Source organism: Pelophylax lessonae, assembly GCF_965119305.1.
Source record: "Pelophylax lessonae genome assembly, chromosome: 1".
In the NCBI taxonomy this organism is placed as follows: Eukaryota; Metazoa; Chordata; class Amphibia; order Anura; family Ranidae; genus Pelophylax; species Pelophylax lessonae.
Genome location: NC_138768.1, coordinates 705,551,546 through 705,623,634, shown reverse-complemented (window position 1 = coordinate 705,623,634; position 72,089 = coordinate 705,551,546).

Here is a 72,089-nt window from a genome sequence, read left to right as displayed (position 1 = left end):
TAACATTTATGGAGCTCTTTCAGATCTTGAAATAACATTTATACAGAACCATTTAATTCATTTGCAGTTTGTTTACACTTTAAGGTGACCATACAATGTCATCAGTGTTGACTTTGTAGTGATGTTACACTGACAGCAAAGTGTTTTCCTGTTAAAATTTATTTGCAAGCTAATGCAAAATAAACACATATGTTACAGATGTTATGAATACGCATGCAAATATGATGGCTAATGTGCCTCTGGATGGATCCAGCCTTACAAGCATAGAACACTGCCTGTAAATGTGTTTCTGATACAGAACAAATAAAAAAAATTGTTTCCTATAAGAACAAGGTTCTCTGGAAAAGTATCACAGATTTATGATAATGATATATTGTCTATTCTGCATTGTTTTTATAGCTGTTTTGGAGATAGAAGTTCCACCTGTTATGAAAAATGAAAGGTCATTGGAGTCTTGATATATTGTATGGCGTTGCTGTGCTGTGGGCAAAATGTAAAAAAATATTTACTATGTATGCATAGCTGGCTTGATTTGCTAATACTATCAACATGATTCACATATGTACAAATCACTATCAAATGTTTAAGAAAAAAAGAAGAAAGTGATCTGTAATAACTCAATGTCCAAATATCCATTACAGTGTTCTCCTTTGTATGTACCAGACTCAGTTTTTCATAGGTCACTTGCTAGCCAAGAATAAAATATGTAGGCACAGGATACTTTTAACAGTAAAATGCTAAGACTGCATAACAATAAAGACCTCACTTTCCCGATAAGGTATGTTAACAGCAGAACATTCTGAATCTGATTACCTCTAAGGTCAATAGAGGAAGAACCTGAACAAAAAAGAAAAACAAATCCAGACAACCCACACAAAGGCAGTTTGGTCATTTAACAATTTCTGATATAATTATCAAAGAAATATAAAAAAAGATCTGCACCTAGAAAACTTTATAAGGCATGCAATATCACTGATAACACTATGGTTTGGAAAATTGTAAGAGTGTAAAGGTTAATGCCGTGGTGCTAATGAGAACGTTTTTGGAACATTTCTTTGATCCAGTCCAACTAGTGATTATTTCCTTTTCTTTGCAGAAAATATAGCAAAGTCTTGAGCACACATGCAGAAAGGCTTGTAGCATAGTTACTTACACCATGGCATCCACCATGGCACTTTCACTTTATAAAGTAATTGAGTTGTAGCTGGAAATAATTTAACCCTCTGGTTTAGGATCCCTCAATATGTGTCACATGGGCTTCAGGCAATTGGACTAACCTTTGAGCCCTAGCCTGAACCATGAAATATGTGAGGCCCTGCAAGAGAGTGTACTCCAGGTGTAAAGAGGGGTCGAAGGAGATGAAAATCAGGGGGATGTAGTTTGCAGGGTCTTGGACCTCCAATCTGTGCATGTATGCAGGCATTGGGATCTGGTTTTAGCAGAATTTGGAAACTTGCTGAACAATCCAGTCCCAGGATGACCCACTTGACTTTAGTCCAGCTACATGGAGCAGCCAGGAAGGCACCGCAAAAACTTGCCATAATTGGCAGGATATATGTACTGTTGTGATAGTATTTTCTGTTGCTAAAGACTAAGACGTAGGTGACCAGGAAATAAATCAGTAGCTGGACATTAAGTCAGGAATCAGGAGGTGGGGGTCATTTAAATTCTGTAGTGTTGAACACTTGGAGAGCAGAGCAATTGGAGACAAACATGTAAGGTACACTTGCTGCTGAGCTTGTGTTGTATACTTGTCTCAGATTCTGGCCAGAAAAGCACTTGGCCTTGTATCAGGATGGACAAAGAAAGCTACTGCTACCAGGACGTGGGACCTGTTGAGCTGTGTCATTTAATCACAGTCACGTTGCAAACCCTGTGGGGTGTTCTTGTTTGAAATTTTGCCAGGATGGGAGGTAGCCTGTGACCTGATGCACAGTGCCACCTCAATAGTGACACAGAGCCCTTCTCCATTTTTGGATTTCCCACTGAACAACACAGATTGCTGGGTCCCACTATTTGGACTTTAATACTCTACCTGTGGACAGATCTATGTATATTGAAGAGGGGTAGATTGCTGGGGAGATGACTGGGAAGCTTACCCCATGTAGCCCATCATAGAGGGAGTCCTTGTGGGGCTGGATGATTGGGTATCCACACCTACAGTCAAATAAGGGCAAACTTTTTGGAGCACAACCTTTAAATGGAACTTACAAGTGTGCCCTTGACGAAAAGAGGGCTGGTAGTACCTCTAAAAAAAAATGTTATGCCCATTTTAAGACTTTGTGGGAGGAAGTCTGAATCAAGTTCCCCATGATGGGTATGAGGACCTGCATTGTCTTATTCTGATAAACAGTACAGGGCAGACTATGGCCATACTGCATCTTTCTGTGAGCCAGAACCATACCTACCCCTAAATGAGGGAAGAGGAAAAGTTCTGAATCACTGTTTGCAGCTGCAAAGGTTTTTTAACTTCTATGATAAAGCTGAATGCAGGATGGACTTCATTTATATCTCAGAGTCTGCTTTGATATCCTGCAATGGGAGAGAACAGAGATTTACAACTCAGCGTTGGACATTCTACATGTTCAAAAACTTTTACTGAACTGGCAATCTGCATCTCCAGCATATCAAAAGTTTAATAAATATTACAAAGAATTTAATACAGGTTTTCATAGTTTTAAGGATCGGGTCCTTTTTGTTTGGCCCTCTGCATTGGATTTTATTTTTTATGCACAAGGCCCTCATCTGACCACAGGTAAGTAGTTCAAATGACTGACCCACAATATTATGTATAATATTGACTTGAGTACTGTTATGGTTAAACTGTATGTTCTGGTTGTTCCCCCTTTTCTACTTTTGTTTAATATTTAATAACAGTTTAATGCTGCTCTAAAGTTATTGTCACATATCTTCATGAGAACTTCAAGATGAAGAGGGTGGCCCCTTGCACAATTCCCATCCAAACACCTCTGAAAGTTGACACAGGGTCTGTAAAGGTGATGGAAGGGGGACAGAAAATGAAGACTGGAATTCGGGAGCACTGGTATCAGACAAGCAACCAGACAAGCAGAAGTACAAAAGGTAGAGCACCCAGTAAACACCAAGCTCAATTATGGACAAAGTTGGGTCACAAGTTGGGTTCAGTAACAGCTGAACAGGAAGGCAGCTAATGTTGGGCAGAATCAAGGTCAGAAACAAGCAGAGGTCGGCAATGTGCAGGCAGCAAGGTACAGAGTTGATAGGCCGCATCTAGGTAGATCTTCCCATGAGCTGATGGTGGTTAGCTGGAATGAGATTTACCCTCCTGGCACTGGTATGGGGCCCCTCAATTTGTGTCACATTGCGTGGTGACCTGGGCTCCTGTGTCAAATGGGCCTCAGGGGCTCAAACTGACCCTGGAGCTCTATCCTAAACTATAGAATTTACTGGGCCAAGCATGTGCTCTAGGTGTAAAGAGGGGGTTAAAGGAGATGCAAATCAGATGGATGTAGTACTGTAACGCCGCTGCCGCTACTTCCGGCTGCGTTACTACAATTACATCTACTGCCACCAGATGGCAGTAGATGTAATTGTAATTCCCCCTCTCCTCTATGACCGCTGTCTGCGGTACAGGAAGTAGAAGAGGAGGAGACTCAGCCAAGGAGACACTAGAGACTCGGCAGATGATGATGGCTGCAGAGGGGCAGAGATGATAGCTGTGGAGGCGGAGATGGCGGGGAGATGCAATGCTCTGGCAGAACCTGCCTGGCTACATATCCATGGAGGGTCCTGCAAACTATGGAGATGACTACAGCGGGCGGAGGCAGATCGTTTTTCATGCTATGCAGCTGCGGTGTGGAGTACGGGGAGATGCACTGCTCGGGGGGGGGGGAGGGGCTAGTGGCTACATATCCATGCAGGGTCCTGCAAACGTCAGGAGTTGGGGGGGGGGCTGCAGATGAGTGTGCATTGGGCCTGTTTAGTAGTAGGATGGGAGTTAGTTGCTGGATGGTGGATGGCAACCCCCAACTCCTGACGTTTGCAGGACCCTGCATGGATATGCAGCCACTAGCCCCCCCCCCCCCCCCCCCCAGAGCAGTGCATCTCCCCATACTCCACACCGCAGCTCCATAGCATGAAAAACGATCTGCCTCCGCCCGCTGCAGTCATCTCCATAGTTTGCAGGACCCTCCATGGATATGTAGCCAGGCAGGTTCTGCCAGAGCATTGCATCTCCCCGTCATCTCCGCCTCCGCAGCCATCTTCTCCGCCCCTCTGCAGCCATCATCTCATAATGGGTTAATCATATCAAGGTATATCGGGCTCGAGAGGCAGAGAGCACAGCGCGCCAGCCCCAGGAGGAGGACGGAGCCAGACGGACCCGGACAGTGTGCCAGTGCCTGCCAGGCCACACCACCTCCAGCAGCCAACCCAGCACAGCAGGTACCAAAAAAAAAAACCTCACAGTCAGTCAGGACTCAGACCCACACCGCCACCACCAGTGTGCCACACCGCCACCACCAGTGTGCCACACCGCCACCACCACCAGTGTGCCACACCGCCACCACCACCAGTGTGCCACACCGCCACCACCACCAGTGTTTCACACCGCCACCACCAGTGTGCCACACCGCCACCACCAGTGTTTCACACCGCCACCACCAGTGTGCCACACCGCCACCACCAGTGTGCCACACCACCACCAGTGTGCCACACTGCCACCACTCGTGTGCCACACCACCAACAGCCAGCCACTCCAGGCAGCAGGTACCAAAAAACAAAACAAAATACAGTTACTCACAGTCAGGAGGACTCAGGACTCAGACCCCCACAGTGTGCCACACCGCCACAACTATTAAAGATCTCATAGAACGTAATTGCATTATAGAATAGTAAAAAAAAGTTGCAGTTACTTTTCTGAGTAACTAATTACTTTTTCAATGTGGTAACTGAGTCAGTAACTCAATTACTTTTTGGGAGAAGTAATTTGTAAATGTAACTAATTACTTTTTTAAAGTAAGATGACCAACACTGGTTAGAAGGCGTCTGCACAGCCTTAATAAGTCCTTAATAAGCCCAATTAAACCTAGCAAACAGAGCATTAATTTGGCAGAAAAAATGATGAGGGGATGTGAATAGGCAGGACCTGGAAGAGAAGAAAAACTTGGGTAAGAAACCCATCTTGACAATGTTGCAACATCCAAACCAAGAGTAAAGATCTTGGTGCCATTCATCCAAGAGAGCCCAGACTGTAAAGGGAGGAAAGTTCAATGTAAAAGTCTCAGATAAGACCAGAGGAATCTGAGTGCCCAGATATTTTAATGTTGTAGAGGTCCACTTGAAGATAAAGTTGAGTCGGAAAGTAAGCAACCAAGCAGGGAAGGAGGGGGGGGGGGGGTAATGTCACTTCCATGGCTTCAGACTTATTGTAATTCATTTTCAGGTTTGAGAAGGCACCATACCGGTCAAATTCTTCTCGGTAGTAAGATATGAGGGTTGGTCAAAGAGAAGAGCATGTCGTCCATGTATGCGGATATCTTGTACTGCAAAGCTCCCACCTCTAGACCCCTAATGTTCTTATTTAACCGAACTCTGCTTAAGAAAGGTTCCGATGTAAGAGCAAATAACAGAGGCAAGAGGGGGCAGCCCTGGCAGGTATCGTTGGATATAGAAAAAGTGTCTGAATGCACGCTGTTTGCTTTAACCGAGGCTCACAGAGCCGAGTACATGCTAGAAATCCACTGAATCAGCCGAACTCTGAAGCCCATATGTCACAAGACAGCAAACATAAAACTTCAATTCACACAGTTAAGGGCTTTTTTAGTGTCAGTGCTCACATCAGGACAAATTTTACCTACAGTGTTCTCGTCTGGTGAATTCTGTTATTGTGAAGCAATTTTAAACTACAGCTTCATTTCACTGATCAGCTTTCAGTTTAAAAGGAACAGGGAGACCGGGAACATGATTCACTAAAAGCTTGCAGGAGAGCACTGCATCTCCATGGTACTCTTCGGAGGGTCCATGGCCAAAAAAGGATATTCTATTTTTCTAGAAGATCACTGTTAAATTTACATTGGTGTCACCAGAAAATCTATGACATTGCCAAACCTATTCCTCAAACAACCTGTTGTAATCACAGTCCGGTGCATTGCATGTATTAATGTGCTCCAATTTGTGGTCTATATCTGGAACATGACCATTGTGAAATGAAAATCCAACCTCATAAATGCTTTTTTCAAGGCAATGTGTTTGTTTTTATCTAAATATAAATGTATCCAGAATAAACAGAAGAAAGCTATTGTGGATTTATCATTAACTCATTAGTTGGCAGAAAATCAGACAATGTGAACCACACCGTTTAGATTTATTTCATATTTTATGCTGCTGAACCCACACTTGGCAATAAATACTAAGCTTGTGGCACACACATACATGAATCCTTTTGGCTTGTAAAACAGTTGTATCTAATCTAAACCCAATGTCACTTAACATGAATGTGGATTTGGCCTAGTATTTGACTGTTATGCTTTCCTCCAACAAAAGATAATGGTTCTCTGTGTGAAATACTTTCTTTTCTTCTGAAATCACTAATCAAATTTTGGAGTATGGGAAAAAAGATATAATGCAATAAAATAGAAAACCCAGCAGGCTGTGACATAACAGCAACTGTAATTAGAGTAAAGGCATTACTAGCAGTAGCAAGCTATAAAAAAGAACCAAAAAAAAAAAATATGCAGTAAGAATATACAACAAAAGAGGTGTGTAAACCCTAACAATGAATTTATCTCATTAATGCTTCCTATTATTTTGGTAAAGCTGGACTCTGGCTAAAATGGTCACATTTTATGTTAGGGGGCACTCTGATGGGCACATTTTATGTTAAGGGGCACTCTGATGGGCATATTTTACACATTTTATGTTAGGGGGCACTCTGATAGGCACATTTTATGTTAGGGGGCACTCTGATGGGCAAAACATAACATAAAGTGCCCCCTAACATAAAATGTGTAAAATGTGCCCATCAGTGTGCCTCCTAACATAAAATGTGCCCATCAGCGTGCCCCCTAACATAAAATGTGCCCATCAGCGTGCCTCCTAACATAAAATGTGCCCATCAGCGTGCCCCCTAACATAAAATGTGCCCATCAGCGTGCCCCCTAACATAAAATATGCCCATCAGAGTGCCCCCGAACATAAAATGTACCCATCAGCGTGCCCCTTAGCATAAAATTTGCCCATCAGCGTGACCCTTAACATAAAATAAGGGGCACGCTGATGGGCACATTTTTATGTTTGGGGGCACTCTGATGGGCATATTTTATGTTAGGGGGCACGCTGATGGGCACATTTTATGTTAGGGGGCATGCTAAAGGGCACATTTTATGTTAGGGGGCATGCTGATGGGCAAAATAAAACATGTAAACCAGCATTGCGCTCAACATAAAATATGCCCATTAGCGTGCCCCTTAACCTAAAATATGCCCATCAGAGTGCCCCTTAACATAAAATATGCCCATCAGCGTGTCCCTTAACATAAAATATGCCCATCAGCGTGTCCCTTAGCATAAAATAAGGGGCACGCTGATGGGAACATTTTATGTCAAGGGAGCAATCTGATGGGCACATTTTGTTTCTTTTATGGGGCACTCTAATGAGCACAACAAAACATGCCAGTCCCCTAAAAATGTGCTCCACATACCTGGAGCCAGGAGCTGAGGCAAAAGCCACAAACAGGGGGGTGGGGCGTGCACATAGTGTCACGCCCTAGCTCGCTGCCGGGCTGAGAGGGAGCTGCAGTCAGGAGCAGGGGGCAGAGCGCGCGAGTGATGTCACGCCCCTACTCGCGGCCCGACAGGACACCGCGATGTCCATCAGTCAGTTGCAGGGGCCGGGGCACGCGCGGGACGTCACTCCCCTGCTCGCGGCCCGACAGGACACCGGCTGCGAGTGAGCCGGTGTAATGTTCTGGTACCTTTGGTACCCTAATTCCACTTTCCTTAGTGTATGCGCCCCACCATTCTCTTTTGGTAAGGTGCGCATACACCTTTAAGACCGATGCTGTCATCATTGAGCGCCGCAGGAGCGGCTATTTCAACCGCCGGCGGTCTCACTAACATTGTTCGTTCAACGCCGCATAACCTGCCTTGAAGCTCACATGCTTGCAAGCATACCTCGCTGTCGGAACCTCGCTGCTGATCCCTGTATCCCGCTACCGGATGACCCGCTCATACCGAACCTCTCTACTACTGCTTGCTACTAGTGATAAGTACCCCGCAGGGGAATCCTCCATAAACCTTCATACTAAAGCTTACACTATCTAGCTCTGCATACTAAGGACTGTTACTATCATCTGCACTATCTAGATTGCTAGCTCTTGAGCCTACTAACATCTATCCTTGCACTGGGTTAGTCTCTCCTGTATGTCATCTGCTATCCTATCATCTACTACCATACATGATTGCTAACCTATCTGCATCCTTCCTGTTACCATCTCATTCTCAAGAACATTCCTCTCAAGTGTCTGTCAACTATTGTCTCTACTTAAACCTGTCTCTTCAGCCTATCACCACTATACTACTATATACATAGATCACTCCAGGAACATCTTATTGAGTGTGTATATTTGTATGCTGAATCAGAGACTATCCACAGTGATGAGTCTTGGGAGTTGGGATTGGTATCTCAGCGTTTCTCTACATGACTACTGAGTGGAGTATTTCTGCAGCTGCAAATCCACATTGTTCAGAAAACGCAGAAGCGTTACAGCCGGGAGCCGAAAGCGGTCCGGGCGGAAGCATCGTGCGGGCCGCCAATGGACCGCGGGCCGCCATATAGTGACCACTGTATTAGGAGATGGATTGGAGACTGTGAAAGAAGGGAAGGATCAGAGAGATATGATCAAACAGCCTTTTTTACACAATCAAGAGGATTAACCCCCCTTAGGTTTTACAATGAGTATAACAAGCATGCTTTACTGCATATACAGACTGATTTTACTGTTGTGGGTTTAGTAACACTTTAATGGGGTAAAACATGTGAATATTACCTTGTTTAAAGGTGATGGTGCGCTTTTCAAAATTAAGAAATATATTAAACAATATATTATATTGAACACAACTGACATATAAGTATGGTGACAGTGTATAACCACAATAATATCCAAATGAGGTTGAATAATGATAATTATATTCAACCTTTATGTGAATAAAACAAATGATGCATATGAAGTAAAGTCCAATTTAAACGAAGTGATAAAAAATAAAAAAGTAAAAAAGTGAAGAGTCCAAATAATAAATCTTTTAGGTGATTGTGATGTTCCCTCCACCTGGTGAAATGCCTCCTTACCCGGTGGAAAGAAGGTAAGTGCCTGATCGTAGCAATTCCTGTGAAAGTGATGCCGATATCCTAATATCCACCTACCACACGTGCACGGTCACACAGGTGATGAAATTAATGCAAGCCTCTTACCAGATTAAAGAGACAAAACAGCCTCTAAAATGATAGATGACACTGTAGGCATTGTGATTATTCCTTAATGCTGAGGATGGATGGATGGCTCACACTTTCTTCCCTTTACTCAGACCACGGTAGCCTCTTAACTACCTCCCACCCAGGCCATAGTACATATACGGCCGGGCGGGAGTCTCGTCCTTCTGAATGGACTTTCCGGAACGTCCTTCAGAAGGAGAGAGATCGCGCCGCCGCGGGCATGCGCAGCGGCGCGATCTCGATGTGCCTGTGTCCCTCGGACACACGGCAACAACATTCGGCAGGAGGGCCCTGTGATTGGCCCTCCTGATCACATGACGGCTGTGTCCAATCACAGCCGTCATGTAATGTAAATAGAGCCGTTGTAACGGCTTCGATCTCTTCTCCTCCTGACAGATCCAGTCAGTGAGGAGAAGATCAGAGGATCGGTGCTGCTGCTGGGGTGATCAGTGAGTATTTCTAATTACTCACTGATCACAGGGGGGGGTCTGTGCTGGTAATCAGAACATTGATTACCAGTGCAGCCCTGGGGGGGGGGGTGCCACTAAGCCACCAGGGATGCCCACCTATGACCACCAGGGATGCCCACTATGGCCACCAGGGATGGCAAGCAGGGCTCAGAGAGCCCCCCAGTGCCCTCCCTATCAGTGTTGCCCATCAATGGCATCTATCAGTGCTGCCCACCAGTGCCATTATTGCCATCTATCAGTGCCGCCCACCAGTGCCCATTATTGCCCACCAGTGCTGCCTATCAGTGCCCATCAGTGCCCCCCATCAGTGCCGATCAGTGCCACCCATCAGTGCCGATCATTGCCGCCCAACAGTGCCACTATCAGTGCCCATCAGTGCCGCCAATCAGTGCCCATCAGTGCTGCCTATCAGTGCCCAACAGCGCTGCCTATCAGTGCCCACCAATGCTGCATATCAGTGCTATCTATCAGTGCCACATATCAGTGCCCATCAGTGCTGCATATCAGTGCTACCTATCAGTGCCCATCAGTGCTGCATATCAGTGCCACCCCATCAGTGCCACCCCATCAGTGCCACCCCATCAGTGTCTCCTCATTAGTGCCTGTCAGTGCGGCATCATCAGTGCTCATCAGTAAAGGGAAAAAACATATCTATTTACAAAATTTTATAACCTAAACAAGAAACTTTTTTTTTTTTTTTCAAATTTTTCAGTCTTTTTTTATTTGTGCACCAAAAAAGAAAAAGCCTGACGGTGATCAAATACCACCAAAAGAAAGCTCTATTTGTGGGGAAAAAATGACACAAATTTGGTTTAGGTACAGTGTTGCATGACCGCGCAATTGTCATTCAAATTGCAACAGCGCTAAAAGCTGAAAATTGGTCTGGGAAGGAAGGGGGTTTAAGTGCCCAGTATTGAGGTGGTTAAGCTCTTAAGATGAGCATATATGCTTCCCACGATATTCCAATGTACATGTAAAGCATAAATGGGACACCACACCAGGAAGCATCGTTTTCCTCCCTCCAGCCATGTGACCAGGGGGAATTTATTATTTGGACTCTTCACTTTTTTACTTTTTTATTTTTTATCACTTCGTTTAAATTGGACTTTACTTCATATGCATCATTTGTTTTATTCACATAAAGGTTGAATTTTATGGGACTTTGGTTCATTATTCAACCTCATTTGGATATTATTGTGGTTATACACTGTCACCATACTTATATGTCAGTTGTGTTCAATATAATATATTGTTTAATATATTTCTTAATTTTGAAAAGCGCACCATCACCTTTAAACATTATTACTTCACACAATCTGGTTGCAGCCTTTCACATAATCAGCGCACCCTTTTCTTTCCCAATGTGAATATTACCTGGAAAAATCACTAGGAAATAATCGAAATGCATATAAAAAGGAATGGATTATGCAATGAAATCAATAATGACTTAATGAATCAATGGGCACATATTTAACATTGGATCAGTCTAGGATGGACAGCGCCTGTGTAAAAGCAGCCACATACAGTATGTATGGTAACTTTAATTACTTATAGAAGACCTCCAGAAAGCATGTTTCTGCAGCATTTGAGGGATAACTTCTTAAATTGTAAGTGCTAGCAAGCAGGGCCCTCTGATTCCTCTTGTATTGTATTGTATTTTAACTGTACCGTCTGCCCTCATGTTGTAAAGCGCTGCACAAACTGTTGGTGCTATATAATAGGGATTGACCGATTATCGGCAAATCCAATTATCAGAGGGCTGACATTCACTTTTCAAGATATATCGGTATTGGCCCCGAAACTTGCTGATATTACCGATATTGTCGTGACATCATTGTCACGATATTGTCGATATTGTCTTGACACCACAGGGTGTCAGCCAGCCAGCCACTCACCACAGGGTGCCAGCCATCCAGCCATCCGCCACAGGGTGCCAGCAAGCCAGCCACCCACCACAGGGTGCCAGCAAGCCAGCCACCCACCACAGGGTGCCAGAAAGCCAGCCACCCACCACAGGGTGCCAGCCAGCCAGCCACCCACCCACCACAGGGTGCCAGCCAGCCAGCCACCCACCACAGGGTGTCAGTCAGCCACCCACCCACCACAGGATGCCAGCCAGCCAGCAAGCCATCCACCACAAAGCACATTGGGGCCTCATGCAGTAGATTCTTCTAAATCTGAAATAATGACCCTGGGTGATGAACTTCATCTCTATTTGAAGGAACCAATAATTGACAGAAGAATTGGTGATCCTCTTCAGTGGTGGAAAGAAAATGAGGCATGCTACAAAAGACTTGCTTCTCATGCTAGAAGATACCTTTCTGCTCCTTCTTCCTCGGTACCAAGTGAGCATGTTTTTAGTGAAGTGGCAGCTATATATGAGAAAAACAGAAGCCGTTTAACTGGTGAACATGCTGAAATGTTATGCTTTCTGCACTATAATATTGTTCTACTTAACTGGGAGTATTAAAAGTGAGTAGTACTAGTGTCCAGTCCACTGTCTTTTTCACTGCAGCTACTAGATTTAATCATTGCAGACAGTGAGTGCACTACTGCAGCAGTTTATGTAAATTTTGTTTTCGGAAGCCTTTAGTTATTATTTTCCCAGCACTTTATTTTTCACAGTTGTCTACTCTTCTAGAACCCGTTCGTTCACATGATGTGAAACTGATGTACCTGCAAGTGAAAGCTGTGCGGTTTTCCTATCAGTTTTCATGCAGGTAAGGTGTGAAGAATGAGCCTTCCAGGTTAAAAATGTTAATAAACAAACATTAACATGTTCAGTACCAGATTTGTGTCAAAAATTGTCTTTCTTTTACAAAACTTTAAGGCCCCATTCACACTTGTGCGACTTGTGGGACTGCAAAATCGCATGACAAGTCGTTCTCCATTATTGCCAATGAGCCCCATTCACATCTGTGCGACTTGAAGTCGTACCAACTTCAAAGTAGTCCCTGCACTACTTTTGGCATGATTTTGATGCGTTTTCAGGAAAAGCCATTATAAGCCCACTCAAACTCGCGTCAACAAAGTTGCGTCAACAAAGTCGCGTCAAAATCGATGTAAAATCGCGCGAATCTGAAGTCGCACAAGTGTGAAAGGGGCCTAAATGTACAAAATATCGGCCCATATCGGCCGATACCGATACTTTGTCACCAAAATTTCAGTATTGGCCCTGAAAAAAACATATCGGTCTATCCCTAATCCTGTCTAATAATTGTAATAATAACTGTAATGTACTATATAACTTAGTTACCTCCATTCTTCACTAGATAACACTTCAAAACCATCTTAACTAATATTGTTACATAGTTCACAACCATGTATTCTGTATAGCCAGGAATCCTCCAAGATTCTCTATGGGGCTGATAACTTTGGTTCTAAAGATGAAGCCCTCAGGGACCAGAATCATGTGGACTATGAGCAAACACTATGAGAATTAAGATGTTGCTGCAACATATTTCATAAAGGATGCCACAGGGGCAATTTACAGATTACAGTCACTTCCCCAAATTCTGAAGTAAGTTGCTTTGTAATTCTTTTTTATTGGTATATTTATGGTGTAGCTCTAAACATAGGATAGGAAAGACTGCTGTGTTGCTTTCCAAATGTGTTCTACCCCACTGTTGCCCTAAAACACAATTTTACCTCAAGGCTGATGTAAATCAATAAAATGTGTATTGCTGTTTCCTTCTGACAAGAAATGTAGTAAAGATATATGCATTTCATACAGACTTTCAGCTTACTGTTTAGTGACTTTAACCTCCACTTTTCCTTACACTGGAGAGCCAACATGTGTCACTATCTCCTTACTTTTCTCTCTCCATTGCTTATGTCCGTTAGAGTTGTTTTATTTTATTCTCTGTAGTCTAGACAATGATGCTATTTTACTTAGTTAGTATCTTAAAGCCCAAAGCTGGGTACACATGGGGAGTTTTTTTTTTTAATTTTTGTTCAACCCAGCAGGCTGAATGAAAAAGGTGTCTGTTCTAAGAATGCAATGTTAGTGCAGCGATCTCCCTCGCTGAGTTTTTGTATTCTGATGGGGGGAGTGCCCCCTGCCCCCCCCCCCCCCCCCCCGCCAGGACACATTGATCAGCCATTGGCTGCAAGTACTGATCAGAAAAAAGATGGCCGTTAGAATGTCAGCTGGTCTCTGTTGAACCGGCCGAAACTGGCGGATATTCGGGACGTGTGTACCAGCATCTGATCAGTACTTGCAGTCAATGGGTGATCAATGTGTCATGGCGGGGGCAGGGGGAAATCCCCCTGTCAGAATACAAAAACTCAGCGAGGGAGATCGCTGCACTAACATTGCATTCTTAGTACAGATACCATTTTTATTCAGCCTGCTGGGTTGAACTTTAGTTTAGTTAAAAAAAAAACAACACAATTGATAATAACAACAGTGTGATGTCTCCCTTGTGCTGCTGAATTGTGAAATGTCCCTTGCACTGCTGAAATTTAAAACATTAATTATTTTTATCACAATATTTTGTTTTTCAACTAGGTTAAAGTTCTTCTTTAAAGCCTACATAAAAACAAAATCATCACAGGGATATTACTTGTAATTAGTGTGATGTGTCCCTTGTGCTGCTGCCCCCTAGTTTAGTTGAAATCTTTCTCCTTCTGCCTGAGGTTGCCCTGATTGGGTAAAATGCATTGAGACGGGACCGGTCGCTGACATCACCTCCTGTGACATCATTTCCTGTGTTTGAAGTGCATACTGGACCCAGAAGTGCGGCAACAATAAGCCATCAGTGTCAATTAGTTGCTGGAAACAATGAGTGCCAGTTTCATGCACTATTTTATGTGAGTTAACATCTGAAATGTTTTTAAATGGGGAAATCTTTTTTATAATAATAAAGTGTGGTTTTCAATTATCTTTTGTTTGTTGCTTTCATATGTGATGTACTAAACTGTGGTGAAGAGTAGGGATGATCAAACTTTTGAAAAGTTCGGTTCGGCCAGAACATCCGAACTACCCGAAAGTTCGGCCCGGATTTCAGAACCCCATTGAAATCAATGGGACCCGAACTTCAGTAATCAAAAAACACCATTTTAAAGCCCTAAAACCCAATAAATGCCCCTAAAAAGTGCCTAGGGTTCTGGGTCATGCCCCAGGGACTATTAATCACACGAAAAAAAGTTCTTAAAAATTGTCATTTTTGATAGAGAGCCAATTATTGAAAAAAAAAAAGAGATTTTTTTAATTTTGACTTTGGATTTAATATCTGGGGGTCTACAAAGTGTACATGTGACGTTTCAGCTCTGTAGCATGTCCAGAACCAGAAAAAAAGAGATTGTTTGTATTTTGTCACTTTCAGAGCACCAATATGGCTCCGCTCCCGTCAGCATTTTTTTTTTTTTGCTGCAGGCGTTGCTAGTGCTTTTTTGAGGACATGTTTGGAGTCAGGCATGACATCTGAACATGTCTATAGGGGTATATATACACACCCATGTCTGTATATATACTACACCTGCACATATATAGGTGTTAAAGGAGCAGAACACTATACTTGCGCTAATTAAATAATTTGAACTAATATGGCTAGGCTCCTAACACCTATATATATGTGTAAATGTAAAATACATATCAGTGTGTGTGTATATATATATACCCCTATACAGAAGTTCAGATGTTTTGCCTGCCTCCAAAGAACCCAAAAAAATGCCCAAAAAAACGCTAGCGCCAAAAAAAAAAAAAAAAAACGCCCAGGTGTGTTGTTGCAGGCATTTTTTGGGGGTTTTTGGAGGCAGGCAAAACATCTGAACTTGTGTAGAGTGGTATATATATATACACACATACTTGCATGTATTTTTACACTTGCACATATATAGGTGTTGGGAGCGTAACCATATTAGTGCAATGAAATGATTTCATTAGCAAAAGTATAGTGTTCTACTCCTTTAACACCTATATATGTGTATGGGTATATATACATACAAGTGTGTGTTTTTATATACCCCTATACAGAAGTTCAGATGTTTTGCCTGCCTCCAAAGGACCCAAACAAATGCCCAAAAAAACGCTAGTGCCAAAAAAAACACCCAGGTTTGTTCTGACAGGCATTTTTTTGGGCATTTTTTTGGGTTCTTTGGAGGCAGGCATGACATCTGAACTTCTGTATAGGGGTATATATACACACCTACACATATATAGGTGTGAAAGTAGCACAACACTATACTTTTGCTAATGAAATAATTTGCACTAATATGGCTAGGCTCCTAACACACCTATATATGTGTAAGTGTAATATACATATAAGTGTGTGTGTATATATATATACCCCTATACAGAAGTTCAGATGTTTTGCCTGCCTCCAAAGAACCCAAAAAAATGCCCAAAAAAATGCCAGCGCCAAAAAAAAATGCCCAGGTTTGTTCTTGCAGGCATTTTTTTGGGCATTTTTTTGGGTTCTTTGGAGGCAGGCAAAACATCTGAACTTCTGTATAGGGGTATATATATATACACACACACTGATATGTATATTACACTTACACATATATAGGTGTTGGGAGCGTAACCAGCAAAAGTATAGTGTTCTGCTCCTTTAACAACTATATATGTGCAGGTGTAGTATGTATACAGACATGGGTGTGTATATATACCCCCTATAGACATGTTCAGATGTCATGCCTGACTCCAAACATGTCCTCAAAAAAGCACTAGCAACGCCTGCAGCATAAAGAATGCTGACGGGAGTGAAGCCATATTCCTGCAGCGAAAGTGACTTCAGAGAAACTAGCTTTTCTCTATAGCGGTCACCCTGACATGGAAGGGTTTGGTCACCCTGCCATAGCAGTCAGTGCCAGTTCACCCTACACTACATTACGGTCACCCTGGCACTTAACACTTTCCCTACAGAAACTGATTTTTTGCATCTAACTAAAGTGTAAAGGAGCACTCTAACTACACTAGATATCCCTTTCCTCACACTAATAAATGCTAAATGACACTTTTGAAGCAAATTTAACAGAACTGCTTCCATTCTCTTCCATGTCCCTGTAGTACAATGCTAGGAATTTGCCGGGGCTATCTTATATACTGGGGGGCGTATTCACTAATGATTGGTCTAGGGACCCCCTAGTCACTCCAATCACATTCCTAGCATTCTCCTGCCCCTCAATTGGCTTTTACTGATGGTTCTGGTCCAATCACTGGCTTTTAAAGCCCATTTCCTGAACCATTGCATTTTGGTCGGTTCTGGTTGCCGAATTCCGAACTTTTTGGGCAAAAAGTTCTAAATTCGGCCGAACCTCGAACAGCCAATGTTCGGGTCGAACCGATGGTCGACCCGAACCGTTCGATCATCCCTAGTGAAGAGGCATCTGGAGCAGAATGCTGGGTTGATGGAATGTGACAGAAAGCCTATGGTCCATGTATTTTAGCGCAATTTGACCGGAATTAGATAGAGGATCATAATATTTCCAGGGAGTTATTACCTGTTACCTTTAAGGGGGGGTGGCACATCACACATTTGGAGCACCTTTGTTTGATCAAGCAAGCACATGCACAGTGAAGAGTTCACCTTTGTGTTTGGGACTATATTCTCTTTGTTTTATGTATATGGACCAAACATATGATTTTTAAAAGAGTATAGCATTATTTGTTTGTTGGTAGAACATCTAGGTTTCCTGGTATTCTGGTAATGAAAATGGAGGGTGGGTCATAAATGTACCCGCCCTCCATATATGGGGCCGTGGCATGACAACAGTTGTCAAGGCTATAAAAAAAAAAAAAATAAATATAAATTATCGTTAGTAGTACTTACCTATGATTGGTTAAGCTTGAAGCAAACTGTCATGTTGGCATGAGTGGTTGCCTATATAAAGAAAATAAAAATCCGTTAGAGTCAGTCAGTCAGCGGGAGCAGAGGAAGAGGAATCGTCAGTTTTTGGTGGTGGTATATTCCCACTATTACTTATTTGAATTTAATAAAAGGCCGAAACCTATTATACCATGCAAGTCTCTTGTCCAATTTTCTTTGATTAATTATTATTAAAATAATTTATTTGTTTAATTATATAATTGTTCTGCCTGCGGCACCATGGCAACAGACATGCCCAAAGTAATTTGTTTGTACATTTTTTTCTATGATTTAGGTAAATGTTTAGCAGAAAAATAACAGTAACAGTGTTTGGCTTGCCAATTGGCTGATTAGGTCTGAGCACTGCATCTTGGGAGCAGACGAAAAATTTAGATGCCCTCCCATACCCAAAAGTACCAAGTGTTTCCCAGGGCCCCGACCAACACATAGAGCAGCAGGAGAATGTGTTGAAAGTCATCGTAAGGTGGTGAAAATTATTAGAAAAAAAGAGTCACTTTGAGCTACATGGGTGACGAAACAAGTTCCTTTTAGACTATAGTTTACTATACGTTCACTGTGCCCTTGTTTGAACATTCCTATCATATGATTTATGTAGATAAGCATGTATATTGAAATCTGCTAAAAACTGTGAAAACTGGAAACATAGGTGAATCTCAAAAACTGACATACAAAATTAAATCAACAATCCAATCATAGCACAAGAAAACTCCTTACATTTTCTGGTTTCCATACCTGGGCAAATGATTTCATACATTTCAGGAATCCGAGCTAATGAGCTAAGGGCAAATGGATTCCAGGAAGTAAATGATACATGAATCATCTGGCCTTACTCAAGATGGCCACAACCAGAAGTGTTAGGGGTGTTTTTCAAAATTATTTCTCAGCAAAATAAAGCATGGAGACATGGATAGGTGGGGGAGATTGGTTTGAATAATATAAATGAATGAAATAGCATTTTTGGTTCGGTGGTGCTCAGATACAGTGCAGTTCCACTTAAATAGCAGCAGCTTGGACAAGTTATGTGCAAAGATATATGAAAGGTTCATAATAATATTGATTTTGGAAAACAGAGAAAGGGTCCTTTCACACGGCCGCTCCGTGTGTCCGCAAATCATCCCATCCGTTTGCGGATGATTTGCGGACATAATGTAAGTGAATGGCACTGCGGGTGTCAGCGGAATACCATCCGCTGACACCCGATTTTCCTCCTTTCAGTTCTGTTCCGTTTTTACGAATGGAACAGAACCCCATTTTTTCTTCCGTGTAAAAAACGGAAAGGAAGGAAAATCGGATGTCAGCGGTGTCATCCACTGACATCCGCAGTGCCATATACTTACATTATGTCCGCATATCATCCGCAAACGGAGGGGATGATATGCGGGCATACGGAGCGGATGACAGAAATGTCATCCGCTCCGTGGAAAAAAAAAAAAAAAAAGTCCCGCAGCGGACCTTTCACACAGAGCGGCCGTGTGAAAGGACCCAAATGTTGCTTCCCAAAGAAAGGACAGTATGACTTAAATTTCTGTGAGCAAAGAATAAATGACAGCTTAGCATTAGAAGAGATAACTGTGTTCTTAGTAACAGATTTCGAAAAGACATCTGTTCACAGAATAAAAAGTTTACAATATTAAAGTTTACAACATAAAAGTGTTCTACAATGTAATAAATTTAAACAAAATGTCAACATAGGGGACCGAAAAGCAAGTGGTCTCACAGAAATACAGTAGATAGGTAGCCAGAGAGACATTATTAAAAACCCATTTTTATAGCCTTACCTTCACTTTTTGGCATGGGAATGATGTTTTTTTCTAAATATGACTGGGCAGTCCATAAGTCATTACAGTTAGATCCAGTACAGCCATTGGCAAACGTTTTGAGAACTCTGCTGCTTCAGTGTTTTTAGATAATTTTGTCAGATGTTACTTTGGCATACTGAAGTATAATTACAAGCAATTCATAAATGTAAAAGGGTTTTATTGACAATTACATTAAATTTATGCAAAGAGTCAATATTTGCAGTGTTGACCCTTCTTTTTCCAGACCTCTGCAATTTGCACTGGCATGCTGTCAATCAACTTATGGGCCAAATCCGGAAGCCCATTCTTGCATAATTAATGCTTGGAGTTTGTCAGAATGTGTGGGGATTTTTTTGGTCACCTGCCTCTTGAGGATTGACCACAAGTTCTCAATGGAAATAAGTTTTGGGGGGTTTCCTGTCCATAGACCCAACATTTCAATGTTTTGTTCCCCAAGCCATTTAGTTATCACTTTTGCCTTATGGCAAGGTGCTCCATCATGCTGGAAAAGGCACTGTTCATTACCAAACTGTTCTTGGATGGTTGGGAGAAGATGCTCTTGGAGAATGTTTTTGTACCTTTTTTTTTTTCATGGTATGTTCTTAGGCAAAATTGTGTGTGAGACCCCTCCTTTGGCTGAGAAGCTACCTCACACTTGAATGGTCTCAGGATGCTTTGCTGCTGTTGGCATGACACAGGATTGATGGTGGCGCTCACCTTTTCTTCTCTGGACAAGGTTTTTTTCGGATGCCCCAAAAAATTGGAAAGGGAACTCATCAGAGAAAATGACTTTACCCTCAGCAGTCCAATCCCGTCACTTTTTGCAGAATATTAGTCTGTCCTTGATGTTTTTCCTGGAGAGAAGTGGCTTCTTTGCTGCCCTTCTTGACCCCAGGCAATCCTCCAAAAGTCTTCACCTCACTGTGTGTGCAGATGCACTTACACCTGCCTGCTGCCATTCCTGTGCAAGCTCTGCACTGGTAGTGCCCCGATAAAACAACTGAAGGAGACAGTCCTGGCTCTTGCTGGACTTTCATGGGTGCCCTAAAAACTTCTTCACAAACGCAGTGGAAATGTTTTCTGTAGGATTAAGTCCATTTTCACGGCAAAGAGGGACTTTGCAATAATTGCAATTTATCTAATCACTCTACATAACATTCTGGAATATATGCAAATTGAAAAACATAAAAACTGAGGCAGCAGACTTTGTGAAAATGTATATTTGTGTCATTCTCAAAACGTTTGGCCACGGCTGTATTTTCACTAATCAGCTCTCAGTAACAGAATTTATCTGACACATCCTTCCCCTACTTTTCAATACAAGAGAGCTGAGAAGTGTGACTGTTACTATACTATGCCAGCATAAAACACTAGTGTGGGTGCAAAGGAGGCAGCATTTTCACAAAGATTAAAAGGTATTTTAAAACATTTCAGAGCAAAAATCTTTCGCAAATCAAAACACATGGGGTACAAATCTATAAAGAGGGTAGAAGGTGGGCGATTTTAAATTGACTTTAATGGCATAGCCTCTAACAATTTTTGTACCATAGGTCAATAATTTAAGTGTTGTGTACTTTACTGTAAATTAAAAATAATGAACATTATGAACCATATGAAATTTTCATTCACCGAAATGTATTTTTGCAATGGAAATTTAGTTCTACAGTACAATTTCTGAAAATTCATTGCTTCAAAAAAATGTTAGGTTTCTAAACACAATTAACATGGATACTGAAATTGGTAGTGACATAGACATATATACAGTGCCTTGCGAAAGTATTCGGCCCCCTTGAACTTTGCGAGCTTTTGCCACATTTCAGGATTCAAACATAAAGATATAAAACTGTAATTTTTTGTGAAGAATCAACAACAAGTGGGACACAATCGTGAAGTGGAATGAAATTTATTGGATATTTCAAACTTTGTTAACAAATAAAAACTGAAAAATTGGGCGTGCAAAATTATTCAGCCCCCTTAATTTAATACTTTGTAGCGCCACCTTTTGCTGCGATTACAGCTGTAAGTCGCTTGGGGTATGTCTCTATCAGTTTTGCACATCGAGAGACTGAAATTTTTGCCCATTCCTCCTTGCAAAACAGCTCGAGCTCAGTGAGGTTAGATGGAGTGCGTTTGTGAACAGCAGTTTTCAGTTCTTTCCACAGATTCTCGATTGGATTCAGGTCTGGACTTTGACTTGGCCATTCTAACACCTGGATATGCTTATTTGTGAACCATTCCATTGTAGATTTTGCTTTATGTTTTGGATCATTGTCTTGTTGGACGACAAATCTCCGTCCCAGTCTCAGGTCTTTTACAGACTCCATCAGGTTTTCTTCCAGAATGGTCCTGTATTTGGCTCCATCCATCTTCCCATCAATTTTAACCATCTTCCCTGTCCCTGCTGAAGAAACGCAGGCCCAAACCATGATGCTGCCACCACCATGTTTGACAGTGGGGATGGTGTGTTCAGGGTGATGAGCTGTGTTGCTTTTACGCCAAACATAACGTTTTGCATTGTTGCCAAAAAGTTTGATTTTTGGTTTAATCTGACCAGAGCACCTTCTTCCACATGTTTGGTGTGTTTCCCAGGTGGCTTGTGGCAAACTTTAAATGACACTTTTTATGGATATCTTTAAGAAATGGCTTTCTTCTTGCCACTCTTCCATAAAGGCCAGATTTGTGCAGTATACGACTAATTGTTGTCCTATGGACAGAGTCTCCCACCTCAGCTGTAGATCTCTGCAGTTCATCCAGAGTGATCATGGGCCTCTTGGCTGCATCTCTGATCAGTCTTCTCGTTGTATGAGCTGAAAGTTTAGAGGGACGGCCAGGTCTTCGTAGATTTGCAGTGGTCTGATACTCTTTCCATTTCAATATTATCGCTTTCACAGTGCTCCTTGGGAAGTTTAAAGCTTGGGAAATCTTTTTGTATCCAAATCCAGCTTTAAACTTCTCCACAACAGTATCTCAGACCTGCCTGGTGTGTTCCTTGTTCTTCATGATGCTCTCTGCGCTTTAAACGGACCTCTGAGACTATCACAGTGCAGGTGCATTTATACGGAGACTCGATTACAAACAGGTGGATTCTATTTATCATCATTAGTGATTTAGGTCAACATTGGATCATTCAGAGATCCTCACTGAACTTCTGGAGAGAGTTTGCTGCACTGAAAGTAAAGGGGCTGAATAATTTTGCACGCCTAATTTTTCAGTTTTTTATTTGTTAACAAAGTTTGAAATATACAATAAATTTCATTCCACTTTATGATCGTGTCCCACTTGTTGTTGATTCTTCACAAAAATTTACAGTTTTATATCTTTATGTTTGACGCCTGAAATGTGGCAAAAGGTCACAAAGTTCAAGGGGGCCAGATACTTTCGCAAGGCACTGTACATGTGCTATGGGGGCACCTGTGCAGGCATGCTCCCGAGCTGGGCTTTGTGCATCTATAGAAGTGGAGATTGCTGTAGTAGTGGTGCCATCTACAGTAATTTCCAGATTCCAGAGGGACTGGGCAGATATAGTATATGTGTAGTGCCACTGGTCAAAGCTGGACCAATGTAACTATGTCAAAATACCTGGAATTTGCTTTATTGTTTACCATCAAAAAAGGGATCCTTAACAACTGTCCCAAGCATGACATTTCTCATTCTTTATGAATAGCTCTTCTCTGCAGTTTGAGAAAATAAATCCTCTCAAAGCTGAACACCAGACAAACAGCTAAATACACAGCTGACATTAGTAATAAGAGCTGTTTTACCTGTTAAGGGTTTATGTTCTACTATTTTATTCAAGAGAGGTAAACTAGGTTGACCAGACATCCTGAGTTTTGTAGAATTGTATTTTGAAAAAGCAGATGATATTGCTACTGTTTTGTGCTCAAAAAATTCTCCTGGAAAGCAAAGTAATAGCTTTCTTAGCAGATAATACCAACAACCAACTTTGGAGGTTTACTTTAAAAAGGTGGAGGGATGTGCACACCAAAGTGAAAACATTTCAGAACATGAGATTATTGGCTTTAGTTGTCCTGCACACATTGTGCACCACTGTGCCAGGACAGCACCTGACAACATTTCAATTGTAGAATATGTTCTGACCAAAATATTTAGATATTTCCATGTGTATACAGTTGGGCTACATGTACACTAGCTACCTGTAAAGGTATTTCTCCTGGCATCAGAAAAGCGCTAAACGAGGCAAAAAAGTGGTACTGCGTTTGTGCCATGATTTTGCAGCGTTTATGTCTTTTGCCAAAACGCTCCTCTCCCAAACGCGATTCCTCTGTGTTCCGGAGAGGAATGTTTAACTGCCCCTAAACTCTGCCGCTCCTAAACTCTGATAAAAGCCTATGTCTACATAGACACATAGACTTTTACTGAGTTGAGTTCAGGGGCTTTGGCAAAAAAGCGCCAAAAGCTCCTAAATTCAGGTTTAGGAGCAGCAGTTTACATGAGGCCTTAGAGTTTAAAAACGAAAAAGTTTTCAAAGCATTCATGGGCACAACAATGTACGGTGGCTCTCTATGTTGCCTGCTTTAGAGTGGTTTCTGCTTTTATCAATCTCTTAAACCCTATTTTTTATCTGAAGAAAATGGGCCAACGGTTCTATGCAAGACCCAACCACAGAACCGTGGCTAAAAATACAAACTCACTAACTTTGCATACATCTGAAAAAATAAATGCCCAGTTTTATTTCCTCAAAAAGGGATGAGTGGAGCATTGGCACAAATTATTTCAGTCTCTTCAAAATGGAATGAAGTCTTTGCACACTTTCAAAAATGCACTTCAAGAAAAGAAAAGTTGTTTAAAAAATTCATTTATCTGAAAAGTATTCAATTGAGATCATTATTGTCATTTAATTATGTCTTCCTGAAGGGGATTGTATTGGCAGCACAGCTACCTCTACTCACATCATAACTCAAAACATATATCAGTGGGTTCTATGGACATATCAAATTGTTTTCCCATACTTATTTTGTAAGGGTCTTTTCATTCCAGCTACATGGAGAGCCACTGTACGTTATGCTAGACAACTTGTTTATATTCTCATATATCCAAGAGAGATAAAAATGTTATTAATGTACATATTATATTGCACAGCATTACATGTAATGTAAAAGTGTCCAAAATCTGAATTTCCCATTCTGTAAAGTCAATAGGTTTAAAGTAGAACTAAAGCTAAAACATTATTCTTTATTTTTATTAGAGTAAGGAGGGTTATATCCTCTGTTTGTTTATTTTTTCCCACCTCTTTCCCATTGGGGAGATATCCCTTCATACCTGCCCCAAAGCCACAACAGAAAGTGAGAGGAAATCTCTAAAAGTGAGGGAAATCCATGGTTACCACAAAGGTCACCAGAGTTAGTGTCCCCATCGTAAGATTCCCCCCTATTCCTGTTCTGGTGACACATTATAATTTGGGATTTGTTTCACTTTCACTGATAAAAGCCACCATAACAATTAAAGAGGGTGAATCTTCCCAACAGGGGCACGGAAAGCAATAAAAACCTGGCAGGTGTTATAATCCCTCTTCACCCTAATTCAGTACTAAAAAGTTTCTCCTAAAGTTATACTTTAAACACTCAACTCTGAACTTGAGTTATTGCAAATAGTATCTACATGCAAGAGAGAGACATGTAATGTGTATTCTTACTTGATGTATTTCTTCTAGATCTGTGCAGTAATCCAGTTTGAGACATTTCCCCTGTGTGGGAGCTTCCTGTAATTAGGACGAATGAAGAAAATCGCCATGCAAGTTTACTGCATACTGCAGTTAACTAAAAAGTAGAAAGCCACTACACTATAAAGGAATAGCATGCATGGGTGGCGTATGAAGGAAGCCTCTCCTAAAGCCCATGCACAAAAAAGCCCACCTAGAATTTCCCAGGGTCAATGCTGAAAAAGAAGAGGACTACTGGGACTCTGTACTCTGGAGTGATAAGACCAAGATAAATGTTTTTGCAACTGATGGCTTCAAAACTGTATGGCATCGCAGAGGTGAGGAATACAAAGAAAAATGCATGGTGCCTACAGTGAAACATGGTGGTGGCAGTGTCCTTGTGTGGGGATGCACGAGTGCTGCTGGTGTCGGAGAGCTGCATTTTATTGATGGTATCATGAATTCACAGATGTACTTCTCTCGGTAGATAGATAGATAGATAGATAGATAGATAGACAGATAGATAGATAGATAGATAGATAGACAGACAGATAGATAGATAGATAGATAGATAGATAGATAGATAGATAGATAGATAGATAGATAGATAGATAGATAGACAGACAGACAGACAGACAGACAGACAGACAGACAGACAGACAGACAGACAGACAGACAGACAGACAGACAGACAGACAGACAGACAGACAGATAGATAGATAGATAGATAGATAGATAGATAGATAGATAGATAGATAGATAGATAGATAGATAGATAGATAGATAGATAGATAGGTGAGTACACCCCAAACATTTTTGTAAATATTTTATTATATCTTTTCATGTGACAACACTGAAGAAAAAACACTTTACTACAATGTAAAGTAGTGAGTGTACAGCTTGTATAACAGTGTAAATTTGCTGTCCCCTCAAAATAACTCAACACACAGCCATTAATGTCTAAACCGCAAAACATCCAAACTGAGCCAAATTAAGCATTTTCCCTCCCAAGTGTCATGTGACTCATTAGTGTTACAAGGTTTCAGGTATGAATAGCAGGTGTGTTAGATTTGGTTTAGACTCATACTGGTCTCATACTGGTCACTGGAAGTTCAACATGGCAACTCATGGCAAAGAACTCTCTGAGGATCTGAAAAAAAGAGTTGTTGCTCTACATAAAGATGGCCTTGGCTATAAGAAGATTGCCAAGACCCTGAAACTGAGCTGCAGCACGGTGGCCAAGACCATACAGCAGTTTAACAAGACATGTTCCACTCAGAACAGGCCTCGCCATGGTCGATCAAAGAAGTTGAGTGCACATGCTCAGCATTCTATCCTGAGGTTGTCTTTGGGAAATAGGCGTATGAGTGCTGCCAGCATTTCTGCCGAGGTTGAAGGGGCGGGGGGGTCAGCCTGTCAGTGCCCAGACCATACGCCGCACACTGCATCAAATTGGTCTGCATGACTGTCATCCCAGAAGGAAGCCGCTTCTAAAGATGATGTCCAAGAAAGCCCACAAACAGTTTGCTGAAGACAAGCAGACTAAGGACATGGATTACTGGAATCATGTCCTTTGGTCTGATGAGACCAAGGTGAACTTATTTGGTTCAGATGGTGTCAAGCGTGTGTGGCGGCAACCAGGTGAGGAGTACAAAGACAAGCATAGAGGTGGGAGTATCATGGTCTGGGGCTGCATAAGAGCTACAGTTCATTGAGGGAACCATGAATGCCAACATGTACTATGACATACTGAAGCAGACCATGATCCCCTCCCTTCGGAAACTGGGCCGCAGGGCAGTAATCCAACATGATAATTACCCCAAGCAAAACTCCAAGATGACCACTGCTTAAAGAAGCTGAGGGTAAAGGTGATGGACTGGCCAAGCATGTCTCCAGACCTAAACCCTATTGAGCATCTGTGGGGCATCCTCAAACGGAAGGTGGAGGAGCGCAAGGTCTCTAACATCCACCAGCTCTGTGATGTCGTCTTCAAGGAGTGAAAGAGGACTCCAGTGGCAACCTGTGAAGCTCTGGTGAACTCCATGCCCAAGAGGGTTAAGGCAGTGATGGAAAATAATGCTGGCTACACAAAATATTGACACTTTGGAATCACTTTTGACATTTTCCTTAGGGGAGTACTCACTTATGCTGCCATCAATTTAGACGTTTATGGCTGTGTGTTGAGTTATTTTGAGGGGAGAGCAAATTTACGTTGTTATACAAGCTCTACACTTACTTCTTTACATTGTAGCAAAGTGTAATTTCTTCAGTGTTGTCACATGAAAAGATATATTCAAATAATCACAAAAATGTGAGGGGTGTGCTCACTTTTGTGAAATACTGTATATAGATAGATAGATAGATAGATAGATAGATAGATAGATAGATAGATAGATAGATAGATAGATAGATAGATAGATAGATAGATAGATAGATAGATAGATAGATAGATAGATAGATAGATAAAAAATAGAAGATGCTACCATCACTCCATGCCCTTGGTCATCGTGCACTTTTCCAACATGACAATGATCCAAAACACACATCTAAGGCCACTGTTGCATTTCTGAAGAAGAAGAGGGTGAAAGTAATTCCATGGCTAAGTATGTCTCCTGATCTGAACCCAATGCCCAATGGGGGAACACCTATTAGGAATTCTGAAGAGATGAGCATCACTCTCCATCCAGCATTCAGGCTCTAAAAGAGGTCATTCTTGAAGAATGGAAAAAGAGATGTTGCAATATGTTGCCAACTTGTTCACTCTATGCCTAGAAGACTTGGTGCTGTCCTTACAAATCATGGAGGTCATACAAAATACTAGATCGAGTAGTTTTTGTTGTGGGATGTTTCATATTTGCTTTTACTAATTGGAGTAAAACTGAAGATTTTGTAATCTAAGTTATAATATTAACCATACTTTTATGTAATGAGCTAAACAAATGTTCTATAAAACTTGTGATACTTGTCAAAAGATGTGCAGTGGCTCCCCTATCTAAATCTACTCAAACATAGAGGAGTTGGAGGAGTTGGCTTTGAAGACATTAAAGATTTATATTATGCTTCCATCCTATCTCAACTAAGACACTGGTTTCACTCCTCCCAACACAATATCTGGGTAGACATAGAAGCTATACCAGTACGCACTAAAGACCTTCAATCATTGCTTTTAGCTGACCTGTGGTCCCCCTTAGACATCTCCGTCTTCCCAATAACAATTAGTGCACCCTTGCTTGCATGGCACACTCTGTCTCAGCACTCAGGGTACACTAACCACAACCAGGCAGTGTTAACTCCCCTTTTGGCACCTAAATTCTTAATACTACAGCTACAGATCAACAAATGGCAGGAGGCTGGTATTCGTTGGGCAGAAGACCTCCGTCAGGACCACAAGCCCTTAGCACTAAAAGACTTAATATCCACCTTTAACATTTCCCCCTCAAACTTTTACCTGCATCTCCGTATTAGTCTTTTTCTAAAGACAACCCCCAAACCCTCTTTTTTTTATACACCCAAGAGCGTGGAAGTTCTTTACTGACCCACACCCTACAGTCAAATGTATCTCCTTTTTTTTTTTACTCTCTTCTTCAGTGTAAAGAGATGTTCCACAAAACTCCTCCACTGCCAAAATGGGAGACAGATTTTCAATCCACGTTCTCAGACATTCAGTGGCTTAAAGCTTTACTGCCATTCTCCATCTTACATTGCGTTAACCACTATATCAAAAAATCTTCTCTAGGTGGTATCTCACCCCCCTACAGACTTTCAAAAATCTTCCACCCCAAACTCGCTCACCCATGTCTTTATAGACCTGCTTTAAACACAGGTGCGCAGGCACATTAGAACAGGAGGGGGCCATACCCAAACTGTTCCCACAAAGTTGGGAGCATGAAATTGTCAAAAATGTCTTGGTATGCTGACGCCTTATCAGTTCCATTCACTGGAAGTGAGGGGCCAAGCACAACCCCTGAAAAACAACCCCACACCATAATCCCCCCACCACCACCAAATGATTTGGACCAGTGCACAAAACAAGGTCCATAAAGACATGGATGAGCTAGTTTGGAGTGGAGGAACTTGATTGTCCTGACCTCAACCTGATAGAACACCTTAGAGCGCAGATTGCGAGCCAGGCTTCTTGTCCAACATCAGTGCCTGACCTCACAAATGTGCTTCTAGAACAATGGTCAAACATTCCCATAGACACACTTCTAAACCTTGTGGACAGCTTCCCAGAAGAGTTGAAGCTGTTAGAGCTGCAAAGGGTGGGCCAACTCAATATTGAACCCTACGGACTAAGACTGGGATGCCTTTAAAGTTTATGTGCGTGTAAAGGCAGGCGTCCCAATACTTTTGACAATTTAGTGTATTTACACTGGTTACTTTTCACAATATACTTAATGATTTTTAATGACCATATACCTAGATGAATCACTGTTTTGTTTGCCTGGAGTTCAGCTTAAAAAAACCTAATTGTAGAGATAAATGACATGCTTCAGGGCATCATATGATGTCACCTGATTAACGGGAATCTAATTATCATAGGTCCTTCAACATACTTCTTTTTGCAGTGTCCATAGAAACCTCTCTGGCTCCCGTACTGTCTAAGTACACGTCCTTAGGCCAATTGAAAATACTTTGATCCCCTGTGTTAAGTTGCACTGTCTCCTCTCAAATTTCCTACTTGCAATGTCTGTTTGTGGAGCTAAATTGTCACACATTTATCACTGCCGCCACAAGCCACAGTCATTGAAAAGTGATTACCACTTTTTTCCTGTATCACATAACTCATTTTCAGGAAATTTAAAATCATGATTAACTGGTTAAGAAGAAGTAACGTATTCGCTTGCTTTAACATTTAAGCCATCATTACACATGCCGTTTAAATAATGCACTTACATTTCTTTACTAGTAATCTGAGCAGCCACATTTGTTTAAAAAGATTGGGTTACTTTAGTAAAAACAACATACAGATGAAGGTGGACAATGGTATTGCCAAGAAAATAGATGGTTTTACTGCAGAGCAGCAGTTTTAGCACATTAGATTTAGTAAGTGATGGGACATCCCTGGGGAGCTAGAAGGAAGTCAGACCAAACTGGACCATCACTGCCAGCACGTATACTTGCATGTAAGTTACCTACAAGTAGCCGTTAAATAATTCAGAGAGAAAGGGAAGGGTGGAGGATAGTTACATCCTAATCATTACATCCTAACTGTATTTAAAACGAAAAGAAAGGTTACAAACTGACCTTATGTACAAAGGTGAACTTCAAAGTTAGGAGGTGTCAACTGTTAAACTTATTTTGCTAATTATGCTATTTATGGCACACTGACATTTAGAAGTGGAAAGAAATGTCCCTGTGCATTTTTGTGTATACAGCACCCTAGATAATGCATACTTGTGAGTGAGTGTGTAGAGTTTCCCTTTGTTGTTCACATTAAACTGCAGAGCATGGATGTGAACATGCCACAGAGGGAAAGAATAGGATTTCTACTTGTAATCAAGGGGGGAAACCTGCGCTAAATGATGATACAGATAGAAACTATATTTAGTCTCTATGGAATACAGACAGGAAGTGATGTCAGGTACAGAGGACGTTCCATAGAACGTGGAGGGAGACACTGCAGGATCTGGTGGCAGAGGAGATCTAGAGTTTTCCTCCTGGGAAGTCTGGAGACCATATGACCATCACATTGCCTCCACCTCCCTCCCTGATAGAATAGAGAAATACAAAGAAGATTCTAGAAGTCACCAGAGAGATCACGGAGGAGAGTCATTTATGACTCTGTGTGATATCTGGGAGATCTAAGGAGTATCTGGAGGTGATCCTGGTTTACACATGTGGAGGAAGGAGTCTATCCTGAGTGTTTTTTCCCAAGCCTGAGTGGCCTGTCCATTAAGTTGGGGGCCCATTCCGTTTGGTAAGCAGCCACTTTATCCATTCATCACGGGTGTTTTCCTTTCTGCTCACCATATCTTGGGACTTCACCCTCTGTTTTTGGACTCTCTCATTCTCCACATTTGATCGATACCTGGGATTCATGATCTTTTATGGACTTTATACATGTTGGTCTTTGTTTGATTGCACTGCACTTACGATTTTTTATAACTTACTTATCTAAGTTATTTTTTTAGCGCTGCACTATTTGATTTACATTAGGATTTCTACTTGACATGCACTTTCATGCAGCAAAATGCAAGAGTTTTTGCAACATTAAACTTGAAAATCTATGTAAAGCTAAAACATTTTTTTTTAATTTTTGGATAGAGTAGGGAAAGATTTATTTTTTGCTGTCTGCATATTTTGGGGAGATTTCCCTTCATTTCCTGTTGCAGAGATGTAACAAAATGTTAGAAAAAAAACCTCAAAAGTCAGGATAATTCTCCTTTAGGCAGGCAAATACACGGTTTGATTCAAACCGTGTATAGGCAGGCTGAATGTACCAAGTTGATTGATCGATCGACTCTGATACAACCAGCATGCTGGGTTTTTTCTGCGATTATCACTAGCGGCTGCTAAAGCCCCTAGAAATAATCACTGTCTTCTCCCGGCAGGGGTGGTTTCCCCCGAGCCCCCTCCGGTAGAAGACAATGGGTCAGTAGGAGGGATTCCCGCATCAACACTGTATGTGTTGATGGGGGAATTGAGCAAATTTCTTTCGGAAAGAAATTTGCTCTGTGAATGGCCGGCCTTAGGCAGTTGTCACAGATATCCTTGTTGGACATTTTCCCTAACTTCTTCTGGTGACAATTCCAAAATTATGGATTTCCCAGCATTTTTCATTTCTATAACAATGGTAACCAGGGCAAACAGAAGTGTAAATCGCCCTAACAGGGGCACAGATCGCAATAAATATAAATAAATAGTCTTAAGTGTAGAAATAAGCATACTTTTATTCCACCACAAATGTAAAGCAAGAAAATCATGACAATCTAAGTAGGCGATATCCTTCTTTTGTCACTCCTATCATTACAGTCTGAATGGATATAAGGAAACCAAACCTGGCCATACTCTGAACGAAATTTCATCAGTGTGTACCCTGCTCAACAGAAGTAGATTGTTTGATCAACTTCTGTCAAAGGTATGTGTTGGGAAATTCGATTAGTGGCTGCAGCAAATCAGCTGCAGCTGCTAAGCAGTGCATTGTCACAGCCACTGGTGTTGCTGTCAGAAGACAATATCCCAGTGGACAGAATTCCTCCATCCATCTTGTATGTGTAGCTGACTGAACAATAATAAAACTAACTGTGTATGGTCAGCTTTAAAAACACTATTTAAGCAAATTTGGTCAGTCAGAGTTAAACTTCTTTGTTAACTCCTACAGCATTGCTCATGAAAACCGTTCCAGGTATAGTTGACTTTTCCGTTGGTACTATCCAGGAATGGTTGACTTTTTCATTGGTAGTATCCAGGTATGGTTAACTTTTTCATTGGTAGTATCTAGATATGGTTGACCTACCCATTAGTAGTATCCAGGTATGGTTGACTTTTTCATTGGTAATATCCAGATATGGTTGACCTATCCATTGGTAGTGTCCAGGTATGGTTGACCTTTCTATTGGTAGCAATCAGGGATGGTTGACCTTTCCAGTAGAGCTGTTCTTCAGCAACAAAGGTAAAACGTATTCCTGTCTTGTTCCAGTATACCTGCCGTGAGAGAACTATGCAGGATGCATTTGCTGTCCTCAACATTGGAGAATATCAGTTCTCTGGCTGTCATTCTTATGTTTTGGCTTTACTGCTTTTAAAACGCTGACCTGGCAAATGTATAGATGATTATAAAACTATAAAACCTATTTTCAGCATGGATACTTAGCGTTGGTTACTCAAAAGTATTAACATCAGAGATAGCCAGGCATCAAGCATTTTTAGAAAAAGTTTAGAACCTGAAGTCCCAGTGCTTTAAAGCAAATTTTTAAAACATGAAATAGAAATTATTGTGGAAATATATATGCGGAATTTACTTGGGCCAATGAATGTTGTGTTTGGCTTGCAAATCCATGCCAGGGTTGAAGAATATCCCAGCAGTGGACAGCAGTAAAGACCCTGTGGGAAATCAAATCTTAGGGAGCTATTAACATCTTTCCACTGTTCAGTGATACAACATATATTTTAAACATATTGGATAGTTAGCGGTCTTAATTTGCAGCAGCCAAAACACATCATTGCAAGCACTCTGCTCTGATAACATGTTTATGTGCTTACAGACGCTCCCTACTTGGGTGTTCCATGAAGGCTGATTTTCTTTGGCAAAAAATATGATCAGTGAAGTCTAAAACACTTCAGTTGTGAGTTACCCTTTCAATGTGTCACAATAACTCTGCCTAAGAGATTTACCCAATATGTTTTTCACAGGCAGCCGGCCAAGCTCCTCAGACATTTTAGGTGTTTTAGACATTGTATACGCCTTACTTTGCTGAAATATAGATATTATTGTACTTCCTCCCTTTCTGACAGAAATGTGTAAATGGGCTGCAGGATTTCTTATCTAAATAGTGTGCTCTGAAGTAAACCTGTCAAAGTCACAAACGAGCAAGCCCACAAACTCAGATTTGCAATTGAGCCAATCCAAGCTGATGAATCCGTGGGACAAAGTGATTTGTTAGTGAACTACTAAAGGGGTAATTTGTACCCCTTACTGGTTTACTTCCAATGCGCAGGGTATGCAAATATACTTGCACTGTTTTTCTGGAAAGTGGGCTACCCTTTAAATTGTCTTATAATGATGATGTAGCATACTGCTTTATATGTTTTGCTTGTTTATCCTTGGGCAAACCAGTGTAGCCACTCTGCTGTAAGCAGGCATGTCTATTTAAATTTAGTGGTGCTAATCTGCAGTCAGCTTAGCTAAATTGATAATTCAGCTTATTTAAGTTTCTCTGGTTGCTGTTGCTTCCTGTCTGCTGGCAGTAGGCGTCACTGGTGCCTCTTGAAATAGTGTGAGAGCTGCAATAATCAGAGTTAGGTCTATTTATCTCTCTCGGGCCAACCACTGGGTTGTTTATTGACAGTGGGGCAGGCTGGGAGATGGTATAAATATTCAGGAAGTGACATTGGAAAGAGAGTTCTCCCCTAGTCTTCCTGCCTGAGGGAGGGATGTGTTTTACTGGTAAATCCTCTTAGGCATGCGGCCTGGGAGAGAGAGAGAATGTGGCTGAGCAAAGGCTTGAGTTTAAAGCCTAGCTTGTGTAACCCAGGGATTAAGGAACTTTAGATTTCTATAGGGATCAGAGAAGCTTAGATCAGACCTCACTGGAGTATGGTTCTCTCCAGGGTTTTGGCAGCTGAACTGACAAGTACTTTAGAGTCAGGAGCTACAGTCACAGAATGCTGAGTCAGCTTTAAAGTAGAAGTCCACCTTAACACCAAAATCCCTGCATCTACAGATATCCATGATCTAACACTAACCTATTTAGCCCTGTAAAGTGGAAATCAGCATACATACCTTTTTTAAACCGATCTGAGCCAATCAAATGCTGAGCTGTCAGCCGCGGCTTCGTTGTGGAGGCCGGTGCGTAGGACACATCCAACAACGGAAGCCCCATAATAAGTTTATGGGTGACGTCACTCCCCATTCATTTCACAGCCGATGTTGGCTGTGTCCTCTGCAAAGCTTCTGCCGCTGGAGACTGGATCAGATCAGCTTCAAAAAAGGTATGTATACTGATTTCTTCATTACAGGGCTAGATAGGTTAGTGTTAGATCGTGGATGTCTATAGATGCAGGGATTTTAGTTTTAGGGTGGACTTACATTTTAAGGTTCTCTGTGAAGACTGTAAGTACATTTGTTCCCCTATGCTGAAGTCTGCTGGTCCATGAATGTACTGTGCCCTTACCCTCTCTTCCTGAAGTTTTGAGTGAGAGTCAATGAACTCCTTATGTTTTGCATTTAAAAGTGATTGGCATCCACCTGTACACATCTGGTGAAATGCTAGACCAAATTGCTCATAAACTGAGGAAAAGAAATATTTCAGTCTCCTTACTAGTTCAATTGCAATATACAGAGTGCACATAAACATTTTTCTTGCACTACCCTCCTCACATATCCTTAGGTCCTCCTCACGTGTCCTATAGGTATGCTGTATTATACAAAGTTGATAAAATAATTTCAGCTTTACTAATGTACATTGACATTGACAATACATTAAAGCTGTGTCCTACTACATTAACAAAATAAATATTCATCCTCAAGGGAAGATAGAGGCCCAGACGCCAAAAAAAAAAAAAAAAAAAGGCATGCCTGCCTATGAGCCAAAGGTTATGTAGGAGCCAAAATGGAGTACAAGGAACAAAAGGTAATTAGTAAGAGGTACATATACATTGTAATCATACATATTATACATCATACATATTAAAGGCTCTGATTCACCTGGTCAGGGAACAGGATATGGTTGTCCTTGGTCATTATCTTATAATGGTTAGACTGATGGTATATATTGCCCAAACCTAAAGGTGCCTGTACATTTCTGCATTTTTAATGTGATCTGGAATGCCAGAAATCCAAGGAGTGTGTTTGTTTAAAATGCCACCCCATCTGAAATCCCACTTATTTCTTTTGGACCATCAACGTGTTAAGCATCCTGTCTTGTAGAGAAGTAACAGAGGTCAGGTTAATGGAAGGGGTAAACCTATGCGCTACCAGTAGGTATAAGACGTAAAGAATGAAGAAAATCAATGAAGAGGTCAGGTTAAGCTTCAACTTTTCTTAACTCCATTTGTAATCTGCATAAATGAGATCCCTGTGCTTTATTGGCTTACCTTGTTGTTGGCTGTATTGCATTATAACTCCCAGATAAGGCAGTATAAAATAACATGTTTATTTTATAGGGAATAATTATAACAAAAGTAGTTCAAAATGTATAAATATTAGGGGGGAATTCAAACCAAAATGTATTTTCTTTGGAAACAAATTTGAAAGTGCTAGACCTTTTTTCAAGCTTTAATTGGTGTTTAAATAGCTAACTACGGTTGCACTTTCACAGTTCATAATTACACCAATTTATATTTTTGTTGAAAAAATTATTGAAAAGGCTGATTTTTCTCATTCAAGTATACTACTTTCTGAAGGCATTGTTTAAAAAAGGATCTGATGTTTGCCAGTTCAAATGTATTGAAAAGGTTCCATGGGTGTACTTAATTTTCTACATGACTATGTATTCAAAGCTGATTCATGAAAGAAGCTGACCCATGGCAGTTTCCCTTTGGAGAAGTGCCAAAATAAAATTTCTTCCTCTACTATACTCGACAATCTCATTAAGAAGTATCTACTGTACCTAAACAATCCAAGGACCCCCACTCTTCCTCCTTTTTCTCAATAATAAAATTTGACAGGGGTTCTAATCATTTCTAAATGTCCAAACCTCGGTTGGTCATCAAACGAAAAAGCCCTTTAAAAAAAAAAAATAAAGAATTAGGAATTATATGCTAAGCTGTTTTGTAGTGCAATGGTAATAAAAATGACTCTTTCAGTGTGTAAAAAATAATAATTTTCTAAACTGCAATAACAATAATAATTAGAAAAAAAAGAAGAAAAAAAATACAAATGTTAATATTGTTTTTATTGTTGTTGCTTTTATTATTACTAATAATAATTAATTAAAAAACAGCACACTGCTTCTTTGTAACCATGACAACTTTTGCAGCGCTGAAAAAAATTGCTTGCTTCTGTGATTGGTTACTGCTTTTTCCAATTTAGCATTCTCTTTCCTTCAGTTTTGTCTTATTCACACTGCATTGGATGCAGAAAACAATCCAATGCATGGTTTTTATGGACAGTATTTTGCCTGCAGTTGAGAAACAACAGGGAACAGCAGATAGCTACTGGCTGTTGTGCTGCAATGCCACATTCTACCCCATACCCACCCTAACCAAAAGCACACACGTAAGGTGTCAATAAACCTAGACTATGAAAAACTCTTATTACATGCTATATAACAGTGTATGCAACTATGCATACTCACAAAGCATCCAAAGTATTTATTTTGTGTAGAGTGAAATGGTTGATTCTGCTTTCAGCTGTCTCTTTCATTTTCTCTGTGTCCCCATTGTAGCCTGAGATTGTGTAGACCAGCTGTTGTCACCTACTGAGTGTGCTCCAGTTTCAGGTCCCTTCTAAGCTCTTTACTCCCTCCTTTTTAAATCCTTTTCCCTTCTGAAACTGTTTGTTTAGTCATGTGACTGTCACAGCACCATTCAGTGCTGTGCAGACACAGACTCAAACTGTAGAGAGCATACATCACCAGAGTAATAGAAGCCCCACCAAGAACTTTTTCTGTAGATGTCAGAAAACAGGCAAAGATCATGTTGCCACACAACAGCACTGCAGGTATATCGATTTAAAAAAAATCACTACTTCTCTGTTTAGTAGTAAAATGTGAGATTTTGGACTTTACTGGTACCAAGAGAGGAACAACCACACCTTTACAAGTACAAGTACAAATAACAATACTTATTACAAAAATATATAAAAAGCATCAATAAAACCAGGTATAGAAACATTCACAGGACAATACAGTGGGAGCAGGAAAAGATACAGGAACCCCGCTCACCCGGCGCTCTAAAACTCAATAAAAATCTAAAATGTAAACAATACAAAAATATAAGCTGCTGCTATTAAAGGTAGAATAAAACAAGTAAGGTGTACCCGCTAGGTGATGAAAAGCATGAAGGCTTCACCATACATGACACACTAGCAGCGCTAAAAACAAAAAAACATATACCATCACATAAATTGTGCACCACCACATATATCTATATGTAGAAGAAATAAATATACATATATATATATATATATATATATATAAAACTTTATATTGGGTAAAATAATGCCAAGTTCATGCACTTAGTCCAAATATTAGACAAAACGCGTCAGAGCTCGGTCACGCAGTCACTAAGGCTACCTACGTCTGACGCCAGACCCGGAAGTTTGGCCAGCTAGGTACCGAGCGGCGAGCTACAAGAGCGGGGAACGGCTGCAGGACACAGGTTTTACCTTCCTTTCTAGGCTTTTATGTTTATGATCGATGTAAGTGCATCACTTGAGGGGTTTACCTATTTGGGGAAATAAAGCTGAAATTATACAGTATCACGCTATGTGACCTCATTACTTTTTATGCACTACGGTATGCTGATTGGTCCAATGTGAGAAGATTATTCTATCCAGTGGTTACAAGGTTTTGGAAGCACTTTAGGGGCATTTGCAGTGAAGTCTATCCTTTATCCAGTGTCTAGAGGGGACCGGATGATCTATTGGCTCCCAGTGGATGATGGCATTATTTGGCTTTCATTGATTGCCCTTTTGGTGAGTTCATAACCATAAGGTGTGCACGGCGGTGAGGTGGAGGCTCCTTTCTATTGGGTGTTTTGAATACACAACGACTAAGGATCTGCATCGTTTGGAGTGTCACCTTTTGTCTAATATTTGGACTAAGTGCATGAACTTGGCATTATTTTACCCACTATAAAGTTTTATATATATATATATATATATATATATATATATATATATATATATATGTATATTTATTTCTTCTACATATAGATATATGTGGTGGTGCACAATTTATGTGATGGTATATGTTTTTTTGTTTTTAGCGCTGCTAGTGTGTCATCTATGGTGAAGCCTTCATGCTTTTCATCACCTAGCGGATACACCTTACTTGTTCCATAGGACAATATTCGCCATATTGTGAAACACCAACATGTCTTTGCTAAGAGGTCAACGCATTTCAAATTCAGTTGCGTCCTCAGGACCTCAATGTCTTGACAGCAAAGAAATTAGTTGTATAATCCTATGAGCATTACACAAAGATGGTGCTACAGCAGATAATACAGACAGAGTATAATGTGTGGGGCAGCAGAATAACACAAATGGTTTTTGCTAAAATCTTTAAATGGCATGGAGAAAATGGTGCCCCAGATGTAAGAATTTTTTTTTTTTTTTAAAAGTCCATTCATCAAGCCAGAAAAAAACGACAAGATGTTTCCACAGTGTCACTTGTACTTCCTAAAAAGGAACCAGCCAATCCTCTCGCTGTATCATACAGATAAGGATATTTCTGAGTTGCTGGTGGACATACTTGTGTTGTGGATTGTGTGGTAGATTTAAAATCTTGATTTGGCATACTGGGAGAAATATCCTTATCTATATGATTAATGAAGTGTCAGAAAAGACAGCGCTTCCAAGAATGTGCATAATCATAAGTTAATAATAATTAAGAAACAACAAATAATTAAATTATGTAAAGTGCAATTGTGCTAGATGATGACAACTAACATCAATTCATAAATAATTAAAGTGCAATGTTGCCAAAAATATAATTTTGTGCATAAAGTGCAAAGGTGAATACAAATATTGCAGTCTTTGATAACGCCCCTTTGTAGGCGGGTGAAACGCGTCAACGCACTTCCTGGCAGATGGCAAACACACAACGTTTCTTCCTACATCTCGTGGAACGCACGCCAGTGGCGTTCCCGGAAGGAGACGCTTATCGTTTGCTCTATGTGGTTTTCATATGCTTTTATAATTTCACTTATGTGAGTATTTTTAATCTGGTATTTATCAATAAATTATCTTAAGGGCTTCACTATTCCTGGTCCATTCCCTTCTTTTTGAGTGGTGATCGAGGGGGTGATCATACTGGAAGCTGGAGGTTTGCTGACCCACCCATTTCTAAGGCTCATCTATCCTGTTGGGTAACCCTAACAAAGGGCTTATATTATGCTGGAGGACCACTGCATGCTCAAGGCTTATTAACCATTTAGTTCTGGTGAGTGGATACCCAAGAGGGTTTTTGAAGCACCTTCCCACTGTGTGGGGCACTTCAAGCACTTTTTCTTACAGCACTTTATTGAAGTTATATTTTGAGTGGACTGTTTACTTAAATCTTGGACATTTTTTCACACAGCAATATTTGTATTCAGCCCTAGAGTTGAGCGGACACCTGGATGTCCGTGTTCGGCGGGTTCGGCCCAACTTTAAAAAAAAGTCCGGGTCCGTGTCCCGGACTTTTGCCGAACTTTTCCCGGACACCGAACCCCATTGAAGTCAATGGGGACCCGAACTTTCAGGCACTAAAATGGCTCTAAAACACCAATGGAAAGGGCTGGAGTTCTGCAAATGGCAGCAAAACGTAGTTAAGAGCATGGCAAGTGCTCTGCAAACAAATGTGGATCGGGAAATAACTTAAAACAACAAAAAAAACCAGAAAAATAAAACAATGTTCTTCATCTCTGAAGGACGAGGCCCATATGGAGTAGGAGGGAGGTTGAGGTGGTGGTGGATGTGGCGGTGTCATAGGCGTGCGCACAGGGTGTGCCGGTTGTGCCTGGGCACACCCTAATCACCTAGGGCACATAGCATTATCGCTCTGTTTGCCAGTGAGCAGATGGGAAAGATCTCCCTCGGACCTGCTCTGCTCTATTTCACTTTGCCAGCAGGGAGAGTAATGTATCGGGGCCATGTACATGTAGGCAAACACATGCATGTGTATTTAAACTTTGGGGTGCACACCCTAATGCAATAGGCTGCGCACACCTATGGGCGGTGTAGGTGGAAGCGGCGGTGGAGGAGGACCAGGGCCGGATTAAGAGCATCATGGGCTTGGTGCTGAGGATTTTGAAGGGCCTTAAGGGCCGTGCCTTGGCATGCACCCAAAGGAGGAAGGGTGCAGCCATGCATGCCTAATTCCACATGGGATGCTGTCTCTGAAGCCCATGAACACATCCATGCATCGGGAATTGTCCCTCCTTGTCCGGCCTTCGTGCTGTGTGGGGAGGTTCTGAGGGAGCTGCCTGGGGAAGCGAGCATAGAAGCCAGACTTCTGTGTTTACAAGTGACAGAAGAGCGGTAACAGTGAATATGGCCAACCCGGGGCCTATATAAAGGTAGGGGCCTGGAGCTGCAGCTCCAATAGCCCCTACGTTAATCTGGCCCTGAGGAGGATGAGGTAGCCAACACTGCTTCTTTTCACAAATTTTAAATGAGGGTACACCCCAAAAGAGTGAGAAAGAGCAAAAATGGAACAATGGCTGGGTAAGGTCGGTATCCATCGCTATTCTGCACAAGGTACGGAAAAGTCCCGTGGGATCCATGCCTGGTTCATTTTAATGAACGTGAGCTTGTCCACATTGTCTCTGGACAGGCTGCTGCGCTTGTCTGTGATAACGCCCCCAGCCGTGCTAAATACCCGTTCAGATAATACACTGGCTGCAGGGCACGCCAGCACCTCCAAGGCGTAAAGGGCAAGCTCAGGCCATGTGCCCAACTTGGAGACCCAGAAGTTGAAGGGGGCAGACCCCTCATTCAGTACGTCTAGGCGTGTGCACACATACTGCTCCACCATGTTGGTGAAATGCTGCCTCCTGCTAAGACGTTCCATATGAGCTGCTGGTGCTGCTGTTTGTTGTGGCGTGCTGACAAAGCTTTTCCACATTTCGGCCATGCTAACCCTGCCTTCTGAGGTGCTGGCGGTGCCCTGGTTGCGTTGGCGACCTCTTCCTCCTCCTCCTCTGCCTTGTGCTTCCACTGTGGCCCCGCTGTCAGGTGGGAATGCCAGCAGCATGGCGTCTACCAGCGTGCGCTTGTACTCGCGCATCTTGCGATCGCGCTCCAGTGAGTGAATTAAGGACGGTACGTTGTCCTTGTAACGGGGATCCAGCAGTGTGGCCACCCAGTAATCAGCACAAGTTAGAATGTGGGCAACTCGACGGTCGTTGTGGAGACACTGCAGCATGTAATCGCTCATGTGTGCCAGGCTGCCCAGAGGCAACGAAAGGCTGTCTTCTGTGGGAGGTGTATCATCCGTGTCCTCTGTATCCCCCCAGCCACGCACCAGTGATGGCCATGAGCTGGCCTGGGTGCCACCCTGCTGTGAACATGCTTCCATCTCCTCCTCCAGCTCCTCCTCCTCATCCTCCTCATCCTCCAGAACTGTGCCCCTGCTGGACAATTGTGTCCCTGGCGTTTGTGTGTGCAGGAACCCACCCTTGGAGCCCCTTGCGAATGACTGCCCTGAAAGCCTTGGAAATGTTACCTCTTCATCCTCCTCCTCCTCCTCATCCTGTGCCACATCCTCTTCCATCATCGCCCGAATTGTTTTTTCAAGGAGGCATAGAAGTGGGATAGTTAAGCTGAGAATGGCGTCATCGGCACTGGCCATGTTGGTGGAGTACTCAAAACAGCGCAACAAGGCACACAGGTCTCGCATGGAGGCCCAGTTATTGGTGGTGAAGTGGTGCTGTTCCGCAGAGTGACTCACGCGTGCGTGCTGCAGCTGAAACTCCACTATGGCCTGCTGCTGCTCGCACAGTCTTTCCAGCATGTGCAAGGTGGAGTTCCACCTTGTGGGCACGTCACATATGAGGCGGTGAGCGGGAAGGCCGAAGTTACGCTGCAGTGCTGACAGGCGAGCAGCAGCAGGGTGAGAACGCCGAAAGTGCGCACAGACGGCCCGCACTTTCTGCAGCAGCTCTCACATATCGGGGTAGTTTTTAAGGAACCTCTGCACCACCAAATTCAGCACATGCACCAGGCAAGGGATGTGCGTCAAACCGGCTAGGCCCAGAGCTGCTATGAGATTTCGCCCGTTATCGCACACCACCAGGCCGGGCTTGAGGCTCTCTGGCAGCAACCACTCATTTGTCTGCTGTTCCATGCTCCTCCACAACTCCTGCGCGGTGTGTGGTTTGTCCACAAAACAGGCAAGTTTTAAAACTGCCTGCTGTCATTTACCCCTGGCCGTGCTGAAGTTGGTGGTGAAGGTGTTACGCTGTCCGGATGAGGAGGCGGTAGAGGATGAGGAAGCGGAGTAGGAGGAGTTAGGAACAGGAGGCAAACTGAAGCGCCCTGCAATCCTCGGTGGTGGAAGGACATGCGCCAAATTGCTATCCGCCTCAGGCCCATCCGCCACTGCATTTACCCAGTGTGCCGTTAGGGAGATATAACGCCCCTGACCGTGCTTACTGGTCCACGTATCGGTAGTTAGGTGGACCTTGCCAGAGATGGCGTTGCGCAGTGCACACCTGATTTTTTCCCCCACTTGGTTGTGCAGGGAAGGGATTGCTTACCTGGAAAAGTAGTGTCGGCTTGGCACGACGTACTGTGGGACAGCCACCGACATAAGGTTTTTAAAACTGTGCGTCTCCACCAGACGGAATGACAGCATTTCAAAGGCCAAGAATTTTGAAATGCTGGCATTCAGGGCCAGGGATCGCGGGTGGGTAGGGGGGTACTTCCTCTTCCTCTCAAGTGTTTGGGAGATGGAAAGCTGAACACTTCCACGGGACATTGTGAAGATGGTTGGTGACCCAGGTGGTGGTGTTGCTGACAGATCCTCTGTTTGCGGGGTGGCAGGTGCCGGTATCACTACAGATGTGGCTGGAGCGGCCGAGACTGCAGCAGAAGAGGAAGCAGGATGAGCCAGAGACGTTTCTTGGTTTTGAAGGTGTCTACTCCACTGCAGCTCGTGCTTTGCACTTAGATGCCTGATCATGCAGGTTGTGCTCAGGTTGAGAAGGTTTATGCCTCGCTTCAGGCTCTAATTGCACAGGGTGCAAACCACTCGTGTCCTGTCATCAGCACATTTTCTAAAGAACTTCCACGCTAGAGAACTCCTTTGAGCTGACTTTGGTGCGCTCGGTCCCTTGCTGCGTTGGGCAGTAGCAGGCGTAGTGTCTAGGGCACGGGCGCTCCGCTTCTGCACCTTGCTCCCTCTTCTGCTGTGCTGGTGGCTCTGTGCGACCACCGCCTCTTCCTCCAAACTACTCAGGCACCTGCATGACGTTCATTCCATGTAGTGTCGAGGACCTCATCGTCCTCCACATCATCTTCCACCCAGTCTTCACCCCTGCCCTCCTTGTCGGTCTCCACAATGCTGAACGCCGCAGCAGTTGGCACCTGCGTTTCGTCATCATCGGAGACGTGCTGCGATGGTCCTTGCATGTACTCATCTTGAGAAATGAGTGGTTGGGCATCGCTGCACTCAATCTCTTCCACTTCTGGGGCAGGGCTAGGTGGATGGCCCTGGGAAACCCTGCTGACAGAGTCCTCAAAAAGAAGAAGAGACTGCTGTATGGCTTGGGGCTCAGACTGCTTGCCTGATTTGCAAGGGGGTGAGGTGAAAGACGGTTGGACATCGGCTGCAGGTGCCAACTCTGACCTTTCTGCAGTAGACTGGGTGGGAGACAATGTGAAGGAACTGGAGGCACTGTCAGCAGCAAACCAATCTACTATCGCCTCTACTTGTTCTGGCCTCATCACTTCTAGAGGCGTATGATGCCCTACCAAATACTGATGCAGGTTCTGTCGCCTACTAACACTTGAGGAAGGTGTTTCACTTGTGCGTGTAGCTGGCACAGATTGACCACGTCCTCTCCTTGCAACAGGAGCTCTACCAGCAGCACCACGACCCAGGCCACGGCCCCTATTTGACGGTCTCCTCATATTTCTATAATTTATGATCTAGCCCTAGAAAGGTGTTTATTGAATAGCGGAACAAAACAACAACAGTATCGCACGGGTATATCTGACAGTCAAATATGCAAACTATGCCGCAATTTAATGTTTTTTACCCCAAAAGGGTGTATATTGAATAGCAGAATAGGAAAAAGGATAAAAAAAATTTTGTACCCTAAAGGGAGGATGAGGAAGAGGAGTAGGAGGAGTTGGGAACAGGAGGCAAACTGAAGCGCCCTGCAATCCTTGGCGGTGGAAGGAGATGCGCCAAACAAATTTAAAAGGTGTATCTCACACGTACCGATACAGACTATGCCGTAATTTAATTTTCTTACACTCCAAAAGGGTGTATATTGAATAGCGGAATAGGAAAAATGTTATAATACGGTGTATCTCACACGTACAAACACAGACTAGGCCCCGATTACAATTTTTTGTACCCTAAAGGCAGGATGAGGAAGAGGAGTAGGAGGAGTTGGGAACAGGAGGCAAACTGAAGCGCCCTGCAATCCTCGGCGGTAGAAGGAGATGCGCCAAACAAATTTAAAAAGGTGTATCTCACATGTACCGATACAGACTATCCCGCAATTTAATTTTTTACACTCAAACAGGGTGTATATTGAATTGCGGAATAGGACAAATTTTACAAAACGGTGTATCTCACACGTACAAACACAATCTAGGCCCCAATTACAATTTTTTGTACCCTAAAGGCAGGATGAGGAGTAGGAGGAGTTCGGAACAGGCAGGAGGCAGACTGAAGCACCCTCAAATCCTCGGCAGTATGAGATGCGCCCCAAAAATTGGAAAGGTGTATCTCACACGTACCGACACAGACTATCCCGCAATTTAATTGTTTATACTCAAAGGTTTTGATTAAATAGCGGAATAGAAAATATGATCAAAAAAAGTGTATGTATCTCACACGTACCTAAGCACACTAGGCCCCAATTACTATTGTTTGTACCCCTAAAAGGCTGAATGAGGAGTAGGAGGAGTATGGAACAGGCAGCACCCTCAAATCTTCAGAAGTATGAGATGAACCCCAAAAACTTGGAAAGGTGGATCTCACACGTACCAACACAAACTATCCCGCAATTTAATTGATCCCCAAAGGTTTTTATTGAATAGCGGAATAGGAAATATGATCAAAAAAAGTGTATGTATCTCACACGTACAAAACCACACTAGGCCCCAATTACTATTGTTTGTACCCCTAAAAGGCTGAATGAGGAGTAGGAGGAGTATGGAACAGGCAGCACCCTCAAATCTTCAGAAGTATGAGATGAACCCCAAAAACTTGGAAAGGTGGATCTCACACGTACCAACACAAACTATCCCGCAATTTAATTGATCCCCAAAGGTTTTTATTGAATAGCGGAATAGGAAATATGATCAAAAAAAGTGTATGTATCTCACACGTACAGAAGCACACTAGGCCCCAATTACTATTGTTTGTACCCCTAAAAGGCTGAATGAGGAGTAGGAGGAGTATGGAACAGGCAGCACCCTCAAATCTTCAGAAGTATGAGATGAACCCCAAAAACCCCAAATATCATTCAGCTCTGCTGCAGGCCACAATTTAATTTTTTTTAACCCAAGGCTGTATATTGAATAGTTGAATAGAAAAAAAGTGTATGATTTCTGAAACCACTCAATATTAGCACATGTGAACTGAACACAGCAGTGTATGATCAGTCACTCAGCACAGCACAGCTGAAGGAAAAATGCTGCACACAGTGCCTGATAGAATAATACTTTTCTCCCTCCTCCTCAGTGGGCAAAAAAGATTGTGTTCACTGCACCCCAAAAAGATTGTGTTTACTGCAGCTCAAAAAGATTGTGTTCACTATAGCCCACACACAGCAAAATGGATGTGGACCACTGACACCTGCCTATCTCCTATCCCACACCACACAGCAATTTTGATTGTAGTTTGTAGAACACACTGACCCTAAAAATCAGCAGACTCTCTCCCTAAAAGGATTGATAAGATCGTAGATCGGTCACTGCAAACCCCACCCCACACAGCAATATCGATTGTAGTTTGTAGAACACACTGACCCTAAAAATCAGCAGACTCTCTCCCTAAAAGGATTGCTAAGATCGTAGATCGGTCACTGCAAACCCCACCCCACACAGCAATATCGATTGTAGTTTGTAGAACGCACTGTCTGACCCTAAAAATCAGCAGACTCTGTCCCTAAAAGGATTGCTAAGATCGTAGATCGGTCACTGCAAACCCCACCCCACACAGCAATATCGATTGTAGTTTGTAGAACACACTGACCCTAAAAATCAGCAGACTCTCTCCCTAAAATGCCTACAACTCGCCCTGCCTAACACACTCCGACCTGTCCCTCAATTCTATCCGGACACAAATGTTTTTTTTTTTCCTGTCTGTCCCTAATCAGCAACCAGCACGTTGATGTTTGCTCTCTCCCTGAACTAAACAGCAGAATGACGCCGCAGCGGCGCTGCCTCGAACTTATAAAGACTTGGTCACATGCTTCAGACGGCCAATCACAGCTACTGATACATTTGTAGGCATGGCTGGGATGGCTTAGGCACACCAGTTAAACGCTTGTTGATTGGCTGTTGAAAGCCCGCCATGAAAAGCGCGCCAAAGCATGCAAAACCCGGAAATAAAACGACCGAACACGGATTTTTACCCGAATATACAGTAAAGTTTTCGGGTCCGTGTTCGGGTAACAAAAATCCAATTATTCGGTACGAACACGAATAATACAGTCCGTGTTCGCTCAACCCTATTCAGCACCTTTGCACTTTATGCACAAAATTATATTTTTGCCACAATTGCACTTTAATATTTATGAATTGATGTTAGTTGTCATCATCTAGCACAATTGTACTTTACATAATTGAATTATTTGTTGTTTCTTAATTATTATTAACCTATGATTATGCACATTCCTGGAAGCACTGTCTTTTCTGACATTTCATTGATTTTCTTGGTTTTTACCTAGTGAACAGCAGCTCCAGGAGCACTATTTATTGTTAGTTTTAAGCTTGGGTTATAATTTTATCCTTTACACGGCAAAAGGATTGGCTGGTTTATTATGCCTTCTTCTTTAGATGCCTGTAAATATTACTCAGGGCTCCATGAGAAAATGACCTGGCCTTTAAAGACATCCAGACACTTGTGAATGATACAAAACATAGCTTTAGATATCATTCTTCTGTAACGTTATGTTGGAGGACAAGATTCATTCATGTTACGTCAGATGGTTAAGTGAATAAAATAAATGATCCTATTGCAAGCCATGTGCTCATTTTCACAGAGGAATTTGTGTTTTCATTTCTGTGTAGGACAAAATATAAGTTTGAATCTTCTAAGCGTCTAGCCAGGATGGAACTAATGAAAGAAGATATCCTTGGCATAGTGTGCGGCTGGCATCGGAGAAAAGAGAGAATTATTTACTGTGTATATTTTCCAGAATGTTTAGTGCAATAAATGGCATTATCATAACATAATTCAGCAACACTTCTGTGATATGAAGGAAACTGGATGGGATTTATACACATTATACATTTAGCTGCCAAAGCAAATGAATCCTAAAAGGAAAAACAGGCTGCCAATTCTGACCTCCTGTGCAAACTACCAATTGCCTGGCTGTTTCTAGTAGTACAATACAGACCCAGGACATGATTGCAGTAAAGAAAGCAAAGCTCCTTGTCTACACACTTGTCAGCATAGACAACACCCTTATTTCTTTCATGTCTGACTTTCCTTAACCGCTTGCCAACCGCACAGAGTAATATTACTGCGGCAGAGTGGCTCCCCTGAGTCCAGTCACATAGTACTACGTGACTGGAGTGCATCTGATTCCCGTGGCGCGCTCACGCCACCGGAGCCACGCTTCCGCTGTGTTTAGGCACAGCAGGAGGCGGGCCGCGGGAGGGGAGGCGGCGACTGCCACCTTCCTCCCACGATCGTCCGGGAAACGGAGAGAAGACCCGCCTGCTTATGTAAACAAAGCAGGCAGATCTTCTGTGAGACAGGCAGGGACAGATCAGCATTTTCAGCTGAAACTGCGATCTGTCTGTGACTGTCACAGAACCCCCCCCCCCCCCCCCCACACACACACACAGTTAGTAAGCATATTGGCATACATTAACCCCTTTGATCACCCACAGGGTTAACCCCTTCCCTGCCAATGGCATTATTACAGTAACAGTGCATATTTTTAGCACTGATTACTGTAGTAATGTCACTGGTACCCCCCAAAAGTGTCAAAAATGTCAGTTAGGGGTCCGATCTGTCCGCCGCAATGTCGCAGTCCTGCAGATTGCCGCCATTACTAGTAAAAAAAAAACAACAAAAATTACATAAATCTTTCCCGTAGTTAGTAGACGCGATAAACCAATCAAAATACGCTTATTGCGATTTTTTTTTTACCAAAAATATGTAGCAGAAAACAAATTGACCTAAAATGTTAAAAAAAAATGTGATTTTTACAATTTTTTTAGGGAATGTCCTATAGCAGAATGTGAAAAATATTGATTTTTTTTTCACAATTGTCGCTCTTTTTTTGTTTATAGCACAAAAAATAAAAATCGCACAGGTGATCAAATATCACCAAAAGAAAGCTCTATTTGTGGGGGAAAAAAGGAGGTACAGTGTCACATGACCGCGCAATTGTCCGTTAAAATAATGCAGTGCCGAATTGCAAAATAGGGCCTGGTCAGGAAGGGGGTAAAACCTTCCGGGGCTGAAGTGGTTAAAAAAAAATAACTAATTTCAGAGGCAAAAGCCCTACAGCATGTAAAATACAGAGTTAATAAAATGTCTAAATACAACAGTCAACTAAAATGTTTTCCTACTTTCCTTGTAAATGCAGATGGGGTCCAGAAGTACCCAATCAGCATATATGGGGCTGTGGCTTGACACTAGTTAAAATAAAAATGTCAGTTTTTATTGTGCAAACAAATGATTGGTGAATTAACATAGGACTGCAGTTGGTCAGTTAAGGGCTCATAAGTAATTGGAGAAAGTACTGGTCACTTACCTGTAATTGGTCAGAAAAAGAAAATTTGGACACCTTGAGGTTTACAGTTGGCCTATAAAGGAAGAAGAAGATGTGAGCCTTTGTCAGTCAGCGGGAGCAGAAGAAGAAGAAGAGTTTGTAAGTCTGTAGTCAGGTCTTTTAATTTTAAATATAGTTATTGTATTAATGTTCAAGCCTACAGCACCATGAAGTTGGAGAGCATCAGATGGGTGGTTTACAACCTGAGACACTGGAAAGTTTTCTCTGCTTGTGCATACCACCTCCATTCCCTATTAGAGTGCTTACATGGCAGAAGAGGCTCCTTCTGTATTAGAATAATAAATCATTCTTCAGCAAGTCATTGTTCTTTCCACATTCAGAACGGTTAATAAATGTAAAGTAAGTAGAACAATTCCCACACTCATCAGATTTTTGCTCTTATTGCTTTTTTTGAAACTGCTTTGAAACTCTCCAATTCTATTTTAGGCTAAAGTTACGTTCTTGCAACAGTGCATGCAATGTTTCTTCAAAAGCATCATCCTGCCCTCTGCTAGAGTTTACATTGTTTATGGGTAAAAAAAATAATATATAAAATATAATGTAGCACTGCCCCCGCAGAAGCTGCTTGGTAATTTGGGTTCTCTGTTCTGAGCCTGGACTACAAGAACACCCCCAGCCCCTCTGAATTACCTGGTTGAATGAAAGTTACTTTATACCTTTAACCATCTCCCACCTGCCGTATAGTAAAATGACGGCGGGCGGGATCCCCTTGTGTTATGGGATGAAGTCATTTGACAATGCCACAGTCGCACTGCTCTCGCGCGCCCCCGGGGGCGTGCAGCGTGGCGATCACGGGCATGCCATGTCCCTGGACACGGCGTGACCCAATCTTGGTAAAGAGCCGATGACCTATATGATCGGCGAGGGCCAATCACAGCCGATCGCATGTAAACACAGAAGTGCTGGCAATCGGCTCACCTCGCCTCACACTTACAGAGTATGAGGAGAGGAGAGCTGATCAGCCACATCTCCTCGCAGGGGAGACCTGTACAGGTAATTACCCAGCGGTGATTAAATACCACCAAAAGAAAGTTCTATTTGTGTGAAAAAAAAATTCTGAAAATGAACTCAATGTATCCGTATGGGTTAGAATAAATGGTGGTTTTAGGCATAAATTAATACACAGAAGGTAGGTTCACACACAGTTCACTAGATAGTATAATTAAAATGCCAACGTAACTTAGAAGAGAGTTCGGTACCACTAGACTGGGGTAACTCATAAATCAGCAAGGTCAGCAATAAACAATACGTATAAGCATTGACTGCAATGGGAATATTAATACTATAACTAGTCTAGTTTAGGATAATTGCTAAAAAATGGTGCAATGTCCCCTGAGAGGTACCTCTTAGCATAAGCAATAGGTGAAGGGTCTGTCTTTAGTCCTAACTCTTCAGTCGGCTAGCATTGGGGCCCAGTTGTTGCACATGAGTACAGTCCCAGACGACAAGTAAGGCTACTCGATTTCTGTATAGTCAGTTCCTAATGGGCTTAGTCTCTCTCTCTCTCTGTCTATAAGCAGATAGTAACCCCCACAGCAGCACCTCACCAATCCCAGTGATATTGCAGCTCACCATGCAGTCACAAACAGCGATTAGTCTACTCTCTGCTCTGCACCCGTGTGACTTAGGCTGTGGAAAATGTGAAGATGGTGAAGAACAGGGCAGTTGGCTGGCACAAACAGCTGTCATGTACGGACTCCCTGATTGGTCATACTTAAAAAAGGAGGCGGGGCCTCTGAAGCGCATTGTTCATACCTTTTTTACCCCCTCTGACTGTCCTGGAGATGGTGCATGACAGCTGTTTGTGCCGGCCTACTGTGTTGCCCTTCACAGTTTTGCAGCCCTTCGCTTATCCATATGTAAGTGTGCTTTTAATAAATTATATATCCTCATATTGATGTTTGCGCTGCAGCCACTTTTGTTTTCTACATATCAGATCCAGGACTGTTGCTCTAAAGGTGTGTTCCTGACACTATGCATTATATTTTCTCCTGTAAAATGTATTATCTAAAAGCTATGGAGTTTGCATGTTCTCCCTGTGCCTGCGTGGGTTTCCTCCGGGTACTCAGGTTTCTTCCCATACTCCAAAGACAAGCTGGTAGGTTCATTGGCTCCTGTCTAAGTTTTCCCTAGTATGTTTATGTATGAATGAGAGTTAGGGACCTTAGTTTGTAAACTCCTTAAAGAGGAAGTAAAGTCTTATTTTTTAGGTGTAACTACAGGTACAATTACCTGTACCTACAGGTAAGCCTATAATAAGGCTTACCTGTAGGTACTGTGAATATCTCCTAAACCTGCACCATTTAGGAGATATTCAGAGTGCATGTAGCCAATGACAGTATCGGCACATGAACTCCTGTGCGCATGTGCTGGAGTGATGTAATCGCGGCTCCAGCCACTCACAGCACCGGAGCCTGTAAAACTGGAAGAAACACCGGGCAAGGTGTCAGCTGTCTCAGGGGTGTGCGGGTGCCGCTGGAGGGCGTCTTTCTAAGTTAAGTATTTCATAACGAGGCATACTGGCTCATTATGCTTTTGTCTTACAGGTTTTCTTTTTTGTTTTTTTCTTGGGGTTAACAACCTCTTTAGGGCCCGGAACTGATGTGCATGCATAAAATATATATATAAGTAAAGTCCTGCATAAATTGACAGTGCTATAACCACTTCAGCCCCCCCTTAATGACTAGGCCATTTTTTGCGATTCACAACTGTGTTACTTTAACTGACAATTGCGCGGACGTGCGACACTGTACTCAAATAAAATGTATGTCTTTTTTTCCCCACAAATAGAGCTTTCTTTTGGTGGTATTTGATCATATCTGCAGTTTATTTATTTTTTTGCGCTATAAACAAAAAAAGACAGTTTTGAAAAAAAAAAAAACTACTACTTCTATTCTTTACTTTATGCTATCCAATATCCCATTTTTTTCATCAATTTAGGCCAATATGTATTCTGCTACATATTTTTGGTAAAAAAAATCCCATTAGGTGTATATTGATTGGTTTGGGGAAAAGTTTTAGCATCTACAAAGGATGGGATAGATTTATGGAATTTTTATTTATTTTTTTACTAGTAATGGCGGCGATCAGCGATTTGTAACGTGACTTCGACATTGCGGCGGACCAATATGACACTAAGTGACACTTTTTGTGGACCAGTGACACCAATGCAGTGAGCAGTGCACTGTCACTGTATTAATGACACTTGCAGGGAAGGGATAAACATCAGGGACGATCAAAGGGTTAAATATGTTCCTAGGGAGTGCTTGCTAACTGTGTGGGGGATGCTTTGACTGGGGAAGACAGAGATCTGTGTTCCTGCTTAGCAGAAACACAGGATCTCCATCCTCCCCCTCTGACAGAATGGCGATCTGCCTTGTTTATATAGGCAGCCGGCCATTCTGCCTCTCTTGGGAATGATCACCGTGTGCCAGAGAATATCAAGTCTGCCAGACCCACTGATTGGTTCCCGCTGTGTCTAATCACAGTGGTAGCGGGTCGCCGGCGGTGCGCATGTGCGCCCCAGACCCCGGAAACAAAAAAGACTACCAGGTATGTGATTTTGCGCTAAAGGGCTGCCCCGGTTGCAGTATATGTGCGTGGGGCAGTCCGGAAGTGGTTAATATATAAATAATTAAAGTGTTTTGGTGATTATTAGAATAGAGTATTTAAACATGAACTCTGGGGGGGAGGATTTACCTTCGCAGATGGTGTCATTCCTTCAGCAAGGGTTACATGCTCATTTTACCATGAATAGGCTTATTTTATTCCTTGTTTCCACAGGCTTCCTTCTTTCCATGTGACTGTTCCCCCCAAGCTTTCTGTCATCCTGTACCATGGAGAACCAGCAGTCCTGCATTGTATGGGAGGATGCTGAGGACCATCTCACAATAAGGAGCATTGGAGATTGAAGAAGAATGCTGGCTGCAGCAAGGCAGAAGCTAAGTATATAATCTTAGTCACCCACCCATCCTTACATCACAATGCACCCCTTACCTTGTGCTGCTGCCAGGAAGAAGATGCGGGTGGATCTGGAAAGAAGTACAGGGTCTGGATGGCAGGAGTCAGCTTCCAGAGTCTGCTGAATGCTGATACCAGGGGAGGCAAGGGCAAGGTGGTATTGCAGCTGCACAGGGAGATGCAGGATCTGTAGGAGGAGTTATGTCCTCCTCTCTGCTGAGAAGGAAGGGGGGTGGGCAAAGTCGAGCCTTTCTGCAGCTGCACAGAGGAGTGCAGGATCTGGCAGAGGAGTTCTGTCCTCTCTGCTACCGACTACAGAGACAAGGTGGGGGCAGAGACAAGGGGGGGGGGCGCAGCTGCTGGAGAGGTGCGAGGGCCACATGAAATGGCCTGGGGGGCCGCATTCGGCCCATGGGCCTTGTGTTTGACACCTGTGCCCTAGGGCTTGGCAAATTGTGTACTCAACTTTTGCAGTAAGGAAAGGAACCCACCACAAAGGGTATTTTTTTCCCCAGAGTTGTTTTATTAAAATAGTAAATAAACAACACAATATTTCAAAATATTTTTTTGTGATGCAACATCCAAACAGTATTATTATTTTAAATTGCATGTTTACATAATGTACATATATTTTTATTTCTTTAATAAATGTATGGATAAAACTTTCTGCACCCACCGTTCCAAAACCCTGCTTAGTTTTTTTTTACTACAGAGTTTAAGTACAACAGCGACATCTGCAGGAGGAAAGGATGCCACACCACAGTGAAGAATCGTAGAAAAAACAAAAAGCCTATTTGTTAATATAATAAATAGCAATGCTAAGCTACTTTTTCTTTTACACAATATATCTATTGACCTAAATATTAGAAAATCAACTCTTTTGAATTATTATTTGCAGCCTCTAGAGCCTCCCAAGCAGTGTCAAAAGTGCCAGCTCATTGTACACGCTGTGTAGCTTGCTACAAGGTTGTCAGACATGGCAAACCCACAGATTTTCTCAAGCTAATTACAAAGCAATATTATTTTTGAATAAAATGAATAATATTACACTGTCTTATATTACTACACTGTCTCAATCTGCTTTGCAACATTTTCATTCTGTCTTTAAATTTATCCAGTGCAATTACTGGTCATTGGAAATACACATGCAAAAGTGTCTTCAACTGTTCCCTTAGCATGTCAAAAATGACAATACCCGAAAGTCCTTTCTTCCTTTAGATTGAGTCAATTTTACTAGAGGGAGAATTATAGTAAATTATCTACTTTTCACGAACTGTTCTCATACCATGGAATCCTATTCAACCCTCACTTCTCAAGGATAAAATATTTAAAGAGGATGTGTACCCAATATCTTCTAGTTTTGGATAGACTAGGAAATGTTGAAATCCCTGTCATCCTATTGGGGAGATATCCCTTCTCTTCCTGTCCCAGAGATGCAACAGAAAGTGAAAGAAAATCAAGAGAGTGGAATTCCCCACTTAAACTTCTATTACATGAACACTTAAGACTACTATCACATGAACATTTTGGAAAATATACAACCACCTCCAGTTCAGATGACAACTCTAAAATATATATATTTTTTTACATGCTGCCTTGGTGACGATGATCACCAGGACAAATTGAGAAGGGTATTGCACCCAATGAGGACACAGACAGCAAATAAAAACTTGACAAAGGGTTCTAATCCTTAACCACTTGCCGACCGCCGCACGACTATTTACTTCAGTGGTCAGCCCCGTACAGGCAAAGTGACGTAGGACTATGTCGCTAGCCTGTGAGCCTCTAGGGGGCGTTCCCGCCCCCGCTCGTTCCCTAACAAGTCAGTGCGTGTGACCCGATGTCCGCTGGTCACCCGCGATCATCCGGTGCAGAGGGAGAAAGGCAGACGGCTAATGTAAACAAAGCCGTTTGTCATTCTGTGTAACTGCAGAGATCATAAGGTCCTGCTATGTAGGATTGTATATCTCTGTGGTTACATGAAAAGCCACGCCCCTTTACAGTTAGAAACACACCCCTAGGGACACATTTTACCCCTGCATCTCCAAAAAAGTTAACCCCTTCCCTGCCAGTGTCATTTTTACATTTTTGTCATATGTATAGCACTGATTACTGTAGTAATGTCACTGGTACCCCCAAAAGTGTCAAAAATGTCAGTCAAGGGTCCGATCTGTCCGCAGCAATGTCGCAGTCCCACAAAAAAATTGCAGATCGCCACCATTACTCGTTAAAAAAAAAAAAAAAACCAAAAATGACAGAAATCTTTCCCTTAGTAAACGCAATAACTTTTGCGCAAACCAATCAAAATACGCTTTTTGCGATTTTTTTACCAAATATATGTAGCAAAAAACAAATTGGCCAAAAATGTTAAAAAATTTTGATTTTTACATTATATTTTGGGGAATTTCTAATAAAAAAATGTGAAAAATAATGTTATTTTTTCAAAATTGTCACTCTTTTTTTGTTTATAGCGCAAAAAGTTAAAATCTCACAGGTGATCAAACACCACCAAAAGAAAGCTCTGTTTGTGGGAAAAAAGGGACGTCAATTTCATTTGGGTACAGGGTCGCACGACCGCGCAATTGTCCGTTAAAGTCACGCAGTTCCGAATCGCAAAATAGGGCCTGGTCAGGAAGGGGGCAAAATCTTTCGGGGCTTAAGTGGTTAACTACTCTATTGAAAGCAAAAAAAAAAAAGTTATGAAAGTATCCATACTTGCCAACTGTCCCAGATTTGCCTGGACAGTCGTGGTTTTTAGTAAGTCATCCCGAGATGGCCCTCTACTGGGCAGCATCCTGGAAATCAGAGCCGTGGGGACAGCAGCAGCCCTGTCTGCTCTCTCCTGGCTGCCGCACCATCCCCCATTGCTCTGCCTCTTTTTGCACCCTCTCCAACATCCAAAGCCCCCTCCATCTGCTTCGCTTCTCTGCCCCCTATCGCAGCACCAACGCCCTCCCCTGGCAGCACTGATATCCTCTGGCTCCCCTGACGCTGGCTTTGCCTCTTCTCCCGCTAGCCTCAATTGCTGCAGAGCAGCCACAGGAGGATCAAACAGTAAAACCTCCAGCAGCATTGATCTCCTGCTGGCCAGCTTCCACTCCTCTCCCTCCCGCCAGCTGCAGCTGCTGCTGGGGCAGCGGGAGATCGATGTCAGGCTCGAGAGTGGTGGGGGCTGGTAAACATGTCATGTTTACCAGCACCTTCATGAATTAACACATTGAGGGATTGAAACCAATTGCTCATTTGTTCATTCGTCACTGAAGCACAGCAAACTGTGTTCACTATGCTTCAGTTTGTGAATGAATAGGAGTCTCTGTACAGAGTTTCTATTCATCCATCTGAAGTGCAGCTGAGGCTGCAGAGAAAGGGACTGAGAACTCTATGTCCTCAGTCCTTTTCTTTGTCTCAAAAAAGAGAAATCAAAGGTTTGTTATGAGCCCTGATATCTCACCAAAGCCCCCCGATGGGGGCTTTAAAATAAATAAATAAATATTAAATATTTGTAAAAAAAGATAAGAAAAAACATTAAAATAAAAAAAAGGTCTTGTTCACACAGGGTGTACTACATTGTACTACATCCCCATGCATGCTGTCTCATTGATGTTAATTGGACCGCAGCAACTGCATTGACAGAGCCACTGCTCCCAATTTGACATCCATGTGGGTTCATATGAATGTCCCCAAACTCATACTGTCTGTTTTCAAGGCCATGTGCCAACATGCACACCCGCACAGATGTCAGATTGGGAGCAGCAGCTGTGTTTGTTTAACCTCTGTGTCCCCATTGACATCAATGAGTGGGTAGACATGGCCCTCCATGAGATTACGCTTTAGTACACTACATGTGAAAAAGACCTTAGTAGGAATTTGGCAGGAATTGTCTAAGTTATGTGTGCGCTTATGTTTTTAGTGTAATTTTAATAATGATTTTATAAACTCTAACGCAACTATTGCAGGGCCTAAGAAAAACAGTAGCACATTTTTATATTCTACAGGTCATGTGATATCAAAAAATGTATGGCTTAGGGGTCCTAAAAAATAACTCAGAAAGCTGTAATTGAAAAATTATAACCTCCAGATTTTTAGAGCAATTTTGCCTATTTACAGTTTTGTGCACCTTTGATTTTCAACATTTTGCAAAAAGGCGCAATTTAAAATGTACAAATATGTGTTATTTATTAACTCAATACCCTTTTAACATTTATATGTAGCAGGGATTTTGTAGGGTTTTGTTGTTTTTGTTCCTGCTAATAATGATTTGTGTATTTTTAGCAAAAATGTAGTTTTGGTAAACACCTGTGCAAGTATTGCGTGACGTAAAAAATTTGTAGCACTTTTTTTTTTTATTTATTCTATAGGTCATGTGTTTTCAGAAAATGTATGATTTAGGGGGTTTTTAACAAATTCTGAAAGCTGTAAAATAAAAAAAAGGAAATATTGCAAAAATGGTCTGGCCTCCTGATTATAAAAGTGCAGCACTGGGCCTGTCAGTGATTTGTTCTTGTGTTCAGTGTTCTTGTTTTGAGGAGTCTGTGTGGAGGTAAACTGGCGGGGTTCCAAAGATTTTTTTGCAGGTATATCTATGCTAAGTTAGGTCTATGCTAAGCTAAGTCTATGCTGAGCTCCTGCAGCTCCTGTGCCCTGCTGCCCCCTTTACTTTGCCCTCCTGACCCCCCAGTACCCAGTACTGTGCCCTGGTGCCCCCCTGAACAAGACCTTCTTGGCTGTGTTTCTGTCCTAATTATGATAAATCTTCCTATATACATAGTATTTAAAAAAAAATTGTTACATACAGTATGTAAAGCACTGAACAAATTGTCAGCGCTATATATATATATATATGTATATATATATATATACACAGTATATTATATATATATATATATATATATATATATATATATATGTAATAAATGAATTAATAGATTAACAATTTGCTGCTTCTATGACCACGCCCTTTTTAAATAAATGCCCCACCCCTAATTAAAGTACATTCTGTGCCTCCAATCCCTTGCTGGACACACAGCAAACAAAAGTTGTGTTTGAGATGTTGGAAACTATGCTATACAAATACACTAAAACTGAAGCTTAGTTAGAAATGTTTTAGGTATACAGCTTCAGTCACAGTCACATAACTTCACAACTGGGAGGCGGATCTGACATTACTGAAGAGAGGATCATGAAAGCTTAGATATGTTCCATAGGTTTCCATGATCCATAGATCAGAGGTCACCATCCTTTATACTCTACTTCATGGGTGTCCAACCTTTTGGCTTCTCTGGGCCACATTGAGTGTAGAGAAATTTTCGCGGGCCGCATATAAAATATACACTATAGCTAAGGTATATAAGTAATAAATCGCTGCCGCGCCCTTCCCACGCCGCCGCACCCCCCACGCTAATTTAACACAACTAGAGGATGATCAAATGAAATGGAATCAGTATACAGAGGTTTACTTCTTCTGAGAGCTAATAAAGGAACACTTTAACCACCATGACCACTTCAGTGATTTGAAGTGGTCATGGTGGTAGGAGTCAGAAACACTGCACATGCTCCCCTCCACTCTGAGGCAGCCTCTGCCTATCGTTAGTTGGAAGCTGCTGTGGCCGTGCCCCCGACCCGACTTCCTTCCTCCCCAGCAAAAAAAAAATGTCAGGGGGCAGTGGGCCGCATTGCCTGCGGTTCTGGGCCGCATGCGGCCCTTGGGCCACAGGTTGGACATGCCTGCTCTACTTGAACCACTTTCCCAGCTCCTCTCCCCCAAAAGAAGACACACTAATCTAGAGCCTTTTGTTATAAATATAACAATAATTTACATAACAAACATAACAAGACAAAACAAAAAAAAAGATTTTAGGTCCTTGAATGCACCAAATAACCATACCAAAACCATGTGTCTGTGTCACCCGTAAGCTATGTTATGCCCCCAGCTAAAAAATAATTTTGTGACCTTTGACATGTACTGGTCTACAACTACCTGGTCACAATAAGTTGACTGAACCAACTAGAGGATACCACATCAAAGATGGGTCCCCAACTATGTATTCCAAAAACGGATATACACCACTTTTAAAAGCCCTAAATCACCAACAGTTCCATTGACATAAATCTTGGGCTACAAGAGTCAATAAATATAGCGTGAGGGAGGGATCCTCACTCAACAGCTGCAGATTTCCAGCTAGAGCTTTCTTACTCAACCCGCTTCCTCTGACAAATCTGTGCCACTACTTTGCATTTCTTATTAAACTAATTTCCCCACATTGCCTGGTGTCCCTTCAACCCAGCCATGTAGGCCCTACACTTTTCACCTCCCTCACAGCTTTGGGCCTGTCTCTACAGTCACTCATCATTTCTCTTTGCAGGCCATATTTCTAGTTAGTAGTAATTCACATCCTGAAGGAGAGATCTCATTTACTATGGTGGACCAAATGCAATTAACATTCTGTCAAGACTACAGATGGGGCCCATGCAACAGGGGGCAGGGGCCCGGGGGATTCTACCTGGTCATTGTTTCCACCAACCAATGTAATTGATCACCATCAATCCTAGCCTCAAAAAGGCTGCTCATAGGATTCCTCAGGTACAGACCAGGCTTTACTGTCATTGTAGGGCTTTACTAATTCTGTATTAATTCTATAACATCAAAACATACTACATACTGTAGCTTTTGAGCAACATCCTGTGCAACTATTCAAGTACTGTGCAAATCTGTGGTCATTTTAGTTCCAAACATAGGGATACAGTCCATAACTATGAAAAAAGAACTTACAGCTCATAGCTGGTCCCATTCAAGGGCAGTGACAAAGAGTGGGGTTGCTCTATGCCATAATGTCCCCAACCCATGGTTTTGTTCTATTCCATGAGCCTAGCCATGTGCACCCCATTGTGAGGTCAGCACTCTCCTCCATCTTGCCTTCTTCTCTACACTCAGTGGCAGAGTCAGAGGGTTAGCTGGGGTGGCAATTGCCACCCCAGAAGAAGTCCTTGCCACCCCTGTTGCCAACCCAATCCTGGGCGGGTGCATGGCAGCGGAGGAATCACAGGGGATCGCCGTACGGGAGCTGCGGAGGGAGGAGGGAGGCGGATGGAGAGCTGGTAGGCAGAGGGAGGTAGGAGGAGCGGAGTAATCACAGGGGAGCGCCGATCCATCCCACACCAAGACAGGAAGACCGGACAATCGTCCTGTATCTTACTTTGTGTCCTCCCAATTCTGGGTTATCATGTCATGAGGGAGGGACTAAGGAGAGAACCTCAAATACCCATTGGCTGGGGAGGCAGCAGGAGTCGGTGCAACCTAAATCTTGCGGGCTGCACCGCCTCCTGCGACTTACACAGCCAATGGGTGCATCGGAAGCGCTGCCTGTCAATCACATGCCTTAAATCTTTATCCCTATTCCCCTGGCCTTCCTGTCTTGGTGTGGGATGGATCAGCTCTGAAAGGAGTTCCTGGCCTGGGCAGCCTGCAGTGACTGAGATGAGGGACGGTTTGCCCAAGTAGTAGAAGCGCCTGTTCCTGAATCCTGTACAGTCTATGCTCCTGTGCAGCATTAGTGTCAGCTTACCGTCAGTCACCCTGTTTAATAGGACAGGAATATGGGTGGCATTACAATGATTTATTAAAGGGGGCAAAATTATATATAATAATTCTCCTAAATCCTGCTTTTTTTTTTTTTTTTTTTTAGCAGAGTGGCAGATTTTTTATGGGGCTAATAACATGTAGAGGGGTTCCAGTTGTGATCTAGACTTTGAGTTGGCTGTTCTCACCATTCCCTGACGGCTCAGAAAAAAGTCTTAAATGGGCAAAATTATCTGAAAAAACTGACCCTTTAACTACTTCAGCTCCGCCTTAATGACCAGACCATTTTCTGTGATACGGCACTGCATTACTTTAACTGACAATTGTGAGGTTGTGCGACGCTGTACCCAAATACAACTGATGTATTTTTTTACCACAAATAGAGATTTCTTTTGGTGGTATTTGATCACCTGCAGTTTTTGTGCTATAAACATAAAATTAGTGACAAATCCTTTTTACTTTCTGCTATAAAACATTCCCAATGAAAAAGAATCAAATTTTTTCATAAATTTAGGCTAATATATATTCTGCCACATATTTTTTGTAAAAAATCCTAAGTGTATTTTGATTGGTTTGCAAAAAAGTTATTACATCTACAAACTATGGAACATTTTTTATTTTTTAATTGTTTTTACTAGTAATGGCAGCGATCAGCGATTATTAGAGGGACTGCGACATTGCGGTGGACAAATCTGACACTAAATGACACTTTGTATATTGACCCCCCAAAATAATACCTTGCCACCCCTTTGCCAACCCTGTTTTAAAAGTCTAGCTCCGCCACTGTCTACACTCCCTGGATTCCCAGACTCCTCCCCTACTATATCAAGGCCTGCTCTTCACTGCGACCCAGTCGGCAAAAGAAAACTAACCTGAATCGAAACATAGCTTACAAGCATCCAGCAGGACTTTGTTAAAGGTACGTTAGGTGAATGAAGTTCTATACCATTTTTTAACTAAATTTCATTATATCAAATTGGGTGGTTACCAAGGGCATAATTGCCAACTTTATATGTGATATTTACAAATAACCAGTTTGTTATTTCCCCCATTTCATTTCAGTAAGCATAATCAATAAACTAAATTACTATTTTATACTGGAAAATGTTAACAAAAAAATGTAAAAGCATTTTGCAGACACCAGTAAATGACAATGTATAAGTTTTGCAGTGTCACTTTAGTGCCTTATGAAGAAACCTGTATTAACCATAGGATGTCGGGAATTGCAAACCACTCACCTCCCCCGTTTTTTCCCATGACATTTCAATTTGACTTTGATATTTTTGTGTGTGCTTCCTGTATTTCCTGTAAAAGGTACAACAGTCTAGTCACAGGGGAACCTATTGCCGACATCAGTTGTTGTGACTTAATACTATTGTTTCCTCCGTCTTTTCTCAACCTCTTGTAAAAATCCATTTCCCTTTTTCTCATGAATGATGGGAATATGAACAAAATATCCTGGTCCTGGTGATCTGTGTTACAGTGAGCTTTTGTAAGGATCTTTTTATAGACTTACCCCGAATCCGTTATACCACACCAGGTACAAAAATAATAACAGTCTGTCATCTGACCGCATCTTCATCATCAACAGATTAAGAGAAAATGCTGTATAATTGTGAATGCAGTGCTTGTTATTTCCTTACAGACTATATATAGAATATTCACTATAGTTAATACTCTAAAGCCTGCAGTCCACAGCAAAGTCTTGATCGTTACGTACCCATAATGTAAACATTACATAAGGGATATACTGTATTACACTATGTAAAATACCAAACATTGTAGTGGTAATATTATAGCAATATCACAGTGGTATTAAATAGCAATAATAAGACTCATAAAGTCTTGACAAAAACAATACATCACACAAATATAAGTGAATAGGGCAAGGCCACTAAAAAAAAAAAAAAAAAAAACACATTTGCATCACAGCTACTAAAAATGCCATCCCATGACCACATAAAATTCTATACCAAAGCAAGGTAGGACTGCCCCAACAACTGGGAGAGTTGTATTCCCTGGGGTTGAACCATCAATGTTCAGAATGTAGTTGCAAGGTCCGTGGGTGGGGAGCTGGTTGATGAGAGGACTTTGAATTATGGGACAACTCACATCCCTCTTGGGGTTGGAGGACACTGGGATACCCCTCTGGGGGTATGGACTTCAACTCATGTCTCTACTTTCTCTGAACTCTTTTTTGGATTGTTTGCAACCCAAAAGCTTTGTGTTGTCGTCCCTTGTGGGAGGTTGACTTGTACTTTACCTTATTAACTTAGTAAGCTCCTGAAATAAAATGTATTCCTCTAACCCAGTGATGGCGAACCTATGGCACGCGTGTCACAGCTGGCACACAGAGCTCTCTCTGTGGGTACGCGAGCAGTCTGGTTATCGCAGGTAGAGGGAGATCCATGGAGAGTCCAGGTTCGTGGTGGTGGGAGAGCGGCAGCAAACAGCAGCGAGGGCGAGGTGTGGGAATTTATCTGCACATGGCAGGTGAGTGGGCGATCCCGCAGCCTCCATGGGGCAGATGAAGAGATAGGCCGGAGAGCCCGGGAGGGAGAAAAAAAGCTTCACTACCCCCTTGACCCCCGAAGAGGCGAGCAGTGGGCACAGCATCCCCGGTGCTCTCCAGAGCCTGAACTCCTCAAACCTCCCCTCTGCTAATACACACACAGTGAGGCCAGGAGGATAGGCAGACCAGGGGCTTGGAAGACGAGGAGGGGCAGGAGGCACAAGCTACAAGGGAGTCGCCAGAAGGAACAGAGAGCACACGTAGACTGGCATGGAAGGTACCAGACATGATCATACACAGACCTACCTGCAGACAGAGACTGGGGGGGGGGGCAGAGAAGCTACTGAAAATAGGGACAGAACTAAGGGTCTTTCTCTCTCATCTCCCTCCTCACTCTCCTCTCTCTTTCAGCCCCTCCTGTATCTCTCAGCCCCCCCCCCCCCCATCTCTCAGTCCACTTCTCTATTACAAACCTCCCTCTCTCAGTTCCCCCTCTCTCTCTCTTAAACCCCTCTTTCCCTCAGTTTCCCCTATCTCTCCTACACCCCTCTCTCTCTCAGTCCCTCCTCTCTCTCACAACCCCTGAGCAGTCTGAGCAGTGCTTGCTGTCACTGCTGCCCCTGGAGGATTGCGAAGTGCACAGGTGAGAGGGAAGCTGGCGCTGCACCTGCCGGGGAAGGTGGGGACTCCTAGAGGGGCCATTACTGTAGCAAGCCATGTGTGATCTCCTCCCGGGGATCAGATATATGGTGGAGTGAGTGGAGTTCTGTCCTCTCCCCTCTTCTAGATGCATTCATATGACCTCTGGCACGCTGCTCTTGCACCTGTTGCAGTTTGGGCACTCGGGCTCAAAAAGGTTTGCCATCACTGCTCTAACCTATATAAGGACGTCTTCTAGAAATGACCCTTTGCATTGGGACTTAGTGGGGTCTTCTAAAGCTATCCTGAATGGGCTGCCTACCACATGTAAATCACACCAAGGAAGTGCATGACCCTTTTTATTATATCATGTCACACCAATAAACATGGTACTTTGTTACTATGTGTTTTGGCGCATGATTTCTCATGCCCTTTGCCAAGAAGCACTGGGGTGCCATTCAGAACTAATGTCACCCCAGCATACCTGCAAAAAAAAGGATGTGCGTTTTTGTACATCAGAGGAACGTGCACGATTCCGCTCATATTTCTGTACCGTGCAGGTGTGAACAGGCCCTGAGAAGTCAAGAACGGTGAGGTAGATGTGCTAATTTATATGCCACAGTGTCATAATAAAGAGAAAATTCATAAGAATAGCATCAAAGGAAACAACCAGAGTCACCACAGCAGCCATTTTTCCCACTGCCCTTCATTTCCCTATTCAAGCAATGAAATGCTCTCATTCCTTCTATTACCAGTTACCTGCTGTATTCCATGGTATGTTTAGTGTTGGCCCACAAAGGCTGTAGGTTTTGTGGCTGAAATACTATTTTTTTTTTTAAATGCTGCCCTAAAGGTACTTTGTGTTACTGATATAACTGAGGCATGGCACACACAACGTGTGCATCTGTAGTGCACTAGCTTAGATTGGGAAATTGCATAATTCTCAGATAAAATACCCCTACTTGTGAATATTCAATAAAATAAAATAAAAAATGATGAACCTTCATTTCTCCTGATTTCCATCCATTATGCACCAGCAGCTCCTTATAAATTGCAAGGCTTCTTTTTGTTTTTACCCAGAGATGACAGCTTATGCATCAAAGAAAACCACACTTAAAATAGTTTGTGTCAGGTCTTTCTTGACTCTTAAAGACCCCATGGATTTAGTTTGAAGTGGAAATTTCACTTTTCAAATATGTACTTGATTTTTTTTTTCGTGCTTCAGTTTTTTACTTAGTGATAACAACAGAACATTACAATGCCTGTTAGGGTGATTAATGTCATAGCTTTAGTTAATTGGAAACATTGTCTGTGAACCAGAAATGTCTGGTTTCTTCCGTTTACTTAGTAAAATGAATGAAATTCAGTAAAAGAAGCAGGGAGTTAATTTACAAAGAGGAAACCATTAACAACTCAAGCTGGTGCACCTCAAGGAGTAAAACATAACAACCAGATGGCAGAAATTCATCATCAAGGGAATAAACACTTTGTATTACAACATATTGAGTTTTTAAGGAGCAATTCCAGGCAATGGTTGAAAGTGTTCAATGAGCTGCTAATGCTATCTAGTAAAAACAGCAATTGCGCCGAAGTCAGAAACATCACTCAGTCTTACTTAATATGACTTAATTAGCACACACAACTATATGGAGGCTTGGTAGTAGATCAGTAGGAGTAAATTCCATATCTATCTGCTTTCTGCTAATCACATTTAAACTTCCAAGGAGGGTTTGGATCTGCATGGTGGTTGGGACAATTCTCCTACAACAGCATTTCTTTTATATCACACCTTCTGTATGTTTAATGACACAAAGAGGGTATTCCAATACCACCAGGATCACCAAATTACAGACAAAGGGAGTAAGTAATGCCATACAGCAGGGTCGAAATGAAAACAAAGAAGTGCTATACAGGTAGGTTATATGTACAGTATGTATCTAAAGGTATATTTTTAGTTTTGGGTAGAGTGTGCCTTCAATGAAAATCAGTTTAATTAGTGTTGGACAGAGGTTGCCATCTTCCCTTTATCATATTATAGCATCCAATCATTCCTTTTTTTGGGACTTTAGCACGGCAAACAATATATTCAACCAGTTTTTATATAAAAGTATACATTTTATTTAACATAGTTAAAATCATTAACTATTAGTAAGACCTCATCTGGAATATGCAGTTCACTTTTGGGCACCAGTTCTCAAAAAGGATATCTGGGAACTGGAGAAAGTGCAGAGAAGGGCAACCAAACTGATAAGAGGCATGGAGGACCTCAGCTATTAAGAAAAATTAGAGGAACTGAATTTATTCTCTCTTGGGAAGAGGAGATTAAGGGGGGGATATGATCAACATGTACAAATACATAAGGGGTCCATAAAGTGAAATTGGTGTTGAGGTTTTAACTTTAAGGTCATCACAGAGGACAAGGGTACACGCTCTATGTCTAGAGGAAAAGAGATTTAATCTCCAAATATGGAAAGGCTTCTTGACTGTAAGAGCTGTGAAAATGCGGAATAGACTCCCTCGGTGGCTAGTTCTGGCCAGCTCAGTAGATTGCTTTTAAAAGGGCCTGGATTCTTTCCTAAATGTACATAATATAAATGGGTACTAACATTTATTGGTAAAGTTGATGCAGGGAATATCAGATTGCCTCTCAGGGGATCAGGAAGGATTTTTTTCCCCTGCTGTAGCAAATTGGATAATGCTTTCCAGGGGTTTTTCGCCTTCCTTTGGATTAACTGTGGGTATAGGATTGTGTATATGGAATTGTATGATTTTTTTCTCTTCTATTGGTTAAACTAAATGGACTTGTGTATTTTTTCAACCTAAATATGTAACTATATGTAAAAAAGACCTCCATGAAGCTCAAACATTTCTTGAAATCAACAATAGCAGTATGACATTTTTACAAATATGTTTGCAAGGTGGTGATACCCAAAACCATACATGACTGTACATCACTTCAAGGTTCAGTTACAGTTTGTTCATAGAAAGGTAAATCCAATGCGTTTCAAGAATTTCAAACATTATCTTCATCAGGGATATACCGCCACCCTGCAATGTAGAAAAAAACGGCCAATAATTTCTGTTTGCATAGTTGATCATCACAACCATCAGACAGATTTACAAAGTGTTACTAACATAAATGCAAACTATACCACTGTAAATGGGTTTGTCCACATCTCCTCCCAGGTTCAGGACCAAAAGTGCCCACCAACTAGTACCACATTTATCTTTAAACAGGACCAAAAACAGAATTTGTCCAAAAAAACTTCCAATAGGCAAAATAAAAAATAGTAACTCTACTCAAATGCACCTATGTTGTAAGACAACACTATGTATGGATATTAGTACATCCAACCACGATGCAAATGAAAAAAGGGGACATCTTACGAGTGGCCTTACTAGCAAGTAAAAAAATAAAAAAGGTGTTGCCTCTGCTGAGGGTGGTGTGCTGTCAAGCAGGACTATGCACCATCGCTAAAAAGGCTCTCCTTAAAATCATTGTAAAGGTTAGTTTTTTTTTTTTAAATAACAAACATGTTATACTTACCTGCTATGTGCAAGGATTTTGCACAGAGCAACCCCAGATCCTACTTCGTCTGGGGTGCCCCGATGGTGATCCTGGCTCCTCCTCATGATTTCTCATGCCCTTTACCAAGAAGCGCTGGGGTGCCATCCAGAACTAATGGCACCCCAGCGTACCTGCTATAAGGATGTGTGTTTTTGCACATCACAGGAACGTGCATGATTTTGCTCACATTTCTGCTCTGCACAGGTGTGAACAGGCCCTGAGAAGCCAAAAACGGTGAGGTAGATGTGTTAATTTGCTCCCACATAGAACTGCTTTCTATTGGGGCTCTTGCTGCTATCAATCTATCCAATGAGGTCCCGAGACAGCGGCTGGAGCCACTGGATTCATGCTCATCGCTGTAACGATCAGGTTTAGGTAAGAAAAAGGGAGGGTGTGGCGGGCAGCTAAAGCACAGAAGGTTTTCCACCTTAATGCATTAAGGCGAAAAACCATGAGACTTTACAACCCCTTTAAAGGGGAACGATATTTATCCTCTGCTGTACCACAGGGGTATTCAAAGATGAAGGAGGCTGATGGCCTGTGTGTTCCCAACCAACTGCACATGCCCGTGACGTCACTGTCGGTGTCGGCATTGCCGGGATTTCGGAAGCCGCCATTGGAGGGTCGTTGCTGACATATATATCTGCATATTATCCTCCCTAATTAGGATACATGGGTCTGCCCTAGGGCCAAGTCCCTGCCCACAGAAACCAATACTCTACCATGAAAGATTTCATGCTGGACAACTATGCCCATTGGGCATGGCCTGGCCCCATCTGGCCCAACCCAGCAGCCTAGATCTAAAAAATAGAGCCCATCCACAATTGAAGGTAGGCCTTTGTGTGCCGGGTTGGGGGTTCCTGTAACTGAACCTTTGAGTGATGTACAGTCATGTATGGTTTTGGGTACCACCACCTAGCAAACAAATTGTGATCCTCAAGGTGGTCTTTTTCAACTATGTTAAATAAAATGTATGCTTTTATGTAAAATACATATTGGTTGCCATATATTATATTTGAAATAGGGTTATTACCAGCGCTATGGAGTTTTCAGTACCTTAATTAGGTTAAATATTGTGATGTAAGCTGCCTCCAACCTACCACTGAGGTAGTAAAATGAAAAAAGTGAACAATGTTGGGAATGGCGCTATCACTTAAAATATTCAATAATAAAAGTGTATTTTGTGCGCATTAGTAAAAGATAAACTGCATAAAAACATCCGTATTTGGTAAAGTGCAAATGGTGCATACAGTGCATGTGCCCCTTAAAATACAAAGTGCTACGTGCTGGTTAAAAACTTCAATAAACAATGCATGGGCAGTGTTTAGTGTACCATATCATATATCACATATGTATATAAAGTGCTGAGTGCCAATATAGCAATAGACCATGTGAGTGATAATGTGCTTTTTAGATAATGGATATGGCGCCTGTGGATCTCCACAGATAGCACCGCTGCTTACCGCACATGTAGGGCAGATGACTCAGCCGTTCCCCGGTCACTAGAACACAAAAGAAGCCTGCATTGCTTAGTATATGGTAGTTGTGTTTAGAGCAAGTAGCATCCACTCACATTTAGGGAGTTCACTATCAGTATAAGGTGTTCGCCGCTATGCTTCCGCGTTCCAACGGCTCAAACCACCGTTCCCGGAAGTGACGTATTGACGTAACAAAACCACGCCCTATGAGTTTCGTCAAATAATTGTTTATTGAAGTTTTTAACCAGCACGTAGCACTTTGTATTTAAAGAGGCACATGCACTGTATGCACCATATGCACTTTACCAAATACGGATGTTTTTATGCAGTTTATCTTTTACTAATGCGCACAAAATACACTTTTATTATTGAATATTTTAAGTGATAGCGCCATTCCCAACATTGTATATTATATTTGGTTGTATATATTGGTTGCCGTGCCAAAGTCCCAAAAAGAGGAATGATTGGATGCTATAGATCAGTGATGGCGAACCTTGGAACCCCAGCTGTTTTGGAACTTAATTTCCCATGATGCTCAACCACAATGAGTGCATGAGCATCATGGGAAATGTAGTTCCAAAACATCTGGGGTGCCAAGGTTTGCCATCACTGCTATAGAGTGTACAATAGTAGTACTGAATATCATAATGAACGCAATAAAACAGATTTAAGGAATTCAAGAACTATGAGAAGTAGAAGTTTATAATTAGCTTTCCACCTGCAGATCATCCTAGGGCTCCCCTTAACAGTTTACATAAATGTTGCCTACCTGGCAGCTGTCCCATTAACCCCTACATCCCACAATGCAATGACGTGGTCTCAAACACCGAGTGAGAGGTAATTTCAGAAAGTCTGTCTTTTTGTATTGACACAGCAGTGGGCTTCCAGAATAGTCTTGACAGTCAAAGAGAATAGCCTTGTGTTGCCTTCACTTGTATGCCCATTTTGTTTCACTTTTGTTTACCAATGAGAGGTTACATTCAAGTCATTCAATTTAAACACAGACATGGCATTCATCCTACATTGGGATTTTGAGTTTATTGTCTAAAAACAACCTGATTGTTAGCTATAAGGAACTATAAATGTGAAGGCTGATACTATAATCCTTCACTAGTGTTTTACATCTAGCAAGTCTAGCAAGTCATTAGTTCTGTCCTTTATTCTGATACCTAAAAAACAAGAACACTTTGCAGCTTTTCTAAAGTGAAAAAAAAAACAAAGTATTTCCACATATCTGTGAAGTTTCTTATATATCTAGGTCATAGTATACAGTGCCTTGAAAAAGTATTTATACAGTATTCCATATTTTGTCAGGTTACAACCAAAAATGTAAATATATTTTATTGGGATTTTATGTGATAGACCAGCATAACGTTGCACATAGTTGTGAAGTGGAAGGAAAATGATAAATGGTTTTCAATTTTTTTTACAAATAAATATCTGAAAAGTGTGGCTTGCATTTGTATTCAACTCTTTACTCTGATACCCCTAACTAAAATTAAGTGGAACCAATTGCCTTCAGAAGTCACCTAATTAGTAAAAAGTCCACCTGTGTTTCATTTAATCTCAGTATAAAATCCAGTTGTTCTGTGAAGCCCCTTGGAGGTTTGTTGGAACCTTATTCAACAAACAGCATCATGAAGGCCAGGGAACACACCAGACAGGTCAGGGATAAAGTTGTGAAGATATTTAAAGAAGGTTTAGGCTATAAAATAGAATATCCCAAGCTTTGAACATCTCACAGAGCACTGTTCAATCCATCATCGGAAAATGGAAAGAGTATGGCACAACTGCAAACCTACCAAGACATGACCGTCCACCTAAACTGACAGGTCGGACAAGGGGAGCATTAATCGGAGAAGCAGCTAAGAGGCCCATGGTAACTCTGGAGGAGCTGCAGAGATCCACAGCTCAGGGGGAGAATTTGTCCACAGGACAACTATTAGTCATGCACTCCACAAATCTGGCCTTTATGGAAAAGTGGCAAGAAGAAAGCCATTGTTGAAAAAAAGCCATTAGAAGTCCTTTTCGCAGTTTGCAAGAAGCCATGTGGTAGACGCAGCAAACATGTGAAAGAAGGTGTTCTGGTCAGATGAGACCAAAATTGAACTCTTTGGTCTAAAAGCAAAGCGCAATGTGTGGTGGAAAACTAACACTGCACTTCACCCTGAACACACCATCCCCACTGTGAAACATGGCGGTGGTAGCATCATGTTATGGGGATACTTTTCTTCAGCAGGGACAAGAAAGCTGGTCAGAGTTGATGGGAAGATGGATGGAGCCAAATACAGGGCAATCTTAGAAGAAAACCTCTTAGAGTCTGCAAAAGACTTAGGACTGGGGCAGAGGTTCACCTTCCAGCAGGACAACGACCCTAAACATACAGCCAGAGCTACAATGGAATGGTTTAGATCAAAGTATATTCATGTGTTAGAATGGCCCAGTCAAAGTTCAGACCTAAATCCAATTGAGAATCTGTGCCAAGACTTGAAAATTGCTGTTCACAGATACTCTCCATCCAATTTGACAGAGCTTGAGCTATTTTGCAAAGAAGAATGGGCAAATATTTCACTCTCTAGATGTGCAAAGCTTGTATAAATATACAC